Raw genomic sequence first — 72089 nt, forward strand, 5'->3', positions numbered from 1 at the left:
TATTCAGACTTCAAATATTTAAGGTAATAATTTCATCCATCTAAGATGGTCTGAATAGGTCTTTTATTGTCATCTGAAGTTATTCAGACCTAAACTTATTTTCTCACTTCAGCCTATTAAACATTACAGGTTTTTGCAAAATCATACCAATGCTCTGACATTTACCTCAGAGTACTATTTTAATGAGGCAAATTCTCTTTCGGTAGGTTGAACATGCACAGAATAATGCCACCAAAATGGTGCTACTACAAAATGACTCAACCTCAAGAATATAGGACCCAGGAACTTATGGACATATCTCAGCTTAAAAAGAAGTTAAACTTTCAAATGTGACAAGTTTTTTTCTCTGAAAAACACTTTATGAATGGGAACCCAAAAACTCCAATCTTACATCAGTTCTCAGTGCAGAGCATCTTGATCATGATTCTCTTCAATCCCACAATGCAGATGTGTACATCCAAGCACTGAAATGAATATTTAAGTATATATTATGTATCTCCTGATTTGTCAGAGTTCTCATTACCCACAATGTTACCTTTCAAATCTATCCAGGGTTATTTGAACAGTGGCTTCAAGGTAGTGATTAGGTAGAACATCAAGCAACAGCTGATAAACTATTCAGAAAAATTTTACCACAGCTGCGAGTTTAATGCTTCTTTTCTTGCTTTCTGTTGCTATTTTCAGACATTCCTCATTAACAATACACACTGTCACATTCATCATTTTCAACCTTCCTTTTTCTGCTATTTCCATTATATTACACTAGACTTGTCTAAAAAATGGTATTGTCTATCCTTTTATTAGAAGAAAAAAAGTCAGTATGGATTTCTTGAGTGGGGCAAAATAATGTGCTGTCTCACTTAAGATCTATGAAGCCTCTACGTTGCATTTTTTTCCAATGGGTCTTTAAAGACCATTAACACTTTAGATGCTTGCTTATCCTACATGTCTCCCATTACTTCCTCTCTCTTCCCCACATCTCTTTCTGCGTAAATAGTTCTGCCAGAGGTTTATATCAGAAACAAAACAGGACAAGTGGACAACTACAATTAATGTGCCATACTAAAAAGGTGGAAAATCTTGAGCAGGTTAGAAAACTAGATAACAATCAGAGACAGAACATCACGCAAACAGATTGTGATAGAGAATTTGACTGAAATGGTAGTATAAGCATTAAAAATAGGGCTGATTTTGTTTGCTTTGTAGATTAGCAACTTGGAAGAGACAATGTTCAGTGCATTGGTGGAGTTTACCACACAAAAAAATGGTTCCAGTCAGCACAGAGATGGAAGAGAGCGGAGAGAGTTCAGAATGACTCAGAAAAGCAGCAGCTTGGGCTGATAAGGGGTTTCACTGAGACTAATGTAAAGCAATGAGATTATTGACAGATAATTTGGAAAATAAATGTACACTGAGACCTGTATTGTGGGTGGGTGAGACAGCTGAATAAAACCTGAGAAGTCCAGTACAGTGATTTAGTTTTTAGTAGTAGAAGGTATAATTTGAAAAGTTGGATAGGAGTACTGACTGTAATTTGAAGGGACCTGTGTTAGACAAGTCTTGAGGTCAGCTTCACAATTTGTATGGGATGGCACTGTGATAATGTTCACTTAAAATTTGCTCTTCTTCTGCTGGAGGACATCCCATTTTTTCATACTTCTCCTTCAGCTACACAATGCCACACAGGAAAATAATTCATCACTCACACCTCAATCACTAAGTTGAATACTTTGTATTCTTGTAGATTAGACATGAAGAGATTACAAAGGGAGATATCAAGAAGTAGAAAACTTGGAAGAAAGCAAAAAAGCCAAATTTGTCTGTGATAAATTTATTAAAAAGTTGCAAATGGACACTGCTGTCCTCATATATTATTGATCTTAAATACAGCTTCGATTCCCTCTGCCAAAATAACAAGATATATGCAAACACTTCTGTGAGCAATGGCAGACTAACTAATAGTTTGAAAATTTGATTGTAACATCCAGAAGAAAGCGTCACAAATTTGGTGAATGCTGCGAATCGGTTTTCTTACCTTGAAGAGAAATGTTGCCCATTTTCCATGTTTCCCTGTGAAGAACTACCAAGACAAGTGTACCATCAAGAAACAAGTTATAGCTTTCTAAGCCTCTGCTTGGCTATCCACCAGGAAACTTTTCACACAGCTTAATGTAGCCTGAATATAGAATCATAGAACCATTTAGGTTGGAAAAGACTTTCAACGTCATTGAGTCCAACCATCAACCATGCCCACTAAACCATGTCCTGAAGTGCCTTGTCTATTCGCTTTTGAATACCTCCAGGGATGGTGACTCCACCACTTGCCTGGGTAGCCTGTTCCAATACCTGGCAACCCTTTCAGGAAAGAAATTTTTTCTAATATCCAACCTAAACTTCCCCTGCCACAGCTTGAGGCCATTTCCTCTCATCCTATCTCCAGCCACCTGACAGAAGAGACCAGTACTCACCTCACTACAACCTCCTTTCAGGTAGTTGCAGAGAGCGATAAGGTCTCCCCTCAGCCTCCTTTTCTCCAGGCTTAAAAACACCCATTCCCTCAGCCGTTCCTCATAAGACTTGTGCTCCAGGCCCCTCACCAACTTGGTTGCCCTTCTCTGGACATGCTCCAACACCTCAATGTGTTTCCTGTAGTGAGGGCCCCAAAACTGAACACAGTTGTAAGAGACTGAATTGTTATCTTGAACCATTTGCCTCAAAGATTGTTAGGTGTGAGGGACTGGGCTGTCATCAAGGAACTGTGAACTGCTTATCTTGAGCCCTTTGTCTCTAAGATGGCCTGTTTAAGCAGGACACTCCTCTGTCCATAAGGACGATTACCAGGCCATTGAGGCATCCAGGGGAGGAAACTGGGCTGGAGCTGATAAGATACTGGTTTCTGGTGTCGATCACACGAAGGTCGTGTGATAAATGAAACCTGCAGCGCATGACATCATCGAAATATGCCCTATAAAAACCCACAGAGACAAGCTGTGGGAGGGCTTTTCTTCCTCACCAAAGAATTGAAGATTGAGGACCGACGGGACGCCGCTGGATCTGTGCTGGTGACCATCCTTGCAACTCACACCACCGACTGCTTGCCTGAGGACCAACGGGATGCCTCTGGATCCGTGGTGGTGACTATCCTTGCAACTCTATCCCGACTGCTTGCTTAATTTCTACCTTTTCTTCCATTCTATCCTATCGCCACCATTTTCCACTTTTGATACTTTTGAGAATAAAAACTCTTTTGACTATACGGCATTTGACCTCGTTTGTGTCTTAATCTTGCTCTTGGGATCATATCGAAACCTTCCCCGACATTGGATAGGGACAACAATACTCAAGGTGCAGCCTCACCAGTGCCGAGTACAGGGGAACAATCACCTCCCTGCTCCTGCTGGCCACACTATTTCTGATACAGGCCAGGATGCCATTGGCCTTCTTGGCCACCTGGGCACACTGCTGGCTCATATTCAGCCGGCTGTCAACCAGCACACCCAGGTCCCTCTCTGCCAGGCAGCTTTCCAGCCACTCTTCCCCAAGCCAGTAACGCTGCATGGGGTTGGTGTGACTGAAGTGCAGGACCCAGCACTTGGCCTTGTTGAACCTCATGCAATTGGCCTCAGCCCATCGATCCAGCCTGTCCAAATCCCTCTGTAGAGCCTTCTGACCCTCAAGCAGATCAACCCTCCCTCCCAACTTGGTGTCGTCCGCAAACTTGCTGAGGGTGCACTCGATCCCCTCATCCAGATCACTGATAAAGATATTAAAGAGAACTGACCCCAATACTGAGCCCAGGGGACCACCACTTGTGACCTGCCACCAACTGGATTTAACTCCATTCACCACAACCCTTTGGGCTCGGCCATCCAGCCAGTTTTTCACCCAACAAAGAGTACACTTGTTTAAACCATGAAACGCCAGCTTCTCAAGGAGTATGCCATGAGAGACAGTGTTAAAAGCCTTACTGAAGTCCAGGTAGACTGCATTCACAGCCTTTCCCTTGTCCACTAGGCGGGTCACCTGGCCATAGAAGGAGATCAGGTTGGTCAAGCAGGACCTGCCTTTCAGGAAGCCATGCTGACTGGGCCCAATCCCCTGTTTGTCCTGCACATACCATGTGAGCTCACTCAAGACAAACTGTTCCATAATCTTCCCCGGTACCAAGGTCAAGCTGCCAGGCCTGTAGTTCCCCGGATCCTCCCTCCAACCTTTCTTGTAAATGAGCGTCACATTGGCAAGCCTCCAGTCGTCTGGGACCTCCCCTGTTGACCAGGATTGCTGATAAATGATGGAGAGTGGCTTGGCAAGCTCCTCCGCCAGCTCCCTCAGTACTCTTGGATGGATCCCATCTGGCCCCATAGATTTGTGTGTGTCCAGATGGCGTAGTAGGTCACTAATTATTTCCTCCTGGATTAAGTGGAGTACATTCTGCTCTTCGTCCTTGCCTTCCAGCTCAGGAGGCAGAGTACCCTGAGGATAACTGGTCTCACTATTAAGGACTGAGGTAAAGAAAGCATTAAGTGCCTCAGCCTTTACCTCATCTCTGGTGGCAATGTTCCCTTCTGTATCCATTAAAAGATAGATATTCTCCTTGGCTCTCTTTTTATTGTTAACATATTTGTAAAAGCATTTTTCTTTGTGTCTTACAATAGTGGCCAGATTGAGTTCTAGCTGAGCGTTTGCCTTCCTAACTTCTTCTCTGCATGACCTAACAAGATCCATGTCCTCCAGAGTTGCCTGCCCTTTCTTCCAGAGATGATAAACTCTCCTTTTTTTCTTGAGTCCTAGCAAAAGATCTCTGTACAGCCAGACTGTTTGTCTTCCTCAGTGGTTCATCTTGTGGTGCATGGGAATAGCCTGGTCCTGAGCCATTAAGATTTCCTTCTTAAAGAATGTCCATCCCTCCTGTACCCCTTTGCGCTTCAGGACTGTCTCCCAAGGGACTCTCTCAACCAGTGTCCTGAAAAGGCCAAAGTTTGCCCTCTGGAAGTCCATAGTGGTGATTTTGCTGACCACCTTCCTTGCATCACCAAAAATTGAGAATTCTGTCATTTCATGGTCGCTAAGCCTGAGACTGCCTCTGACCATCACACCTCCCACCAGTCCTTTCTTGTTTGTAAACAGTAGATCTAGCAAGGCTCCTCCCCTGGTTGGCTCACCTACCAGCTGCATCAGGAATTTATCTTCCACACACTCCAGGAACCTCCTAGACTGCTTACTCTCTGCCATGTTGTATTTCCAGCAGACATCTGGAAAGTTGAAATCCCTGTTACAGAGGCATATACAATCAAATCCAACAAGTGTTAAAAGTCAGATTTATTCTTCAGTAAAAAGTCAGTTAGAAGTCCAGTAACATTTTATAAACCACAGGCTCAATGATGTTAAGGGAATTAATACTACACAGCTGACCCAAGAATCCACAAGATTTAAATTGATGGCTACAAAACGCGCATATCACTCACCTAAAAGATAAGGGCTCTCTCCCTCGAGGAGTTACCTCGGGTAGTGCCCCGACCCAAGGGGGAGTCCCTGACTGCAGACCCACTGCTCCAAGGAGGACTGATTGCCACATGTCCTCCAGTGGGACCCCATTAATACCCTTGTCGAATCTGATCTGTGGTCATTTAATCCCTATTGGCCAAGAAGGTCACCTTAGTGTACCTGGCATGTCTCGATTTGTCTGTTCAACTTTCAGCCTGCGGCCTCTAGGGTTTTGGTTTTTTTTTCTCTTCTCCCTGTCTGGAGAAGTTTTTTTTCCTGCTGGGGGGACTGTACTGCCACAGTCCCCTACGAGAACAAGGGCACATGATTCTGAGACTACTGCCAGCTGCTCGTAGAATTATTCATCCATCTCTTCAACCTGGTTTGGTGATCTATAACAGACTCCCAGCACAGTATCTTCCTTGTTGACCTTCCCTCTCATCCTTACCCATAAGCACTCCACCTTGTCATCACAATCGTGGAGCTCTGTACAATCAAAACACTCCCTAATATAGAGAGCCACCCCACCACCTCTTCTACCTTGCCTATCCCTTCTGAAGAGCTTATAGCTGTCCGTTGCAGCACTCCAGTCATGGGAGTCATCCCACCATGTTTCTGCGATGATGACTAAGTCATAGCTATCCTGCTGCACAATGGCTTCCAGCTGCTCCTGTTTATTGCCCATGCTGTGTGCATTGGCATAGATGCACTTGAGCTGGGCTATCGAATCCACCCCCAACATTGGTATGCTGCACCCAGGCTCATCTCTGGTGCACCTAGGTTTATCCCTTACCCCTTTGAACCTAGTTTAAAGCCATCTCTATGAGCCCTGTCATCTCATGAGCGAGGATCCTTTTACCCTTTAGAGATAGTTGGACTACATCTGTCGCCAGCAAGCCCAGGGCCGTGTAAACCTCCCCATGATCACAAAACCCAAAATTCCACCAATGGCACCAGCCTCTGAGCCATGTGTTAATCAGGTGTGTTCTCCTGTTCCTTTCAGTGTATTTCCCTGCCACTGAAGGGATTAAGGAAAACACTACCTGCGCTCCTGATCCTTCCACTAATCGCCCCAGTGCCCTGAAGTCCCTTTTGATTGCCTTTGGATTTCTCCCTGCAATCTCATCACTGCCAACCTGCACAACCAACAGCGGGTAATAATCAGAGGTCCGAACCAGACCAGGGAGTTTCCTGGTAATGTCTTTTACCCGGGCCCCAGGGAGGCAGCAGACTTCCCTGTGGGATGGGTCAGGACTGCTTTTTGGGCCCTCTGTCCTGCATATTGGGCCCTCTGTCCCCTTCAGAAGGGAATTGCCTATGACAATTACCATCCTTTTTCTTTTTTCAGAGGCTGTGACAATGCATGGGGCTGCCTGAGGCTAGGCAGCCCCCTGGATAGGCCTGCATCTACACCCTGATCTTCATTGGCCTGGTCCTCAAGTTCCAGAGCCCCATACCTGTTGCGTAGGGGCAACTGGGAAGGTGAGGGAGACCGGGAGTGGATTCGCCTGCCTCCCCGAGCAGGGGCCTGTATCCATTCCCCTCCATCTCTTAAGTCCCCTTCTGCCTGGTGGCAAGAGGGCAGGGGGTCCTCCACTTCTTGTGGCACCTCTGTCTGCTGCCTCTGCCTCAGGGGTGGTACATGTGGGTCCACCAATCTATCTCCCTCTCACAGTCCCCGATACTCCTCAACCTTTCCACTTCCTCCTTCAGCTCTGCCACCAGGCTGAGCAGATCATCCACCTGGTCACACAGCACACAGGAGATGTCCCTGCTGTCCCCCAGCACCAGTGATAGACTCAGGCACTCCCTGCAGCTAGAGGCCTGGACAACTGCATGTTTGCTTGGGAGCTCTGTCTGCGTCACCACATTTTTCCTAGCAATGGCTTTCACCTGAGTGGCAACCATACTTGGGTCTCCTTCTGAGAGGACGATGCCCACAGCTTGAGTAGTCTTCTCGAGCTGGGAAGAGGCGGGGGCTGCGCCCTACCTGTGTGAACTGCCGTGTGAACTGCCATGCCATGCCCTTTCTGATATGCCACACCCCGTTTGCCCGCCCTGGTCGCCACACTCCTGGTCACTGGTACTCCTCAGGGCCGTTTAAATCTCCCGCAGTTGCCCCGGCAACGCCCACGCTTCAGAGGACTTGGGCACTCTAACAAGCTACTATGATAAGTACAGTCTGACGGTGCCTATTCCCTTCCTTCAACATTGCAGGTCTCTCTGACTTTGGAAAACCACTCCACATGTACATGTGAACTTTACAGGCAATAAGTATCATTTATTATACAAACAAGAATTTGGCTTTTTGAGCTATATAACAAACATGACACATGGTGACAAAAACCCTATAAGCTTAATTTGTGTTGGGCTAGGTATAGTTATTTTTCTTTTAAAAAGTGTGCTGTAAATGAAGTAGTTGATTATGTTTTAACCACTGCGGAAGGGAATTAAGAGCATAACATAAAAAAAAAAAAAAAAAAAAAGAAGAGCAACAGCCTCATTAAAAACAATTTTGCACAGGCAATATGCAAGAAAATAGTACAAAGCAGTGCTCAAACAACTAGTACTGTAAAATAGCAATGAGTCTTGGTGCTGCTAATCCACATGCCAGTAGATAGTTTGTGAGGTACACAGTTACCTGCTCTTAAAGTGACTTAAGAATGCTGTCTACAGAGAGGAATGCATGGGAGCAATGCAATGAGTTTTCTTAGATTTTACGGTTACAGAGATTCTCTAAGAAAGCAAAAAGCCCGCTTAATCTTTTTGCCTTTTCTTGTTGTTACTATTCATTTTATTGTTTATAATATTAAAATATAAGTAGGTCAAACCAAATACTGGTTAGCTAAATAAAGATATGTTAACAGATTATTGCCGGATGACTCAAAACCAGCTAAAATATTGCCATTGAAAAATGCTGCATTATTTAAAGAAATAGACACATTAAAATTGGATCATGGGTAGTAAAAGTATTTTGTAACTCATTATAACAGCATTAATCTGTGTTCATCATTCTAAAGAACAGTTCAGCTTTTTCAGTATTGTACCATTATAAAGGGTAATGAAGTTACTTACGATATGTTATCATGTGTCTTGGGAGTATTTTCACATTTTTCTTTGGATAAATCTAGTTTTAATATTATTTAAAGCTATGAAGAGCTTTCCCCTAGTCCAAACCCAGACAGTGAACAACTGATCAATGTATGTATTGTAACCTCTGTGTTACTTAAATGAAGATTTATGATAATGAGAGAGAAAGCCTAAGTAGATGAACTTTAAACTCTTTTAAAGTATTGCTGCTTCAATTCAATATGCATTTTTATTTCTTCTGCCTCTTATTTTAGCTGGGTATTCAGCAGAAACTATTTCAGCATAACCATTTCTAAGTATAAAAACCTTTAGGAATTCTTTCTGGAGAATCAAAACATGCTGGAAAGATTAACCTTACTTAATCAAAAAACCAATTTCATTTTATGTATCATATTATTATTCTTTTCTCCCCAGGAAGTATGTATGTGTATGCAAATTTGTAAATTTTTGTGGATTCATAGGTGAAGGCACGCAACATTAAATGTAAGATTTGCAGGAATGGATGAAAATCCAGCTCTGAAAAGGGTGAGAAATATCTCATCTCATACATTGATGAGGCACAGATTAATTTCCTAAAGCTTAAGTGGGTGAGCAGAACCCTAAAAGTCTTCTTTAGAAGAGCCTTTTCAAATCTTTTCAGGAAACATTTCAGATTCCTGCATTTTGTTAATTTGTTTTTCTCTTTGAAAACAATGAGAGAGGAAAAAAGGAATGTTCATGTAAGCAAGGGAAAAATGCAATTGCTTACAGCTATTGTTCAATCTTGTTTCACACAGCCCTATTAATACATTGCAGTTCTGATCTGTTGAATTTCTACCACTGCTGTGAAATCATTATTTAAATATGTACGAAAGCATACCATCTTTAGGGTAATTTTGCTAGGTAGATGGATTTTCATCAGGTTTTTAAAGCAAGGCGATAACATAATTTTTCTCTTTCAACCAAAGAGAGCATCTGAATCTAGTTCACTGAAGGTAAAAGCCATTAGGAACAATAAATCGTCAGAGATATTAATCTTACTAGCTCCTAGATTTTAAGATGTTTTGCTATAACAGTAGGCTACCTTTCCCTATGAAAAACTATGATTGCTTATATAACACATGCACAAATTAATCATTAGAATGTCATCAGTAATGGGTTCATTGGGTGAGAGCAGAAACCCTGCACTCATTCCTATTGATGCGTGTGATTGCATTTCATCTCACAATTTCAGAGATATTTAGTTTATGTTTCTATATTATTTATTGTCTGAATATGTTGAGGTTTTTGCAAACATAAGTTTTGGTGTTTAGCAAACACAAATACTTCAAAAGTTTTTTAAGTTTAGAATTCTTAGAGAAAATAAATCAGGCAAGAAAATGTTATAATGAGGGTTGGACTGACAGAGATTGGTTCTTCCTTAAAATCTTCTAAAGAATTTCCATCTATTAAGTCATAGACTACAAATTAGCTTTATTTATTCTAACCATTGCCACATGCCCAACCATCAAATCTTCAAATTATATGACAAAGATAAAATTTGTTATTTTTCTGTCAAAGCTGTTTCTGCTATTCCTTTGTGGCCTGAAAATTCTAAGGATGCTGAGAAAGTAAAATTCTTCTCTTGCCATATCATACATGAACTCTCAGAGGTTCTTCATACTGAACATATGCCTGCCACCAAGTTGTGTCTTTCCACTCAACATTTTTTTTAAATGCAATAATAGAAAGAGTTGTAGAATCCATGTAGAAAATAATATTTCAATACTTACTGTTCTAACTGAAGCATTATTTCAATTAGAAATAGATTCAATTCAAACTGAAATTAAATTAAAATTATTTCAATTATTTCAATCTAAGTATTGATTTCAGTAGATCAGTAAGTATTTATTAAAGGTCACACTGTTTTCACGTTTAACTATTTTGGGATTAATTCAGATCTTTCTCTCATTTATTTTAGGAAATCTGTTCCTCCTTTTTGTCTTACAACCATTTCAATGCGTTTAGATCCTCCCCGCGATAACTTATGGAATCAGTTTCAAATTTCTATGTAATATATAGCATTAAGTTAAAGAATTTTGATGAAGGCCAATTAAAAGAAAAATTATGAAAATAAGTGTTTTGGATTTGTGTGGTGCAGTTTTGGTAGTGGGGGAGGGGCTTCAGGGGTGGCTATGAGAAGCTATTAGAAGCTTCCTTGGCTCCAAGTTGGACCCACCTCTGGCCAAGGCCGAGCTCATCAGCGACGGTGGTAGTGCCTCTGGGAGAACATATTAAAGAAGGGGAACTTGCAGCAGGGGAGGAAATTGGAATGTGAAAGAAACCCCTGTGCAGGCAGCAAGGTCAGTGAAGAAGGAGGGGAGGAGGTACGCCAGAGGAGGGGATGACCCTGCAGCCCGTGGTGACACGGCAGGCTGTCCCCCCCCAGCCCATGGAGGTGAACAGGGAAGCAGATGCCCACCTGCAGCCTGTGGAGCATCCCATGCCAGAGCAAGGGGATGCCCCCAAAGATGGCCATGAAATTTTCTGTGGGAAAGCCCGTGCTGGAGCAGTCTGTGACTGAAGGACTGCAGCCCGTGGAAAGGACCCATGCTGGAGCGGCTTATGAAGAACTGCAGCCCATGGGAAGGGCTCACGTTGGAGAAGTTCATGTAGAACTGTCTCCCATGGGAGGGACCCCACACTGGAGCAGGGGACGAGTGAGGAGTCCTCCCCTGAGGAGGAAGAGCAGCAGAGACAATGTGTGATGAACTGACCACAACCCCCATTCCCCGTCCCCCTGCACCACTGGAGGGGAAGAGGTAGAGAAAATTGTGAGTAGAGTTGAGCCCAAGAAGGAGGGAGAGGTGGGGGGAAGGTTTTTTTAAGATTTGGTTTTACTTCTCATTATCCTTGTTTTGATTTGATTGGTAGTAAATTAAATTGATTTTGTTTTTTGCCCAAGTTGAGTCTGGTTTTTGCCTGTGACCATAATCAGTAATTGATGCCTCCCTGTTCTTGTCTCAACCCATGAGCTTTTTGTTATATTTTGACCTCCTCATCCCACTGAGGGGTGGAGGAGTGAGCGAGAAGCTTTGTGGTGCTTTTTTTCTGGCTAGGCTTAAACCATGACATCATGTACTTTCTTTTACAGGTCATGTTATCTAGTGATCAAGATGATCCTAACGTTATTTTGAGTCTCGGCATTATTTTGCATCTAGAATGAATCTCAGGTCAGAAATAAAATAAAGCCCCAAACCTATCACTGCTCATGTTAGTATTTGGATGTGAAGGCACTTTACAGTAGACAGTGATCATCTATTTTTTATCTCATCCTTATTTGTTTAATTGAAAGAAAATTAAAATTGTCTGGAGCTTACCAAATGCCTTTTCCTGCATTCAATGCATGAGGCATGCTGACTTCTTAATGCCAAGTTGGAAAAAATATGTATTCTGTAACTTGATGAAGAAACCAAAGGTAAGTCCTTTCTCAGCTCCAGATTTTTTAATCATCTTTCTTTTAGAGCAAATGAGCAAGGCTGTTCTATGAATAATTAAGTCTTATTTATACCCTAAGGCTGCTAACATTCCTCCTGCATTTTTTTGGTAATTAAAGCCACTCTCTCCTTGTGTATACTTTGAAATCATGATATTCCCTATTGCTTCATGATAAGCTCAAGCAATGATTCCAACCTAAGCTTTAACTTCTCCTCTCTTGAAAATAGCATTCCTGAAAAAATACCCTATTAAGCCTCTGAAGACTAACTTACATCACTTCTCCATTTCTACCCAGCATCTGTGTGATGGGTTGACCCTGGCTGGTCGCCAGGTGCCCACCAAAGCCGTTCTATCACTCCCCCTCCTCAGCTGGACAGGGGAGAGAAAATATAACAAAGAGCTTGTGGGTCGAGATAAGGACAGGAGAGATCACTCACCACTTACCGTCACGGGCAAAACAGACTCAACTTGGGGAAAATTAACTCACTTTATTACAAATCAACCAGAGGTGGGTAATGAGAAATAAAACCAAATCTCAGAACACCTTCCCTCCACCCCTCCCTTCTTCCCGGGCACAACTTCACTCCCGGATTCTCTACCAACCCCCCCAGTGGCACAGGGGGACGGGGAATGGGGTTTACGGTCAGTTCATCACACGTTATTTTCTGCCACTTCATCCTCCTCAGGGGGAGGACTCATCACACTCTTCCCCTGCTCCAACGTGGGGTCCCACCCACGGGAGACAGTCCTCCACGAATTTCTCCAACGTGGGTCCTTCCCACGGGCCGCAGTTCTTCATGAACTGCTCCAGTATGGGTCCTTTTCCACTGTGTGCAGTCCTTCAGGAGCACACTGCTCCAGCGTGGGTCCCCCACGGGGTCACAAGTCCTGCCAGAAAACCTGCTCCGTGGGCTCCTCTCTCCACAGATCCGCAGGTCCTGCCAGGAGCCTGCTCCAGCAAGGGCTTCCCAGAGGGTCACAGCCTCCTTCGGGAACCCACCTGCTCCTGCGTGGGGTCCTCCACGGGCTACAGGTGGATATCTGCTCCACCGTGGACCTCCATGGACTGCAGGGAGACAACATGCCTCACCACGGTCTTCACCACAGGCTGCAGGGGAATCTCTGCTCCGGCGCCTGGAGCATCTCCTCCCCCTCCTTCTTCACTGACCTTGGTGTCCGCAGGGTTGCTTCTCTTACATGTTCTCACTCCTCTCTCCGGCTGCCAAATTCTGCCTATCCCAACTTTTTTCTTCTTAAAAATGTTATCACAGAGGCGTTACCACTATCGCTGATTGGCTCGGCCTTGGCCGGCGGCGGGTCCGCCTTAGAGCCGGCTGGTATTGGCTCTGTCTCGAACACAGGGGAAGCTTCCAGCAACTTCTTACAGAAGCCACCCCTGTAACCCCCCCCTCCACCAAAACCTTGCCACACAAAACCAATACAATCTGGTTGGCCAATGATTCTGTTTCATTGCTACAGCTCTTTTATCTGAAGAAAATATACAATTACTTAATTGCTTGCCTTCTACAGCTCAGAGCCCCGCAGAACTTCCACATACCTTGACAGTACAGAACAGTGTTGGGTTGCTTTTTTTTTTTTTTTAATAGTAAGGAAATTATGTTATGTTTTATATTGAAATAAAATACCTTTATTATAAAAGCTGGGTTCTCCTGAATCCTACAGTCTCTAAATTTCTGAAAACTGCAGTCAGAGGTAATTTCTGCCACGTAGCATGATCAGCCATGGTTAATAGTCTCCATGCAATGGATGAAGAGAACAAAGGCTTAAGATAGCCTGACTTTAGGATCCTATAACTTAAGGTTGTGTCTCCCTTTCAAGAATTGTGTTTTGCATTCAAGAATTAATTCTTGAATTATTTACTGTGTCTTATTTAAGAACATTGGCATTAAAAAGTATTATTAGGAATATCTGAATTTTTTCTAGGGCAAAGTAATCAATAATTTTCTTCTTAAAAAATGAGAAACATTTTGAAAAATTACATGTGTCTTTGTATATGCAAGTTTTGGAGAAATTCCTTACAGCATCTGCAGTGACTTACTAGCACGTCTGAATAAAGATTACAGCACTCTGTACACACACATGCAAACATAATAGCATTGCTTATGTTTGGTAGTGTTTCTATATGTAGGCTATCAAACAATACAAGAACATCTCATTTAAGCTCAACATTATTTTCATTCACATGCTTACTAACATTACTAACACTTTGCCTCCATCCTAGTGATCTTTATATTTTAGTATTTTAATAGAAAATTCATTTGCTAGGATTCTATAGTGGTCTATGTTCTCACAGTCTAAATTAGCAGGCTGTGAGTTTAAGGCAGTATTTACTGAGACTGAGACATTCCCTTCTATTAAATTCTGTTCTATTCTGACACTTGTGCTAGTCCATTCAATGATTGATCATGTTTACATTATGATCATTATTCAGCCTATAAAGCTATAAATACGAAGTGGCCCAGTGGCCCAAGACACCGTTTCTACCAGGCTAAAAAAAACATTACTAGTATCTGGCCCAGCTGCAAAATAGCAAAATTCATTTGCTTAAGCAACATCACCAGAAAACACATCCAAAAAATTAGCTTAACATAGTCACTTTCACAGCATGCTCAAGGACTTGGCAGCATCTTCCTCATGGCTCTTTGTAGCACCATCAAAAAAGTTACCAACCAATGGCATGGAGATAAATGCAGCAGCAGCAGTTACAAAGGTTTCAACATGTGTGCTCTGGCTTTTTGCAGTCACAGTAAATACCTGTCTTTAGTAAGGTTCAAATGTTGATAATTTTGGAATTATAAAAATAAATTGAAACAGATAGGGGGCTTTAAGCTTGCTGTATGAAATCATCTGTAGTATCTACTGGCTCCTATTAAATAAAAATGAGATATGAGTAAAAGGTTAAAAAGCTACGAAGTTTAGGCTGCTCATATTGTATAAAGAGCCTACAGGATTGGTTATTTTTATCATTTTTTAGTTTACAGCCCACCATAGTGCACCCATCATAGTGCTTTACTGTAGTTGAATGAGCCATACTACTGTAAGAACAGTAAGAAACCTCATGCACTCCACACTCAGATAATAGCTAATGCATGATTTATTTGATGTGAAGTAAAGTTCTGACAAGATGAAAATCTTAATGTTTACTCTTTATGCATCCTAGACGTCTAATATTTCTCAGACGAACATAATGTACAGGTACAAACCCCAGAGTTTTAAACAAGAGAAGTTTTTTCCCAGAATTGTTTGAAGAAGAGTTTGTTTAGTTTTCTTCCATTTTGATGTATCAAATGAACCTGTTCAGAAATGAAACAGCAATGTAAAATTTCAAGCAAAGTTTATCTTGAGTCAAACAGAAAAAAAGTGAAACTTTAAGCTGTTTTAAAACCTTGTAAGAGTTGTCCTTCAATTTAACAGGGCCAAAAATTCATCTTCAGGATTAAAAGAGTTAAAAGAACTGACCAGTATCTAGTACCAAAAGGAATCCAGAATATAAAATCATGTTTTTTTGAAAGATACATGAGCAAGGTCTTCCTTTAAAAGTTAGGATAGTTAATTCTCCTTAATATTGTCTTATACTACAAGTGTTTCCATAGTTTCTACTTGACTGTGGTCTAGGTACTGCTCTACCATAGCAATTCTGTCTCAATTTATCATTAATGTAAGATAAATATTTTTGCAAAAGAAAAATATATTGTCAAAATGTACTGGGTTAGAATGAAGAACTGAGAAATAACTTTATGTTTGTCGACATAATTATAATTTTATATACCCAGCTGCTATCTCAGAACTTTTGTCCTTTGTGTGACATTTTATTAATGTAAAAACTTCCTGAATGGCTATTTGTATTGTCATAGTGTTATCTCTGTTATCACACCCTCCAAGAATTTAATGAACTGGCCAAAAATACAAATAAAGCAGCTGAAAGCAGGGGAAATCATCCTCATAGTACACACACGAGGGTATAAAGTTCATGAAACAAAGTGTGATGCTATGATGGCAGCTGAGAAGGATTCTGGGAGCAGGGTAAAAAGCAGAGAGATTGTAGTTAATTGTATACTAATTGTAATCAAAATCTGAAATAACACTGGCTGAATATGCCCTGGCATGGTACTATTAATTGCTTGCCTATATATTTTTGCTTTATTTTACTGAACTAAAAGTTGTGATGGATTATAAACTCCCCTTTAAAAAAAGTGAGTTGAGCTTTGAAAAACAAATAAGACGTAACTAGAAAATAGTTTTGAATTTTTCTAAGAGGGGTAACTTAAACCTTACTGTCTTGTTATAGAGATTTTTGCATGGATGACACTCATGATTTTGTCAAAAGGAATAAAATTTCCTCATTTGGGCCAAAATGCCAAACAGGCTGCATAAACATGTTCCTGATTATATGAATATAGCAATTGCGCATTGCTTCTTGTGCATCAGCCATTTACATGGCTATGTAACAGTTTGATGATTTTAGACACCTCTGTGGATTTTTTATCAATGTCTCTGATTGTGCTAGTTTCAGCTGGGATAGAGTTAACTGTCTTCCTAGTAGCTGGTACGGTGCTATGTTTTGAGTTCAGTATGTGAAGAATGTTGATAACACTGTTTTCAGTTGTTGCTAGTAGTGTTTAGACTAATGTCAAGGATTTTTCAGCTTCTCATGCCCAGCCAGCGAGAAAGCTGAAGGGGCACAAGAAGTTGGCACAGGACACAGCCAGGACAGCTGACCCAAACTGGCCAACAGGGTATTCCATACCATGTGACGTCCCATCCAGTATAGGAACTGGGGAGTGGGGGCGGGGAATCGCCACTCGGGGACTAGCTGGGTGCCGGTCGGCGGGTGGTGAGCAATTGCACTGCGCATCATTTGTACATTCCAATCCTTTCATTATTGCTGTTGTCATTTTATTAGTGTTATCATTATCATTATTCGTTTCTTCTTTTCTGTTCTATTAAACTGTTCTTATCTCAACCTGTGGTTTTTGCTTCTTTTTCCCGATTTTCTCCCCCATCCCACTGGGTGGGGGGGAGTGAGTGAGCGGCTGCGTGGTGCTTAGTTGCTGGCTGGGGTTAAACCACGACACTGATGCACAGTTTAAGCTGGAAAATGACTACACACAATTTCTAAGTTTTTGGAATGTGGGAAGACGGAGCGTTTGTGATCATAGGATCATGGAATGATAGAATAATTTAGGTTGGAAGGGACCTTAAAAGATCACCTAGTCCACACCCCCCCGACATGGGCAGAGACATCTTTTACTAGATCAAGTTGCTCAAAGACCTGTCCAACCTGACTTTGAACACTTCCAGGGATGGGCCATCCACAACTTCTCTAGGCAACCTGTTCTAGTGTCTCACTCATCATAAAACCTACCATAATTCAGTTTAAAATCATTGCCTGTCTGTGTCACTACAGGCTTTGGTAAAAAGTCTCTCTCCATCTTTCTTGCGAGACCCCTTCATATCTTGAAAGACCACAGAACAGTTCTGCCTGGAGCCTTCTCTTTTCCAGGCTGAACAACCCCGACTCTCTCAGCCTGTCTCCAAAGGAGAGAAGTATTCTAGCCCTCTGATCATTTTCATGGCCCTCCTCTGGTCTCGCTCTAACTTGTGGTTTTTTTGTACTAGAGACCACAGAATGGGATGCAGTACTCCAGGTTGAGTCTCACAAGAGTGGATTAGAAGGGGAGAATCACATCCCTTGCCCTGCTGGCTATGCTTCTTTTTTTGCAGCCCAGGATACAATTGGCTTTCTGGGCTGCAAGCACACATTGCTGGCTCATGTCCAATTTTTCATCCACCAGTATTGCCAAGTCCTTCTGTGCAGGGCTGCTTTCAATCCATTAATCCCCAGTCTGTATTGATACTGGGGATTGTCCCGACCCAGATGCAGGACCTTGCACTTGGCCTTGCTGAACTTCATGAGGTTCGTATGAGTCCATTCCTCAAGCCTGTCAAGGTCCCACTGGATGGCAACCCTTCCAACAAGTGTGTCAGCTTCACCACTCAGCTTGGTGTCATCTGTAAACTTGCTGAGGGCATATTCAATCTCACTATCTATGTCATTAGTGAAGACGTTAAATACTATTGGTCCCAGTATGAACCCTAGAGAGACACTGCTCGTTACTGGTTTCTATTTGGACAATGATCCAATGACTGTAACTCTTTGGATGTGGCCATCCAGCCAATTTCTTATGCATCTAACAGTCCATCTATCAAAGCCATGTCTCTCCAGTTTAGCAACAAGGATGTTGTGTGGAACTGAGTCAAAGACCTTACAGAAATGTCTTCCCTTGTCCACTGATGCAGTCACTCCATTGTAGAAGGCCACTAGATTAGTCAGGCATGATTTGCCCTTGGTGAAGCCATGTTGGCTGTCTCTAATCACCTCCCTGCCTTCCATATGTTTCAACTTAACTTCCAGGAGGATGTCTTCCTTATCTTACTAGGCACTGAGGAGAGGCTGACTGGTTGCTAGTTCCCACGGTCCTCCTTTCCACCATTTCAAAAAATGGATATTACATTCCTTTTTATCCAGTCACTGGGGACTTCACCTGACTGCCATGACTTTTCAAATACGATGGAGAGTGGCTTGGCAACCACACTGGTTACTTCTCTCAGGACCCTGGGATGTGTCTTGTGGGGTCCCATGGACTTCTGTATGTTCAGGTGACTCAGGTGGTCTCAAAGCTGACCTTGTTTTACCATGGGAGGGACTTTGTTCCCCCAGTCCCTGTTTTGAGGTTCAGGAACTTGAGAGATGTGGGAAGATTGATTGCTAGTGAAAACTGAGGCAAAAAATATTGTTGAGTACCTCAGCCTTTTCCATGCTGGTTTTCACTAGTTCTCCTTGCTTATTTATCAGGGGGCGCATTTTCTTTAATCTTTATTTTCTGACCAGCGTACGTGTAGAAGCTATTATTCTTCACATTCCTTGCCAAATTCAGCTCCAGCTGTCCTCTAGCTTTCCTGATCCCATCCCTACACATTTGGGTAGTGTCCCTGTATTCTTCCCAGGATACACATCCCTGGTTCCACTGCCTGTGCATTTCCTTCTTACACTTTAAGAGGTGTTCATTCAGCCATACTGGTCTCCTGCCTTCTTTGCCAGATTTCTTACATGTGGGAATCAAGAGCTCTTGTGCACTTGTACTCTAAGCAAAATGTTCTTGAAGAGCTGCCAGCTCTGTTTAGCTCCTTTATCCCTGAGGGCATTTTCCGAGGGTGTCTCATCCACTAATTCCTTACTAAAAGTTCACTCTCCTAAAATTCAGGGTCTTGACTTTACTCTTCATCTGGCCCATGTCCACCTACATACTGCAGGTATGAAGGGACCCTTTACACATAGCACAGAATATGTTTAGTGTAAATGATAATGTGTCAAGTCTACCTCAAGAATTATATAGCAGTTAGAATGATCTATGTAAGGAAGTATACTTAAGGGTGTACTTTCATGCTGAGAATAGCACTGTCTTGAGACAAAACAGACATAAAACCAAAAATATAATGGAAGTTCATCAATGTAAATCAAAAGGATAAAACTATCAAATATGTAGGAGTTTTACAAGGTTAATCTGATAAGAGAGAAACTGAAGATGCCCTTTTTCTCCATGCCAAATTGTGACTCAAAAGTGATCCAGACTGGTAATGAACTATTCTTATTTGCAAAATGGTAGCACAAAGACGGCATTTGCTAAATCAGATATTGTCTGAAAAAGAGGAAAAAACAGAAGGTGGGAGTTTAATCAGAAGATCATTAGGGAAAAACATGTATGAAAGCTGTCAGGTCATCTATCAGTCTTAATCCTATGCTAGGCACAGAGTAGGTGGAAAAAGTGTAGAAAGCTTTCTGCAGAAAAAAATTCTACTCCTTCTCTGTTAAGACAGAGAATTAGAGAACTTGCAAAATCTACTAACAAATTCCTATATGAACTTTTCGAAGTTGTTGCTGCAGGCATACAAGATTGGTAGGTTCAAAAGTGGCAGTTTCTGATTCAGAAATAAGACAAATTCATGGACAGCAGGTCCATAAAAGGTCTAGGCAAGGATATCTCTACTCCTTACAGAATCAGAGGATATCCCTCTAATATTCCTAATCTGGTGTTTGTGAATGCTGGTGGAAGATCTCAGATAGTAGTCAGCCTCTAAAATTCTCACTAACTTACCTTACTTCCACAGTTATGCATCTTACTACCACATTCACTGGTTTGACCCACATGTCTAAACATGACAGGAAGCATTTGATTTCTGATGCATGTTAGCTTCAGACAATACTGAGTTGTGTTGCTTGGCCAGCTGAAGGTATATACCAAAATTTCCCATTATTTGGATGCACAAATAAAATCCCTCAAAGGCTGTAGCCAGTTGTTTCAGCTCACATTACCAGAGAACACAGGGCAATCTTGTCTCACCCAATGACACAGTAAACACCAATGCAGACTCACATGCAATCGGCTGCAAGTTTTTACAATGCTATGTAATCCTTTGCTATGCATGTGACTCATAATTAATGTTGTTCTTTACACATGGTTATCAATTTATGTAACTGAGCCCCCATAATACTTACTTTAGCCCCTACAGCTAGTAAAAAAAGGTTAAGATAATCACATATGTAATAATTCAGAAACTGGTAATCTGTAAATAATACATGCTTGCAAAGTTAGCTCCAATTTGGTGAGAAGAAAGCATTACAGATGAGTGCAGTTTCACCTGATGCAATTTAACCCTTCCAAAACAACACTTGGCATCACTCTCAGGCAGACAGCTTCACCTCAGGAAATTGGAATTTTCCAGCTAAGTTCTTTAAAGCCAGCATAGTCTGGGACTTCACAGTGTGATCAATCACCTTCACCCTGAAGACATTTTGTTAACAAAAGTGTCACAGGTTGCTACTGTGGGAAATCTGTTTTGCAGTGGAAAAGAAGAAGATACACAAGTAATTTCAGAAAACACCATCCTGATGTGACTGCTGCCCAGAAATTATCCTTGTTTGTAATTAATTAATAAATAAGATACAGGAGAACCATGAGCTATTAATATACTTGTAAGTATGTAACTATTAATAAATCCTAAAATGTATAGGAAGAAGGTAGGAACAATACTGTCTATTGTGTGAAAAATGGGAGGACAGTTCTGCACAGGGAGAGCATGGATAAATCTGATTGTATAGTCTGCTAAATGTGATGCTCAGACAGTTTTTAAGTAGTAATACAGCACCCTCTTAAAATGCAGAGCTTCTCTGCAGTTTCTTCTTCTTCTAAAAGATGTAGACATGGTATTGAAAAGACATAATAGGGCAGGTGACGTGCTGACCAAGATTATGCATTTTTGTCTGGGATTAATTCAAGTTAAGGTTTATTGTTATTGTGTTAGTTTTAGATTCCCAGCACAGGATTGGCTGGGTACATTTATGATATCTCACTGTCTCTGGAGAGAAATCATAAACTGGGTCAACCTGACTCTATAAAATGATTAACAAGGAGTTAATAATTTTCTTATTCACTGTTCCTCATTATCACATTGTGTTCCACAACAGATTGTAACATACCGAAGTGATAACACTGCTTTCCTATACCAACAGTGTGAAGTATGAAAACATACAGAATATCTGTGCCTTGGGAATGTGAGTGTGAGGAACAGAATGATGGCTGGGGTCCAGTTTGAGTGTTGAAGTGTTATGACAAATAGGTTAACAAATCTGAACTAATGAGGTAAGCCTGTCTCCCAGCCAGCATTAATGAAAGGGTTGTTTTACAGTCTAGTTAGTAACTGCAAAGTGAACAACACTGAGAAACCATATATACCTTGGCAACAACTGTATTATTTCATGGGTACAGTGTTGAGACATTACTTACTTTAGATCTCCAATTTTATTTATTATTCTGTGTAAGGTGTATTCGACAGCCTGGAGTGTTTAATGGAACATAAACAAAAACCAGTTGTGAATTATAAGGCTCTGCACACAAAGTGCATTTCTGTAACTTCTGATAGAGTCATGATCAGCCACAGAGTGCAGTTTGAGTGTTTCATGATGGTAGCAGAATCTCAAGTTAAATGCAAATTTTTGTTCACCCATTTTCTGATACTTGTTGTATTATAGAAAATTAGTACACTAATTTTTAATTTGCATACTTAAGGACATCATACAGCCCAATTAAGGCAATATCTGTGCTAAAAGCACTTTCCTTATACACCTACATTGGTATGTATTAGACGGTGCTCCTCTTATGAATACATCTTAAATTATCAAAACTTTAACCATACTTTGACACAACACTCTTTTGTAATGAAAAGACACAACAATGATCAAATAAAGTTTTAGTGGTTTACTAAGCCTATATTCTGGGCTTCTGACCATATGGATCAGGAATCAGCCTCTAATTAAAACAATGCATCAGGACATCTCTGCCAGGCAGTCATTCTTCATTCATCAGGTTGGAGATTTTTTAATTCTACCTCAATACCTTGTTTTTGATACACATTATAAAAAAAAAAAAAAAAAAGGCTCTACATTAGCAGATTTTTTTCGTGTTGATTTTTGAATCATCTTCTGTCCACTGTGATTCAATCAAACTCTTCAAGCAATTGTCTACTTTTTGTAACTCTGTTTACTTTTGTCATTTGTGTGCTAGATTCTAAGCTAGAACACACTGGCCTACTGGCAGTACTAAATCTTCCTAAAGTGAAGACAAGGCTTCTTAAAAATTCCATTAAAAAGAAAAGTCCACCTTAAAAGATCAAGCCCGCTGAATTCAGCCCGTCATCTGACTCCAATCTAATCTTTAGATTTTAATCCTTATTGTGCAATTTTCTTAGAACTTTTTCTCTCATGCCAGTGTTTACTTCAGCTGGAAGTAGTATCTCTGTAGTAGTACTTTTTGCTTTAGCCAAAACCTTAATTTTAAAGCAAGTTCTTATTGCCACATTGTATGTTTTAAAAAGATGTTTTCCTTTACACTGGGCCAAACTTTTTGTTTCATTTCAGATATTCACTGACTTCTACTCCAGTCTGAATCCTAAATAGGATGAATTGTGAGCTACTACTGCACCCTTTCTGAAATGCAATAGTAACTGACAAACTGGCCTTATTATCACAACTATAAGGATGATAAGTTTATGAAATTTATGAAATCATATAAATGTCTGTAAACTACTCAGGCTAGCTATTCATGTAGACTATAGATCAATGCTGACTATAACCAAGGACACTCAGAAAATTATTTTACTTCAAATGTATCTTTTCAATTTATAAGGTAAGGTGTGTACAAGATCCTTTCCATAAAATTCAAAAGTTCTTTGGAACCTGACCTTAAATCTGCCAAAGTCAAAATTACTACACTGGTATCATGGATTGTTTTCCATAGGTAGCACTATAGTGCCAAAGAAAGTGTGATGCAGCATATATTAATGAATTTTTAGCGTAACCAACTGGAGGTCTAATAGAAGTATACTTATAGCAGCATGATTTAAACTACTAGATGTTTATCTACACTCACTGCAGCTTTCCTGCTGTTGGATTCAAAGTAAGTATATAAGAGAGAGCCCAGGTTACGCAGCTGCTGCAGTACTGTAGATGTCTTTGGAAATCTTTCCTTCAGCCATTCCTCCAACAAGGTGTTTAGGATGAACAGAACCAGACACAATGCAGAACACTTTTATTTTCATTGTAGTTCTAACAGAAAATTACTGTAGACACACCACAGACTGAAAGATCTTTCCTAATTAATAATAATTATAATATTAAAAGTAATAACTTAAAAACCATGTTGCCTTTCCCCACTGTCTTTCATGCTACAAGGGATGAAACTTTTGACTTTATAATTTGCTAGCCTTTACTGCCTCTTTGGCTCAAACTGAAACAAATAAACCGTTATTTCTAAGGAGTGCACAGATTCTTTGTTAGAAAGCTCTTTTCCTTCCTTAATGGGCTTACAGTCTTTCCAATTTATATTTCTGATGAGCCTGTAAAATCCTTCATTACATCCCTCTTGTCTTGCACAACCTTCCTTTCAGTTTCAATATCCTTAAGAATTTTTCAGTCATTTGAAACTTGAGGTTCAGCTAACTGGCTTTAGTAGCAGCAATCTTGATTTATATTCCTCACATGCCCTCTCCTTTTCCTTGATTTCTCTTTCTGCTTTTAAATATGATGAATTCTAGGATTCAGATTTATTAAGTACCCAGTAATTTACCTTTGTCTACTATTCATTTCATTTTGCCATTTATGTGATACTTCTGTGAGTTTCAGTCTGGATCTCCTTGACCCAATCTATTAACAGGAGTGGCCACCAAAATCCAGTCCAGGACAATTTTCCTGTGGGGGAAGGTGTCAGAGCTATCTATCTGGGCACCCTGATCAAAATACATCATGACTAAATACAGCTGTGAGCTCAACTTTCTCAGCAGAGGCAGCCGAGAGAGCCTTTAGCAGTGATTCACATGATCTGAGTAAGGCCCTGGGCAGCTGATCGCCCACAGCCAGGTATGTGGAAAAGTTGAAATGTGAACAGCATTGGTGCCTCCCTGACTGTCAAATCTGGAAGCAGACCCAGGCTTGTAAGAGGTCAGCTCTCCCTCACAACTTGACTCATGGTCTCTTCAGACTCCAATGCAACACTCCAGAAGTATATTCTGCAGAAGGTCTCTGCACCAGTGTGGGATATCAGCGCCTGGCGGACCATGGTGCTGTGCCTACTGCAACATGAAGTTATTAAACCTGACATCAGAAAAGATGGGCGTCAATGGGAAGTTACACTTGGTAAGGAAGCACTAGAGCAGTTTAAGTTTTCACAAGAAAAAATAGGCAGAATAAAACAAACTACAGCACTGAAAGAGTATCTTTTTTCTTCAGAGATCTCACCAGCACAAGAAACAATGATAAAAAACTGCTCTTGGCTCATGAAGAAAGTGTTTCCCTCATTTTGATTCACTGAAATGTGTCTGGTGCTCTCTATTCTGTGTTCATTTAGAAGAAAGGTTTCTGTCAGGGTTGGTAATACTTTCCTGTGAATAATTTATATTTATGGTATCTTGGTTTTAGGATTACGCAGTTTCAGATAAGAGCTTTAAAACTTTGAAGTGCCTCAGTTTCCAGAAAAGTCTATAACAACTTCCAGCATTAAAAGCAATGTGTTTTTTAAACTTGTTGAAATCATTAAGACTCTCTTAGATATCTTTTAATGTAAGTAATTCAATTCAGTTTAAAGAAGCTTTGAAGTACTTACTTGACAAAATGTGTACTTTAAGTATAAAAAATTCATCCCCCACTAAAATGTGTAACCCATCTTCAAATGAAAAGAAAATTGGTTTCAGTTTTCCAGAGGAAGGTGTTTAAGCTAGAAGACCCAGACTCTGGCTATTATGTAGTTACTGAGAGCTCTCTAAGAAAATCAATTGACTCCAATCCCAATAAAGGAAAGCTGTTCTTTCCCTCCTTCCCTCCTTCCCTCCTTTCCTCCTTTTCATAGATATTTCAAGTTACTAACTCAAAACCTTAAAAACAACTATAACTGTCAGATCAATTATTTCATCTCTGAGAACACAGACACATGAGAAGACAATAGAATTTCCCAGCTGTGAACAAACAACTTTGTGATAAATATGGTTCAAAAGGAGGTTTCCTTAGTCTGTCAATTATCTTTAAATAAAGTTTCATTTATTGGACATTTTATTTCAGTTTATTTTAGAAACTGTAATAAAGTGAGTATTACATCACTTTGTGTTTCAAACAAATTCTAGTGGTTGATTTTTACTTCGAAACTTATGGGGCATTTCATGACCATTTAGCCTATTACTTTTTCTGTCGTCCTACAATTTGTCTGAAGATCCATACATGAAACATATTTGTGAGTGTTTCTGGCCTAAGATATGTGAGGGTCTCTGGCACAGATCATAGCTAGATCAAAGATGCCGTGTCCAGCTCTTGTGTACATTTCATTCTGTATTCCTAAACATAGAACTGCCAAGAAGCCCCCTGGGAAGGGAGAAAGAGGTAAGTCAACGGGGAAGCACAACTGAATTACTTGTCCCCTAAATGCTCTACCTTCTATAAAAAGGGACAAAGAGAGACTTTTTTTTCCTTTTTTCTTCAGTGAACACTGTATACAGGTGGTTCTAAATAGGTAATAAAGTGCTGGTTTGGAGATAATCTAAAATGATATAATTGATAAGCTCCATGAAAGAGGTTAAATTTAAGTGGAAGGGACTTACAAGGTCAAGGATGAATATTTTTTAAAAGGAAAAGAATAAAATATCCTTTATTGTGAGAAGAAACAAAAGGGTAAGGAGTAAAGGAGAAGAATGAAGGACAGAATGAGTACCTGAAGATCAATAGGTGAGAGGCGCCACCACTGTGCGAGATCAGATAGCAAACTTCTGTACCTGTAAGAATAGTATAGTCATACCTATCTTGTCTCATTTTATGGTATTGCAAACATAATTTCTCTATTCTTACCTTGATATCTTTTCTCCACTGCCTTCTTACCACCATGAATCTTTGTCTAGTTTTTCACAATTGCTGTATGATCTCTCCCAATGAGTCATGAGAAATAACTCCTAAAAGAATTATATAAAATCACAACTATTGTGAAGAAAGTGACTTATAAATTATTATCCACTTGGTTTCATTGTACAAGAACAAGCAGTCATCACACAAAATTATCAGTTTCAAAATTAGCAAGAAGAAATACTTTTTCATGTGGGGAGAGGAACTGGTGGAGCTTGTCACCATGGGTTGAAAGCTGTAGATGTCAAAAGCTTACATTGCTTCAGAAACTAGTTAGACAAATCAATGAAAGAAAATCCTTCATGGCAATTAAACACAAAGATGCAATAAGAATTAGCATATTTGCAGGATCTGACTTTTTCAAAATTTAAAAAAAATCCACTTTGAAATGCTGTGTTTCATATAACATGCATTGTGTAAGAAGAGGTTTCTCTGCTCTTAAGAAAGAGCATGGAATCTGCAAGTAACTAATACTTTTTACATGTTCATATAATATTAAATATTTATATGATCTTCTCAATTAAGAATAGGATAATCTGACTCAAAACCAACTGAAGTGTCTCATGTAACACTTTCTGGATATCTACGATTTTTTTTTTTTTTTTAGAATGATATTTGATCCAAATTTAAGAAAGCTTTTCACTTAAGTATAATTTACAGATTATATCCTCAAATAGCATTACTATCTTCTTTAATTTATCTCTTACTGTGAAATATTGTTTCAAATATGAGAAGGGTGAATGAAGAAGTTGTGCATTCCATTTCAAAAGCAGTTACAGCTGAATAGAACTGCCTTACAAAAATAAGTATGGTCCTTCTCTGTCTCCATATTAAATAATATAATTTTCCACTGTATTTACTGGGTCATGTTTGTATGTTTTAGCTGGAGTCAATAGCTTGTAGACATACAGCTTCTACACATCTTTTCAAGCTGAAAAGATAGGCAAGAATCCTAGTTCAGAAAGAGGGGACGATGCTTTACTCTGCTTAGAACTTATAGGTAGAGGAATAGAAGGAGTTCTGGACTTGAGAAGGAATTAAATAGGTACACGCTAGTCAAAAGAGACCAAGAAAAAAAACCCAAACAAACAACAAACGTTGCTTTAAAGGGCCTGGAAAAGTTTGAGACTACTTTTTCTCCTGTTGTTATAGGTGTAGATGCAATTCTGTAATTGCAGTTGTAGCCATAGTTTTGAGGAAAATTGGAGTAACATATACTTAAAAAAAAAAAAAAAGGTGTAATGAATAATGATTAATAATAATTTGGAAAATACACAAACAGTAGGCCATCACTGGAAATCATTTATCAAAAAGTGTCTCCTATATACACAAGTAACATTCCAAGAACAAGAAAATGTAAGTTCCACCATAAAATTTGGTGTTAGAATGTTCTTCAGAAGTCTGCAAGTTACATACAAATCTTGTTCTAAATCTCATCCTAAATAATGATGTATGCACAGGTTGCTTGAAAATGCAATGGTTATGATAATGCCACCATTTGCACAACAGTGGTATATCAAGAACATCTTCCATTTTATTAGAATCCTATATCGGACAAGGAACATCATACAGCTTGATAGCAAAATAATTCCTTTTTCTGAAACACCTATAAGTATGCTTGCTGAATATTGAATTCTGGAACTAAAGGTTCCACTATGGTTAAGTTAATTCTAATGGCAAATAATATTTTTTTGATAGATACAACAATGTTGTAATGTATCATACACAAAAGCTAAACATGAATAGTCACAACATATCCTTAAGCACTGAAGTCCATATTGCCACTAATATTGTTTAACATACTCAAAATCTTTCAAGCATAGGTTTGAACAATATAGTTTAATCTTTTTATTTCAGAATTTTGAGTACTTATTTCTCACAAACTGTTCTTCAAAATACAAAGAATCAGCTTGGAATGCATTGATTATTTCCTCTTTTTTAACTGGGAAGGATGATCTGTGTGTGCTGCAGATCCCTTGGAAAATACGGAGCTTGTGGCAGTCAGCTATTTTTTTAAGTATTTTAGACTTAGGTCCAGAATATTTTAACAAAGCGTTAACCATCATACATTTAGCTCTACATGTGGCAATATTAATCCATATAAAATATGTACATTTTGATTTAGAAATTCCTATTGATATGGGTAGGTACCTATGTTCACATATATATACAGAAAATCCCTAAGCAGAAAACTGTTTAAAAATAATACTGTAATGGTTTGTGGAAGTGATAGATTTCACAATTGATTGATTGTATTTGCAATAAAAGTAAGTATACTCAGGTTGTGAGCACATTGGAGAATTGCCTGTTGAATAAATTCCTTTTAGAAAGAGATCAACCACTTTATAACTTTTGATTGTGTGCTTAATTAATTAAGTAATTAAAGGCAATAGTGACTTTCACAATCATACACCTTTAAAATCGCAGTTATCCTTTCGGACTAAGCCCATTCTCCATCACTCTTAAGATCTTTTCCATTTCTCTGATGCTCAAACCTCATTTCCTCTGGGGGGTTGGTGGCTCAGTGCAGCAATTTTCACTTACACTTTATCAAATATCCCCAACAGTCAAACGCTAGTTTTCTCATGAGCTTGAAGGAGGTGTGTTTGCTAGAGTTTGATTATCCATCAAATGTTTCCCCAAAGCTGTAGGAATAACCTACATTTTACAACTCATTCCTGAGAAAAATTGCTGCCCAATGAAATCTGGAAAAGAGATTTAACATTTCTTGAGAGACGTGCTTCTGTCAGGTTTACTTTCTTTACTTTACTTCCTTGTTATTTTGAGAACAGAAATATTTTGAGTTTCACAAGAAGAAATACAAACATTTTCATGTTTAGAAACTTTTGCATTATGTACAGTCTTTTATGTTTGTTCAGTCTGAAGGCAAAATGAAAAATGGGCCATAGAGACAAAGATGTGGCATCACTTTTACATGTGGATAACCATTATCTTGTATAATGTAGTACAGACTGAGACTATTTACATTTTAGCTGCATCTATTTCATAATTTTTAGCAAAAAACCTCTCAGCTTTTATAGTGTATAACAATTCCAGGAGGCTTCAAGGAGAGTCTTGAATACAACTGTGTATCATATACAGTCATGTCTTTCCATATTTGTGTTTGGAATTTCACTTGCTTTGTCTTTTAAGATACAATATGAGGAGACATGTAAGGAAGGCTCTGTCCTACACAGTCATTTGGTCCAAGAACTGAAGACTACTGACTGCATATGGCAAATCTCTGTGGAGAATAACACTGGGAGTGCATCGAGCATTATCTGCTTTTTCAGCAGAAGCTATGGAGAAGATATAGTCTGGTTATTCTACAGCTGAAATAGCCTGTTATGGCCCCTGTACAGAGGTTGTGGCACCCTTTCAAAACTGGAAAGCTCAAAGGTTGTTTAAATTATATCTGGTCCTTAGACATTAGGAATATTACAGTTTTCTAGGTGCACACTCTAGTTTGTTGAAGGGCAAGTTCTTTCCTATTGATTCATCTCCTAAAAATCTCATAAAAAGGTTAACTTGTCGGTCTTTTTCAGGGAACTTCTGCACTGTTCTGTATGTGGCATGTTGTCTCAGGCCTATCTGAAAGCTGAGGCTAAACAAAAATGTAACAGCCAACCTGCTAAGTGCAATTTCTCGCCATGAGTACATAATGCTAATTCTTTATGATCTTCATTGCTGTCTGTTGGCTTCTAGCTAGAACATAAGGTGTTGTTCAGAAGAAAGAAAAACTAAATAGCCTGAGATGCCTATTTAAATAAGTACTATTCTTTCCTACAAAGATATTAGTCACTTCATATTTAAAGGATTGGAGAGAATTTGCTGACTCTGTTCACCAGGAAGCAGGACTCAATAATCTTTTCATGGTAGCAAAACGTGAATTTGTTTACTTTTGGTACAGAGATGGGTGGGGGGGGTGAAGCTGAGACGGGGGAAGGGAATTTAATTGTTCATAGAATTTTGCCAAAGGTCTAAGTTTTGTCAGGTTTGCTTAAAATTTATCATTTTCCTTAGTGTAACATATACCACATTCAAAAATTACCTGAGACAATTTACAATCTGGGACCAGAGTTTTTCCTTCCCCCCACCCTCTTTTTTAGTATGTGAAATAAAAATAAATAAATAAAATTAATCTCTTTGTGGTTACATGTGGTTCCATTCTTGTCTCTATGGGTTTTTGATATATACCTTCAAGGCACAGAACATGTAAGTCTGAGGGAGAGGAGGATAATTTAATTTAATTTTATTTTGTTCCGTGGCTTTTATCTTTCTGTGTATACAGGCGAAACTTCCTTTGCCCCAGTCACACTTTTGTTTTCCTCTGGTGTTTGATTTTGCTGTATCTGCATTTATTTGATAACCTGTGGCTTAAACGTATTTTCCTATCTGGCAGAGGTTTTGCTGATTTCTGCCATATGTTGGCTTGTATCAGATTATTTCTTTTTTGCCAACACATTGGTTTTAGCCCTTCAGTTTCTGTACTGGAGTTGTTAGTTTTCTTTTTTTTTTTTTTCCTTCCTACCTTTCAGCAATGATTTTTTTTTTCTCCTGTTTTTAACACTTGCTTTTCTGTAGTGCCAACTGTGAATGCAACTTAGCACATGTGATATTTCATTGCAGGCAATATGCTTGACTTAAAAGTAATATGATCAAATTAACAGTCCACATCATTTGAAATGAGAGTGAAAACATGTGCATGGTCTGACATGAATGACTTGATGAATCTATGATTAGTCTTTGTTAATACAGAGACTAACTTTTCCTGTTTTTTATGAGTTATCTCAACTCATTCAATCATTTTTTGCTTAAATTTCTGTGTAATTAATTTATTAAAATCAATGTAATGTTAAAAATGGCATATTAAAATAGCAATATCTAATTCACAGATTTCATCAGGAAAAGATGGCATTTTATATATGTGTCTAGGTATATATGATATTCTATTTCATTTCTTTTTTATTAACTTTCAGAAAAAAAAAAATTTGTTGAATTTCTTTTCTGCAAAGGGTGGCTATTGTAATATTATCATCATCTTAATTACAACCAACTTTCAAACTGTTTTAGTAAGGCTGCCACTGTTCTACAACACCTATACTACAGCTGTGGAACACTGTTTGCTTAAATTGCCTGTGCTGGGTTTAGTTTACTGACTGTCAATAATATTAAAAGTGAAGCAGCTTGGTCTTGAGCAAGGCTGCTTGACAGGCTGGTCAGTGCTAGAATGACTAATTCTAAGAGAAAATCTGTGTTACTAGAGGTATGCTGCTCTATATAGTCTATACTTGAGTTGACAGGTTGTACATTCATTGTTTCACATTCTTTTTGTGATGGTATGTTTAGCTCTTCCTCTCCCTTTCCTTGTTGCTGCTGTCAATATTTTAAAGGCAGGCTAGGTTTTTGCTCCATAAACAATGTCCATTGCCCCTAACCTCAAAAAACTCAAACCAACCATTTGTCTTTTAAAATATATACTGATTCTGCATTTCATGACTAATCTTTTCAGACATCTGTGACAATTTGTAGTAGACAAACAGCCATTGTTAGTTTAGAACCCATTTTTCTTATTGTAATCCTTACAAGAAAATTCAGTTGGAATGCAGTTAAAACAGCTTAAATAAACTCCGCTACAAAGATACATTAAATATAAACAGTAATAAAAATAAATTATATAGTATAGTTTGGAAAACTTTAATTCTCACAATATTACTTTAAGATCATGTCCATAATGATTCTTACTAGTATCTGTTGCATTTGCAGAGCTAATTGCTTTGTTTGCTGTAACTACAAGATTTGCATAATTTCCTCAGCCTGCTGAAATATCAATAGTACTGTTAAACCCCATGACTAAGATTTGTTTTTGACCTAAATCAATACAGCAATAGAGATCTCTACAAAAAGGAATGACTTCTGACATAAATTGCTTCAACTGCAGGCTTGTTTAGAAAACTTCATTTTTTATGGAATTGCTCTCTCAGATGATAACGTCAGTGGCTTTTTCCTCTTTTGTGTGTGTTTGTGTGTGTGTATGTGCGCCTGGTTTAATGGATTTCACTCTAATGTCCTTACATTTTCCTCAGAATTGTGCTATGAAGTACCATGGATTTGCATTACTTAACCTCAGTTTTTGGGACATGATTTTTGTTGTTGTTGAACAGGGGACTACAAATACTTGTCCCTAAATTTAAAAAGAACCTAAACTAAAATGCTATAATTCTTCTCATTTTCCATATTTTTATTCATGTCTTTTCTGTACATTTTTCTGACATATCTGAGAAATGGACAAGGTATCAGAAGAAAAGTTGTTTTGCATTTTTTTCAGAATGGAATCTACAATGTAGGGAAAAGGAAAACCTGAGGCCACAAAATCTTGGTTCCAGGGATAAGCGCACAAGATCATCTGAAAAAAAGTCCTAATTTTGTGATATTGCTTCACAGAAACTGCATTAGACTTTGATAAGTATCTCTTACTGCAGCTTTAGGACTTCTTATGGCATTAATTTCTGGTGAAGAGGATTGTGGCTTACTGGTGGTGTATGAACCAGTGTAGATTGCCTGAGTGAAAATAAGACTGTATTACTCTAGTTAGTCCTTCTTTCTAATGCAGAGTATGTTGACCAGCACACTACATCTGACACAGCTCTCTCTCGTCAAGAAAAGAAATGTGAAAATGATTTTTAATTACCTATGGTAATCAAATAATAGAATAACTTGAGGTTGAGTTTCTTGGTTTGGATAACAGTATTTGCGAATGTTTATATGCACAAGTTTAAAAATCAATTTACACCTTTTCTTTCTTGTATGGTACATTTCAGGCCTTCAGTAGAAAGTTGTTCCGGTCCATTCCTCATTCGCAATTCAGTGCCTTACCTGTGTAAAAAATGCGAAAACTTGGTGTCAGCAGACCTAGGTACATACTCTGATAGGCTCATTGCAGTTCTACTGTAAAAGACTCAACAGCAGCTTGTGCAGATTTTCTTCTCTCTTTTTGGTTGTCTTGTAGTCTTGATGACTCAAGAACTCTGTAACTTCCTTAGGTGCTGGGTACATTTCAATGCGCTGAACCTCTGCCCTTGGCAAGTGCGAGATGAGAGCATATTACCTCTGTGACACCCTCAGATAATGAGTATGGAGAACTGGAAGATGGATGGTGTTGGCAATCCTTGCTACGGTATGATCAGAAGAGCTTGATAAGCACAGAGTTGATAGAATATGAATTTACTGTTGGTTTGAATGTGTGTCTGTTTCAAATAGTCTCATTTCCAGTACTAGCAACAACCTACTATTCCTCAGACCTTCTGGGGAACAGATATGTGCAATTACAATTTTCAGAAGATTCTGGGAAAGTGAAGAAACATATCATCCATACAAGGAACGCTTGTTTGTAATGTGGCCTTTAGAAATACTCTATCACTTCAATACTGTATCACTCTATCACTTCAATACTTTTTAATTTAGAAGTATTTTACTGACTGGAAGATATTCTGTGTGTTAATTTCAGTTGTTAACTTTAAAGTGAAGTCCATATAAGGTACATATATATAGAAGGCACCTGCAGATATTTTTTGATACTAAAAAAATTTATGAGCTATCTGGGGTTAATTTTCTGATATTGTTCTTAATTTCTGAATTTTTCACGTATACACCTTCTTCACGTATACACATATACACTTTCCTGAAAATAAATTCTATGTCAGCCTACATAATAGAATGCTATGTCTTTTTAAAAAATAGCTTTTCTGTTAATAAAAAATTAGATTTGTATTTATTTTTTATTATTTATTTTTGGAAAATAGACTGCCATACTTTTTATTTTCACAACTTTGAGAAAAGGATCATAAAAGTGATCCAACATCTGGTAGTTTTGACATTAAAATAACTGAGCCACCTATGGAAGATAACTAGTTTTGTTTCTTACTTGGAATATTGTATTGTTAAGTTAACCTGTCCAAAATACACTACCCCTGTTTTGTAAAGTGAGAGATATTATCTATTTTAACATTTAAAATATAAGTGAAAAATGACGATGGATGTTCTGTTATCAACCTATTATTTTCCTCATTTTTTTTTAATTTAAGAACCAGGTCAATCACTAACCTGCATGCAAAATTATATGAACATGAAGCCTTTATGTGGAGCAAGAATGGAATTTAAAAATCATTTTCTTCTGTATTACACAGTTAATTCCACAAACATGCGGTGACTTCTACCAGTTTGTGCACCCCTCAAGAAATGGAAATTGTACATTGCAGGGATTGACGCTCTGTACTTGAATACTGATAAATAAGGTGAGTCACTCTTCTGGTTGTTGAAATAGAAGCATATGAAAATTGATACTTTCATGTGAAGCTTTTATACAAAACAAGTCATGGTGACTAACCAGTGCAGATCTATTGTGAAAGGAATAACTAATACTGTCTTAGGCCACTTATTGTGCATAATTGTATTTGCTAGTACAGTGCAGTAACTGGAGAAACAGTGTGTCATATTACTGAGTCTTTTAAAAAAACTAATCTTTGGCTCTAAGTGCCGTTTTAGTTACAACTTGGGAGTGGAAGGAGACATCAGAAAATTGATATCCATTATTCTTCATCATAGTGTAGACTGGGTCACATTTGCCAGCCTATCTTGAATAGCTTTATGTTTCAATAACTTTTTTAAGATGACAGTAGTTTGAATGGCTTGCAAAAGGGTGCCCTAAGCATTTCCTGTGAATGTGCTTGCATTTTAAAAATTCAGGGTGTACAATACTAAGGAAGCAGACATTGGATGAGAAAGGAGCAAGTCTGAAGGAGCATTGTTGCTTTCTGCTACTGTCTATTCTCAGAGTATGTTGTATGAAGGTAACTCATACTTGCTTGAATAGTTCTTACATGGATAGTCAAACATTAAGGAGGTCTCCGGGAAGCGAAGGCAAGGGTAGGACAGAATAAAAAACTATGGAGGCTCAAACCAAATGGAAATTGTTCTGTTAACTTTTAACTGACCTGATTTTTCTAGAGTTTCATGTGTTAACAACTCCTTTGCAAGTTGTCTTGTGTGTGTGTATATATATATATATATACACACACATACACATGTGATGCTTTTTATTCATTAATGTATCTTCATAACAGTAAAAATCTGCCACATGCTTACAGCATGTAAGAATACTCTAATTAGCTTTTGTAAGTTACATATACATTAATTCTAGTTCTATGTCTACTTTTATACCATAATCTACTGAACTCCCATGCTGTTTAAAGGCAGTCCCTATATATGAATGGAATTCCTGATCTAATAAGTTAATTATTTTTGCTAGTGTCATGGATGTGAACATAATTCTGTACCAGCTCTTGTCCACATGTACTGGCATCATATATGACCAATACGCCATTTTGCGCATGAAATTTCACAATTGTCTTTTTTTTTTTTTGGTGGAACAAGGAATAACAGCCTATGTCAACCACATCTGCTATGTGATGTAATATCCTTTTGGCATGTTTCCTTTTGGCAAACCATGATATTGATCAATTTTTAAATTTTGTTTTGCTGGTAAATGAAAAAAAAGTCAAAGTAATATGCACAGTATTTGAATATTGAATTTAACTTATTTCAGAGAAAAGTATTTTCTTCTTATGTAGGGTGATCCAGCAGCTGACTGCCACCAAAGGCAACAGTCCTATTTTTCTTTCCTCCTTTTTCTTAGCTGGTGCTGAGACTTGTTTGGCCCTATAGCAAGCTGAGCACTAAAGGAGGCTGGGGGCAGTTTGGAGATTTTTTTGGCTCAGGGACTTGAATCAGATCACTACTAGGCAATGGGCACCAACACTTTTAATGATTTAGGATTTCATAAGGCAGAGTTACATATACAAAAGCACATCACAAGAAGATAGGGAAGATCCATTCTTCTTTTCCTTTGCTTTTCTCCCCTGTTGCAAAGAATCATATCATGGGGCTGCCTTTCCCTGACAGCAGTCCAGTCTTTTTTCCGATAATGAAATGACCAGCTGGCTCACACTGTCTTGTGGAATTGTCACCTGACATTTAGGAGAAAGGCAGACCAATGCATATTTTTTACAGGAAGTCTTGCTTTCTGGGGACCCAAACTGGTGTCAGTTTTATTCTGGGAATAAGTGACCACAATTATCTTCTTTGCCTTCATGGAAGATTTTTAAAGAATAAGCCATTGAAGTACTCAGATGCAGTCTTCCTTTTCTTTCAGATTATTACTTCTTTCATTTTACTTACTGTGCGTTTGTTTTGTTTGTTTTTCCAGTTGAGTATTCAAATCTTCTAAGATAATGTTTCCATTTCAGTTGCATCATTTAGAACTATTCGGCCATAATGGTTTGCAGTTATAATTCAAGTGTCAGTGACAGAACAAAACTTGGATTGCAACTTGATCCTCCACACTCAGAACAGCTACGATGGTGGTACATTCTGTAATGGTGCAAGGACAGAGGCAACTCTTAAAATCCTATCCTGAAACACTTCTACAGGATTCACAAATCGAAATGGTTGGATTGCAAAAAGGTCATTACAGAAGACAGAACAATGTTCATGGCGAGCAAGAGTCATCAGGGGATTTTTAAAGTAGTTTATTAAGCTGGTCTGAGCTGAGAATAATTTAAATAGCTGAGGATTTCCACCTCATCTTCAGGCACTGGAAGAAGGGTTGATCATTTTTTCCAGAATCAAACAGGAAAAGGTTTTTGTCTTAGTCCTTGCTTAATCCTACCTAATTACAATTGAGTGTCATACCATAGATCTCTCAGATGTGGCTAGTTTCTAACCGTTACTTAAAACAGAAATACAACAAATTATAAGAACATAATTGTATTGGTTTTGTGTGGCAAGGTTTTGGTAGCGGGGGGGGTTACAGGGGTGGCTTCTGTAAGAAGTTGCTGGAAGCTTCCCCTGTGTTCGAGAGAGAGCCAATACCAGCCGGCTCTAAGGCGGACCCGCCACCAGCCAAGGCCAAGCCAATCAGCAATAGTGGTAACACCTCTGTGATAACATTTTTAAGAAGGAAAAAAAGTTGGGACAGACGGAAAACAGCAGCCAGAGAGAGGAGTGAGAACATGTAAGAGAAACAACCCTGCGGACACCAAGGTCAGTGAAGAAGGAGGGGGAGGAGATGCTCCAGGCGCCGGAGCAGAGATTCCCCTGCAGCCCATGGTGAAGACCATGGTGAGGCAGGCTGTCCCCCTGCAGTCCATGGAGGTCCACGGTGGAGCAGATATCCACCTGTAGCCCGTGGAGGACCCCACGCCGGAGAAGGTGGGTTCCTGAAGGAGGCTGTGACCCCGTGGGAAGCCCGCGCTGGAGCAGGCTCCTGGCAGGACCTGCGGATCTGTGGAGAGAGGAGCCCACGGAGCAGGTTTTCTGGCAGGACTTGTGACCCCGTGGGGGACCCACGCTGGAGCAGTGTGCTCCTGAAGGACTGCACACCGTGGAAAAAGACCCATGCTGGAGCAGTTCGTGAAGAACTGCGGCCCGTGGGAAGGGCTCACGTTGGAGAAGTTCGTGGAGGACTGTCTCCCGTGGGTGGGACCCCACGTTGGAGCAGGGGAAGAGTGTGATGAGTCCTCCCCCTGAGGAGGATGAAGAGGCAGAAAACAACGTGTGATGAACTGACCGTAAACCCCATTCCCCGTCCCCCTGTGCTGCTGGGGGGGGTTGGTAGAGAATCCGGGAGTGAAGTTGTGCCCGGGAAGAAGGGAGGGGTGGAGGGAAGGTGTTCTGAGATTTGGTTTTATTTCTCATTACCCACCTCTGGTTGATTTGTAATAAAGTGAGTTAATTTTCCCCAAGTTGAGTCTGTTTTGCCCGTGACGGTAAGTGGTGAGTGATCTCTCCTGTCCTTATCTCGACCCACAAGCTCTTTGTTATATTTTCTCTCCCCTGTCCAGCTGAGGAGGGGGAGTGATAGAACGGCTTTGGTGGGCACCTGGCAACCAGCCAGGGTCAACCCATCACAATAATTTATAATGTTGGACACTGTAGTACTAAACACATTTGTTACAGTCAACCAAAATTAAGATTTTAAGAGCTTTCATGTGTAAAATGAAATAAATTAGAGGGAAAATTAGGTTTCTTTTAACAAGTTCAACACCTTCAATGTTTTCTTCTGTGCTTTCAGAAACAAATAAAATTCAAATGAGGTAAAAATATTTAAAGTAAAATTCAAATGGTAAATAGATTTGAAAAAAGGAATTTTAAATCTATGAATCTACTTTCAGGTTAATCTCAGAATCTATAAAATAAGTTATAGTGACTTATTTTAATTAAAGTAACTCTAATATTAATTGAAAAATTAGTCCCTTGATTATAAACTGTTTAGAACTTTATCACATTAAATCTTCTCTTCAAACAAAGGATCTCATTCCCCACCACAGAATAACTATATGGTAGTTAGGGAGAATAGATCCTCTGTGTCACAAAGAATCTTTTTTTTTCCATGTCAACAATGCCTTAAAATATTTTTAATTCAACCTTAATGAGCAGTACGGTCTTTAGTTCTTTTGAAAATCAGGCAGTTTAATTTTATGTTCTTGGAATAGACTCAGTATTGAATCTTGCCTGCTAGTACTAGGGATGAACTTGGTTTTCACAACATCCTTTTTTTTTTTTCCAGAACATTTTCCAACCACTTTATATGAGGATAAGGTAGATCTCTAGATAATAATTTTGGGTCTTAAACTAGGCTTCCAAAGAACTGTTGTACATGTGTTTCATTTACACAGTTGCTATTAATATGCATTTGGTGTTCTTATAGGCTTAAATTCTTCACCTTCATTACAAAGAGGCATGGTGATCTTGACATTTTTCACATGTCCTCTAGTAATGGGTCCCTTTTGGTTGGAGATCAGTGCAACCTGAAGTGTGACTCTCAGCAGGAGTGTTAAGGAACAGAAAATGGATATTGCAGCATCCAAAGTTGATTTTCTGTTGCATAGCTAGGTAAGAGAAGAAGGATCTTCGTGGTCAAAATTAAAAAAAAAAAAAAAAAAGAAAAATGGGAGTTGTTTCATTGATTGCAGAATGATCTGACTGAGACTTAAACTGCATAATGGAGAATAAAACTTCCTCCCAACCCATACCCAGCATGATTGGTTGCTTTGATAGTATTTGAGAAACATTTCTTATGGACTTCACAGATGAAAAGGAAAAAAAAGGAAAGTTGTAGATATTTGAAATTTTACCATAATTTTGTTCCCTTTTACTGAAACAGGCAAAAAGTCCCAGATTACTTTAGGTCCACATTCTCTTATGATACAAGCATATGCTTATTAGAGCACATAGATGTACCCCTGAAAGAGTTTTAGGTCCTCTGTGTCTCTCTCTTCGTATTGTTTTTGCCCTATACACAATTATAGAGTAAAGGTTCTTCCTTGTATTCTGTTCTTCAGCTTGATTTTGTTGAATTTGAAAGTACTGCAGATGCAAAAAGACAAATCTACTTGGTTTTAGTCCATAGAATCATAATATATTTTTAATTATTTGCATACTATGGCATAACCTAAATTAGTCATTCCAGTTGTTAACAGTTTGACTTTCGCATTAGAAAAGCTGTTACAGTGAAGAAAGAGGTAAGAAAAATAACTACTGAGTTATGCCATGAAATTTAGTAGAAAGCAGAGACTTATTAACTAGAAGTCTTTGAAACAAAATCTTGAGCAATTAATGTTTGATACATTATTCTCCAGGCTGCACTACTAAACTAAATTAATTCACCTCAGAATGCTGATATAGGGTATTCCATTAGTGAAAATATTTTAAGTAATAATATGCCTCTTTCCTTTAAGTCCAGATAACGTTTATTCAGTTTTAATAATAGATTTTCTGCAGTCTTGCAGTGAAAGGTAGCCAGTTGTTGGTATGAGGTTTATTTATAACCTTAACCCTATAAAGTTTCCACATCTTTCATAATTTTCAACTTTGACTTTATGACAAATAGTTTGGTTTACAAAAAAATAGCATCTTGGTTTATTTAAGCACTAGCACAGCTAATAAAATAGAAGTATACAAGTGTCTCCATTTAATAGTGTAACACTATACATTGTCTTCATTTGGGTTTCAGATTGTGAGCACTTGCACACGTGCTCAACTTCACCCTTTTGAGCACTTGGGTTGAACTCTAACACTTGGTATGAAGGGAAAGAACAGATCTTATCTGGTACAGAGTAGCTTGGATCTAAATAAGTAGGAGTTCTTGTGTCGTATTAAAGTTATATAACCATTCCTGCAGTTCAAAATTTAGAGAAAATCCTATTAGCTCTATCACTGAAAATAAAATTCTAAAGATTCAGTAGTAAACACTTATATGCAATTGATTTCTGTGGTAGATATGGTAGTATATGTTTATACCATACGCTAAGAGGCTTTAAGACAATTTGCTATGTGACAGCTTTGTAGTGTCTATGTTATTTTCTGCCTTTACTATCAATTTTGGATGGACTTGATTTAGTTTAGTTCTGGTCTGCCTAACCTCCTGAGTTGGAAGTTCAATTTTATATCAGAAGACCCTTGTAGTCACTCAGCCATGATATAACAGTCTTCCTAAGAAGCACAGCAATGCTAAAATAAAATCCCTGTGATGGTCAAGACGTGTGTCCAGAGGGTAAAAATACTATTTATCCAGTTTGCTGATAAAGTCAAGCAATAAGGTTGAGATAATCATCTGCTTCTATATATTTTTAATGGAAGAATATGTTTCACAGGGTAGACATCTACCATCTAAATGTTTTATCAAACTAAGCATGTTATTCGTACAGCATCACCTGCACAATCCTTTATGACTGTACTACCATCTGCAGTACTAGTTAAATGATATCAGCACCCTGCAGTACTTTGTCTTATTGTACTGTTTTCTGTTTTCGACTTTTAAATTGTGTGGAAAGAAAGTCTGAAAATTATTTCATTATTTGTGCTTATCTTAATGAACTCAATAAGAAGTCTTTAAAAAGGGGAAAAGGTGGGTTTAAGCAAATACAAACCAAATAGTGTATTAGTACATGGGAAGAAAGTAAGATCGATGATCTGACAAAACAGTAATTAAGAAAAAAAAGAACATTGCTACGATTAACTTGTATAATACAGTTGCGTATAATTCAAAGGCAAAATTAATTTATTGCTTCTTGCTTGAGAACAAACCAGCAGCTTTCTATTGATTGGTCTGTTTTGTCAGTACATATAAGACATATTTAAGCCCTCCAACCAGTAATAATGATATTGAAATGGTGCTATTTGACCTCTCCACCTTGAAATTAAATTTCAAGAACCCCACAGAGATAGCAGAAAATCGACTGTCCAATAAAACAATTTCACAGTTGTTTTTGTAGGTTTGTGTCAGTTTGCAAAATATTGAATCTGAATTGCTTTCTTAATTAAAGAAAATAAAATAAAAAACTTGGCATAGTTTTGTTCTGAGCAGTTGCCAACCTGTTAAGCTCAACATATGCTGAAAATTTGATTTAAAAGTGATTTATTGGAAAATTTACCAATCATGGCGGACAATATTTTGCTTAAGTTTATTTTCTTAAATGTCAGGAGTTTTAATGATTAAATATTATTATGTACCCAAATGCCAAGAACATGTATGTATTCAAGCTCTACAAACTCCTTAATAATTATATTATATAGGGCTGTCAGTTCATAAAATTTGTTCCAAATATTTCTGTCCATTTTGTGCAAATATCTTAGTAACTTACGTTGGAAATGTTAACTAGAAAAATCACTTAACCTTTTTTTATTGTTGTTGTTTTAAATCTAGGAAGGAGAAGATAATCTTCTTTATCTGTACCTGAAGAAAATACACGCTCAAATAGGAAGTGTTAATATTTTGGTTATTTAGAGGATATATCTGTTCAAGAAGAAAAAAACAGTAAAACAAAACCACTACTGAAAATGAAACCAAAGGCAGTAAAAATAGGCAAGGGTTAGACAAGAACTCACATTATCTGTCCACTGCTAAAAAAGATAGCTAGAAGACAGGAAGACAAAAATTTTTACCTTACTGGCAATTACTTTCAGAGGCAAGGCACTAATCCTGGGCCAGTGATTAGGGATTGTGTTTCCACCTCTCTAATTAAAGACATACAGATAAAAAAATCTATAAGCTGATATTCTCCCTTACTGTTTTATAACCAATTAATAAATTTAACAAAAAGTGAGTTTTCTTCCCTTCCCTCAGCATCTGAATCTGTAGTTGTAGACTACTTATGAGTAAACAGTTTTCTTTCTTTCATACCATAACTTTGAGATTTGTCTTTGCTCAAGTTTCAGTATATGTATATACCATGTACTCCCTACTGTATCTTGGGTCAAGTGCGAGTGATCACACTGCCACACAATGCTCAGGATACACAGAATGGTTTAGTAAGCTATGTAGGTGAATACTTGGAACTCAGACTAATGTTTCTCCAACAATGCACAGAAGCAAGGCCCAGGCTTTCCTAAGCAAACTTATTTCATCTTAAAGTACCACTTCCCTGAAAGCATTCAACCTCAGTATGTACAGGAAGCAATCTGATGCAAGAATGAAATTTTAATTTGAGCAATCAAGATCATGAAGACTGACAGACATCCATTAATTAAAGACTTCCTCTTTTTCAGCTTTTGCATTGTATATCTTCTATGTCTTCCATTTATTTCAAGCCTATGTATAGACCCTGAGCAGACTCCAGTTTCTCAGGTCAGTTTTTCAGCAAGCCTAAAACCACTGGGATGGTAGTATAATTTCGTTAAACTTAGTAGTAACAAAATTTAAATGAAAAAATATAGCTGTTTCACTCCTACTAAATAAGAGGAGGGTTGCCATATTTCCTTTCTTTAATATGAAAAGCACAAACTGATGAATATATAGTGAATATATCAAATATAAGGACTATCTAACAGTCTGCATCAGTATAGGAAGAAATAGCAAGAATAGCAGTATCTTCTGTTTCTCAGTATATACATAGCAGGTATAGAGGATATATATGAAACTTCAACATACATTGGATATTTAGCTGCAGGTATGAGTACTCCAGTTCTGCTCTTTGTCTTGTTAATGTTTTCAATCACTGTTCTCTGTTTTTTCCTTTTTTTTTTATTTTTTAAAAATTCAGTCTGAGGTTGTTAATGCTCTCCATTGAGGCTCACTAGGAAAAACCAACAAAACAACCAACAAAACAAAAAATCTGCTCCACCCAAACAACCAGAAAGCATCAGTAGGTGAAGAATAACAGAATGGTTAAGGAATGTTGCACATGACCAAGGAATGCATTCATTTCAAAGACCTAACATTTCTGAAACACTGTTCTGGCTTCTGCTTGTATCAGAACTCCCCTGATTTCTGAAAGATCCTAAGATTAAGCATTAATATAAAATTAAAATCAGGAGCTATAGTTACACTAATTCTTCTAACATGACTTTTTAATTTAGACATAAATTCATGAAATTGAAAGTCAATGTAATGTTCGGAAGTCAACATTAATGCATTTCTGAGATTTGTAAGATAAGATGGAGATGTAGCAAATTTGCAAAAAGGAAAGCTTCACAGTGAAGTTAAAAACACACTAATTTAATATTTCCTCAAGCCTGAAACTTCCATGGAGACTGCCTTCATTAAAGGGATTGGATATTTCAAGAGAGTTGGAAAGGAAAGGTGTATATACTACTGAGTGAGTCTTCCTTGGATCCACTGAGTCTAAAATACAATCTCTCATCAACTTTGACCCATACTGGTCATATCTTTCACAGATTTCATGTCAAAATGCTACAACACCAAATGGCCAAGAATTTGTTAGAGGAAAATGCAGAAATGGTTTATAATCTGCAAAAATCTTTCTGTGTCAAACTTAGGGCTATTGGTAGAACAGATGCTGCAATTCTATGTTATTACTGACTGTGCTCTCTGGGTAGATAAATAAAAGACTATAGCATTGTTAAGCAAAGCCAGGTACATTTCATTGAAGGTAAGTTCCTAGATAATTACACAGGGTAGTCACTACCATGAAAAAACCCTCAGTCATTTGGCAAGAATTACTACAAAGACCAAGAACTTAGTTTCCCTTCTATTTAATTTCGTATTTCAAAATCACTGTGTGACAAAATTTAGCAAACAATAAACATCTCAGTAACAACTCTAGCATGACGGTGCATGCAGTTCAGGTAATAATGTATGCAAATTGCTAGGTAGGTATATACATAGTCTAATGCACGTGCAAGAAACTGATTTATGGGCACAGCAGGATCCTACCTTTTGAAAATGTGTGTTTAATTTCAATACAGTAAAATATCATTAAAAAAGAAGATGGTTGGTTTTAGCTCTTTGGTGCCACACTGTATAAAACAGGAGATGCAAGCAGTAACGCAAGCTAACAAGTCACCTTTGAGTGTCTGATTCTTTAAATAGTGCAAGAAAGAAAATATTAGAAAGTGGAGATCATTACGAATGAAAGCATAATTTTAAATTTTTTATAGACTCAGAGACCACAAATTAAGCTCCAACAGAGGCTAGCGACTTTAAAGGAAATTTATCTTAATTGTTATTTCTCTCATTTCCTTAATTAATTTTACGTAACATTTTGAACAGAAAAGCTTATAAAGCCTATAAAAAGCAAATGCTTTCTGGTTAACAAATCAGCCCCCAAACCTTGTTTCTCTATCGGTTAGAGGCAAAGAGAACATCCATTGACATTACTGAGAAGAAACATGCTGATCTGTCCCATTCGGTATTGCTGTTGCTCAGAACTGGAAAAAGGTCCACACTGCTGATGAAACAATGTCTACTAAATGAAGCAACAGTTTTCCTCAAATGCAGCCCTATCAACTTAAGAAAATAGTCCTTCCTTTGATGATAAATTGAATATTTTTGATAATACTCTTTAAACCCCACAGGCATCAAAAGGGCATAACAAGTAAGGGAATGTCTCTGTATTTAAACTGCAGGGTGCCCAAATAGATAAAATGAACTGAATTGTTAGAAATCATCTTTCTAGACACTGTCAGAATTACGTGCTTTCATAGCTGTGGTCATGTTTATGAAACAAAACATGTAAAGAAAGACATGCTACAGGCTTACACTATTTTAATGACTAGAAAACCACAGCAAAGTAATACAGGAATACTGTGCTGCAAATCATCTGAAATCTCTCAGAAACAATGGTAACTTGCATATTTTAGTCAGTTTATGTTGCTCCAAGAGAAAGGTGAGGTACCTCATACATGTGAATATGTCCATGCTGTACTGTGGACTAGTTCAGCAGTTACATCTTTCTTGTATTAAACAAAATGAAAATAGTAATAAAAGACTAGGTGGGTATCTCCGTACTACCTGTGAGATTTCTCACATGAGCAATATAACCACTGGGCATTAGTTCTTAATGACTTTCTCTTCTATTATAGCATTTTTCATTAGTTTTGAAATGAATCCTATCAACTTAATATTACATTCAGTGACATTCAGTCCTTGGCTTTGAAGGTGGATCTGTGATGATTATTTCCTAAACGTGATGCCCTTCCTCAGCCTTTACTGGAGAACCTACTGTATATTTGTATTTGCTCTGTTTTACGATGTACTATGATATACAGTGTTACTCCTCACACACAGCCAGGAACTAGGTCTGGTTAATTAAAGGTTTTATTGCACAGTAGAAGACTCCATGAAGAGTAAACAATAGCCCACAGAGAATAAACACATATGGATTTTCTACTGCCACTTGTTTATAACTGCTGAAAAATATACTTAATAATTACACTATTCTGCTCTAACAGTGACAGCAAAATGACCTTCGTCAGCACTAATAGGATGAATTTTATGAATTATCTTTGTTGCTTAGAACATCTATACAAACAACTTTTTGTTCATCTCTGTTACAATATCCAGTCTTTGAAAAGCATTATGCACGGTAATGAGTCATATCCTGAGGGTGAAAACAGATATATTAAATTTACTATTTTTTATTAGCTCTTTCTAGTAACATATCTCAATAATCTTTGTTACTTATCGTTTCCACTGCAAACTATTTGGATAAAACACATTTATTGCTTATAAAGTATTTTCTGATAAAGCAAAATTAAAAGAATCTGTCATTAATGAATATTTATTTTCACAGTGCCATTAACAAGGTCAACAGAAAGGACTTCAGTTCAAAGGTATTGAATAACTGCATTTCCATTGGACTTCTTCTGGATCTGCCAATTATAACCATTTTTGAAAATAAGGATGACAGAGATGAAATATAGACATTAAAATAAACATTACTTCTCCTGAAGTGTCCTTTTACTGCAAGTTATATTTACTTTCAGAGGTTTCTCCACCATGTTAGCCCTAGGTCCTTTTTTAGTGGCATGAAAAAATCTGTTTCTACAGGCCATAAGTTTATTTACTATATAGGTCAATGTATAATTTTGTTTTTTCTAAGGAAGGTTAGGGCACAAATAGCCAGATCGTCTACTGTAACTTAAGAACTGTCAGTTGTATCAGCTGAATGAAACTAGTGCCTTCCACCTGGAATTTTGACCTAGTATCTGTTTTGCACCAGGAGGTTCTGATGCATCATGATCCCAGTAAGAAAGGTACTTAGACTCTGTAAGGTATAATTTAAAATACTGTTTATTAGCGCTAACATTATAAGAACAGAATAGCATAGATAAGCTTATGTACCTTTGGGTGCTGGAAGCCCTGGGTGGTGTAGCACTGAACAGGACTCCACCTCATGCATGGCATGCCATGCAGTCCCCATCCATAGTAGGGTTTTGTCCCGTTTCAGTCAGTTGAGCTATTACTGCATTTTCTTATGAGGAAACAACTCTATCATTTCTACAGTCAAAACAAAAAGGCTGTTCATATCAGAACTTCTTGGAGCACTCATAGACAAAGGCAATGCCCTCCCCGGTACCCCGTGGGAGCTGCCTGCGGGCTCTGTTGCCATGTGCTGGCTGAGTTCATCCTGTGGCCAAGGGATTTGTGCCACGCAATGCAGGCCTGAAGGCCACCACAGACACGCAACTTGGTGCAGCACAAGCATGAGCTTACCCAGGCAGGGTAGCTGCTATGTGGATCACTAAGTAACTCCTTAATAGTCAGTGGTCTTCCTGTCAGGATCACTACAGTATCCCAGGATGACTGTGACCACGTTCTGAATCAGTATTTGATGCAGAACACCAATAATGATTAATATTTTTATATTTAAAGCATGAAAGTTGTAACACAAATTTTCTGCTAGGAGATTAGTAGAGCACATGCTTAACAGCAATTGAAAGTGTGGAAAGCTACATGGAAGGACAGAAAAACATTAAAAATCAAATTAAGTATTTCTGTATTGTTTTTCCAAAGATATTGTTGATGGTTAATCTAACTCCGTGTGATATGCAAAAACTTTTTGGTTCATATTGGTGGAAATCGATGAAAATACACTGACTTTCAGAAGTAGAAGCTATGGACGTTGGCTGAAGGAGTTAATATATGGGACTGCTTTCAGATGGTATGATGTGACCATGGTATTTTTATTTTCTAAAAAGAAAAATTACTGAGACAAAAGGCAGAAATGTTACGTTTCTCCAAAGAAAGTGGAAAGGCAGAAAAGCTTAAGGTGAGTTGAAGAAAAAGGTGGAAAAAATGTATATAGAAATTAATTTTCTCTTTAGCATTTGTTTTCAGTGTTTGGGATTTTTTGTTTTGTTTTGTTTTGTTTTGTTTTTAATCCAAATTAAATTATTTGCAGCTGCCCTGTCTAATAGAAGAATTAACAATACACTTACAGTCCTGAGCACACCTTTCTTAATGGTCTCTGTTGAAGTGATTTCCAGATATTTTTTTTTTTTTAACAGAAGAGCTGGTAATAAAACATACACGATATGCATGTTTGTGACGTATATGTGTCTTCTTTTCCAGTCTCAAGTAATTACACTTGAAACCTGACTGTTTTAAAAGAATATGAGCTTCCACACTGTCAATGACAGAAGCATATTAAATGGGACAACTTCTAAAAGATTACTGGACAATATCTGGTGTCTGGAGTTTGTTTCTACACCTTAAAAAAAGCTGTTTCATAAACAAAGTCTTAAGAATGAAACCTTGAAAGTGCTGTTATGAGTTTATTCTGCATCTCTTATTTTAACTGGTTGAGAGAACTGGGCAAACTGAGCTTATTTTTTGCATTTTTTTAATCACAAGAACAGTTGTTAAGGAAGATCCAGATAAATTGAAAACTTCTTGCTGTTCCTGATGGGTAAAGAATATAGTTTTAGAGTGTAATCTTCTCTTTGATAAGTAAGTTATCACTTAAGCAAGAGTGTGGTCACAAATGGTAAATCTGCATTGCTTTCCTGAGATCACCATTGCTATTTTGATTTCCAATAGTATAGTATTGATCACACTGATCTAGTATTTGGGAAATACTGGCTTTTGTGAAGCTCATTCCATCACACTTGCCATATGATTGTTTAATGGTTAGGGAAGAGTGTTCAGGTAACATAGTTCCTTGAATGATTATGCAGGTGTCACCTTGCTAAGAAAATGAAACTTGTAATAGAAGATGGCTGGTTTTGAAGTTTTGTTGCTGTCTTAATTTTTTTTTTTTTCTTTTTCTGTCTTAGCCAGGATAATGCTAATCAGCTGAAGTTATTAATGAAGTTACCTGAAGGAAATAGACACTGCTTTTAATGAATATGTACACACATGCCAAATATTCATTGTTTCAGCCAGCACTAACATTTTCTATTATTGTTAATGATTTACTATAAAATATATCAGAGGCTTTCTGGATGTCTGCAGATCCTTAGAACTTCAAGAAAAGGCCAAGAGGAATTTACATAAGCCACAGTTTTCTTTTAAATACTATATATATATTGTGGGTGGTGGTGGTGTTTGGTTATGTTCATGTGAGCTAGGGCACTCAGGACCACAACCACCTCCATATAGCATTTCTTAAGAAGTTTTTACTACCAGTTTTCTGGAAGAAGACAGCTTCACCTAACTCAGCAACAAACTTTTCTTACCCACTTCAAAGCAGACAGCATTCTCCTCCTGCTTCTTTGAGGACAGCAACTTTATATACTGCCAGATATTTTCTGCATCTCTCCCTCTTAAAGACTTTACATCTGAAAGAAAACAATTTAAACCCATCCCTCACTTTCTTCTGGCCTAGGAGACTTTCTGAATCTGCCAAGTAGGAGTCTGGCCTCTGGCTTGATTCCTAACACCTATGCCTGACTACCTTCCAGAGCAAGGGCCCTCCATTCCCCTGGGCTTTAAGGGACCTGTTATAAGCCCTGATATACGAACATTATTGATGCTCAGTTCTTCCTCAGTTTGTCTCCACAAGCTCTGAGTAGTAAAAAAGTCTATGGCATGCTGTTGAGTTATATGAATCCATTTAGTAGTATGCAGTGCAATAGTAGTGTGCAATTTCCTAGACTTATGTGAACATCTAAACAGCACAATGTGTATGTTCTGTGAGCTCACCATGACTGTCTGCTGTAGTATCCAATACGGATTGTCTGTCTGAATTCTTATATTGCTACAAACAAATCTGATCTCAGTATTGTGGAGCACTTGCCAGGCCAGTGTTCTGCTATCCTTCAGTTCACTTTTCACCACCTTTCCAGGTTTGATCAATTGATCTCATTCTTTATTATCACAATATATGTTTGGGACAGGTCTTCAGAATTGCAGGGAGGATCTCCTTCAGAATATATCTCAAAAAAAGAAAAATTAATACTAAGAGAGCTTGTATGTGAATAAAAATACTTTTCTTCTCATCGCATTTGTACTGTTCTGTTAGGACATTTCTAATTAAATGCCCTCAGTGATCAGCTAACCTCTTAGGAATGGTTAGATACTTATTTAGCAAAAAACTGAGATTCCCCTGTGTGTTTAACTCTGTGTCGGTTTTGTCAGAGACATATTTTCTTGTAATGCCTTTGGACAAAGATTTTCAGCCTACTAATGTCTCAACACGGTGTGACAGGAAAAAAGCGTGGGAAACAGTTTCCACATGCCTTGCGTTTTGTATTTAAGTATTTATTAATGCATCCCTTTGGCCTTCATGTGTACTGTGTAACAAATGAATAATAATAAAAGTGTTTGTTTAACCTCACAATCTACTTAATTACTATAAACAAAGTCAACTGTGGAGAAAAAATAATTAATATTACAGAAAAAAATAAGTTCTAGCACAACTGCAAATATGTGTAATTTGTGGCAGGTTCAGCCAATATTTCTGACTAATTACAAAGATAATCAGGATTCTAGAAATGTCACAGTTTTTCTTGAAATATTTAGATTGAAAAATTTTCTCTAGAAATGTCAATTTCCATTTTTATGTAACTCCATGGAAGAAGGTGGATGGAAGAAATAATTTTCTCTTGACCCATATTGGAAACAGGGTGTTGTGGTTTAAGCCTAGCTGGTAACAAAGCACCATGAAGCTGCCTCCTCATTCCTCCTGACCCCGGTAGGATAAGGAGGAGAAAATAGAAACAAAAGCTGGTGGGACAACACAAGGACAGAGAGGGATCACTTACCAGTTATGGTCACGGACAAAAAACAGACTCAACTTGGGCAAAAAAAAAAAATCAATTTAATTTACTACCAATCAAATCAAAACAAGGATAGTGAGAAGTAAAACCAAATCTTAAAAAACCTTCCCTCCACCTCTCCCTCCTTCCTGGGCTCAACTACACTCACAATTTTCTATACCTCCTCCCCTCCAGTGGTGAAGGGGGACGGGGAATGGGGGTTGCAGTCAGTTCATCACACACTGTCTCTGCTTGTCCTTCCTCCTCAGGGGGAGGACTCCTCACTCGTCCCCTGCTCCAGTGTGGGGTCTCTCCCACGGGAGACAGTCCTCCACAGACTTCTCCAACATGGGTCCTTCCCATGGGCTGCAGTTCTTCATGAGCTGCTCCAGCACGGGTCTGTGATGGGTTGACCCTGGCTGGTTGCCAGGTGCCCACCAAAGCCGTTCTATCACTCCCCCTCCTCAGCTGGACAGGGGAGAGAAAATATAACAAAGAGCTTGTGGGTCGAGATAAGGACAGGAGAGATCACTCACCACTTACTGTCACGGGCAAAACAGACTCAACTTGGGGAAAATTAACTTGCTTTATTACAAATCAACCAGAGGTGGGTAATGAGAAAAAAAACGAATCTCAGAACACCTTCCCTCCACCCCTCCCTTCTTCCCGGGCTCAACTTCACTCCCGGCTTCTCTACCAACCCCCCCCAGCGGCACAGGGGGACGGGGAATGGGGTTTACGGTCAGTTCATCACACATTATTTTCTGCCGCTTCATCCTCCTCAGGGGGAGGACTCATCACACTCTTCCCCTGCTCCAACGTGGGGTCCCACCCACGGGAGACAGTCCTCCACGAACTTCTCCAACGTGGGCCCTTCCCACGGGCTGCAGTTCTTCACGAACTGCTCCAGCATGGGTCCTTTCCATGGTGTGCAGTCCTTCAGGAGCACACTGCTCCAGCGTGGGTCCCCCACGGGGTCACAAGTCCTGCCAGAAAACCTGCTCCGTGGGCTCCTCTCTCCACAGATCCGCAGGTCCTGCCAGGAGCCTGCTCCAGCGCGGGCTTCCCACGGGGTCACAGCCTCCTTCAGGAACCCACCTTCTCCGGCGTGGGGTCCTCCACGGGCTACAGGTGGATATCTGCTCCACCGTGGACCTCCATGGACTGCAGGGGGACAGCCTGCCTCACCATGGTCTTCACCATGGGCCGCAGGGGAATCTCTGCTCCGGCGCCTGGAGCATCTCCTCCCCCTCCTTCTTCACTGACCTTGGTGTCCGCAGAGTTGTTTCTCTTACATGTTCTCACTCCTCTCTCCGGCTGCCGAATCTGCCTGTCCCAACTTTTTTTTCTTCTTAAAAATGTTATCACAGAGGCGTTACCACTATCGCTGATTGGCTCGGCCTTGGCCGGCGGCGGGTTCGTCTTAGAGCCGGCTGGTATTGGCTCTCTCTCTCGAACACAGGGGAAGCTTCCAGCAACTTCTTACAGAAGCCACCCCTGTAACCCCCGCCGCTACCAAAACCTTGCCAACAAAACCAATACAGGTCCTTTCCACGGGCTGCAGTCCTTCAGTCACAGACTGCTCCAGCACAGGCTTTCCCATGGAGTCATGGCCATCTTTGGGGGCATCCCCTTGCTCTGGCATGGGATGCTCCACAGGCTGCAGGCAGGCATCTGCTCCCCCATTCACCTCCATGGGTTGGGAGGGGACAACCTACTGTCTCACCATGGGCTGCAGGGGCATCCGCTCCTCTGGTGCACCTCCTCCCCCTCCTTCTTCACTGACCTTGCTGTCTGAAGAGGGGTTTCTCTCACATCCCACTCCCCTTCCCTGCTGCAGGTTCGCCTTCTCCCAGAGGCTCTACCACCGTTGCTGATGGGCTTGGCCTTGGCCAGAGGTGGGTCCAACATGGAGCCGGGGGAGCTTCTAGCAGTTTCTCACAGAAGCCACCCCTGTAGACCCTCCCCTGCTACCAATACCCCACCACACAAACCCAAAACACAGGGGTTTCATTTTTCTGGAATTTTCCTTCTCCTTCACACTGTTTCAGAGATTAATTCTCATTTTGGTTTGTTCAGTTTCCATCACGAGATTGGAGAAACCATTAATTGCTCAGCTTTAGAAACATGACCTACTCTTGGATTAATGGTATGGGTGTGAGCTTAGTAGATATTAAAGTTAGAGCTATTCATTATTGGAGGAGATCCTTGTAGAGAATTTATCTGTCTTTATGAGGTGGGAAACACAGATTCATCATGGACTTCTTTTAGTGGGAGTCCTGCCATCTGGTACAGGCATTGATCACTTCTGTCTGCCTTTGAGGCTGCCCAAGAAAGATTTCCTTGCTTGGGAAGCTCAGTAGCACTTACTATGTAGCTTTTTTTTTTTTTTTTTTTTTTAATATTAGCAGCAGTTTTACTTCAGCAAAACAAATTAGGTTATCTCAAGATTTGTAATATAGTCAGTATTTCTTAACATTTTTTATGGGAAATTGGTAACAAACAAAGGAAGACTAGTTGGTTATCTAAAGAAAGAGAATGATCAAAATTTAAAGCTTACTACCATACAATGTAGCAAACTTATCCTGCAATAAACCATTTATCAGTACCATCCAAGTGGACCTAGTCATATAGGTCTGGGAATAGAAACTACAATTGTTTCACAGCTGCAGGATGGGGCCTCAAAGTATAGGTAATGCGTGCACACACCCGCTCATCCCTTATTATTCCACAGATTTTAAGAATCTGTCAAAATAATCTCTCCTCCCATCACAACAGCTAAATTACTTTTCATAAGCTTTTAAAAATTAAAAAAAAAAAATTAAGATTAACGCAGGCTGTACTTTAGTATTTGTAACTTTATTTGATTAATTTCCCTCCAAGAATGAATATTACAGAATATTAAAAAAAATATTTTACACTAAATGAAATGCCAGAAACAATATATTATATTTCGTAAGCTGTACCCCCTAAAATCATAATTCTGATTTATTACTATGATCTACTATTTAAAGCATAAATGAGAGCTATTAAACTCTCATTCCATAAGGGATTTTTTTATTATTAACAGATGCATTCTGACTGGAGAGTCTCACTTTATCATGAAACATGAATCTGACTTCATCATGCCTTTATTAATTATGTATCTATTGGGATTCAAAGGTCGGTCTGCTGTAGGCTGAGACCTTTTTGACTCATGTTGTCATCAACTCCATACTTGGTTCTGGTCACTTTGTCTTGAATGACCCACCCATTATTATTAGCCTTTTTCCTGTGTAAATAGAGACCAAACTGCTTCCTTGACTGTACATGATCTCTTTATCCTCCTATCTCTTTTGCTTCAATAAAAAATACATTTTTCAAAAATGGGAGGACACTCTTTTTTCCCGCCTCATTTTTCAACAGCAGAATCATGACATTTCAATTTTTTAAGCAAACAAAAAGTCCTATTTTTCATACTGACAGCAAAGAGCAGTGATGTATGAACCTGCAAGTCATATAATGACTTTTCTATGATAATGCTTGAAGGAGTCTCCATATATTTTTAAAGCAAGTAAAAATAATTTGTTTTGGCAATGCATTGAACCCCTTGTTTTTCAAGCTGTAATATGTTAGGTTTCAATTTCTATGGTGTGGATCCATCCTTACATATTAGAATTGTTTTGTAAAATCAGTAAGAAGTTTCACAATAGGTGAAGTAGTTTTAAAATATTAATAGTACTATCCTCTTTAGTTTGGGTAATGATTTGCATTCTAAGGTATGTCTTTTTGCTGTAACTTGTGTTTGATGCTGTAACTTTACAGTGCTGATGATTTTGTTTATCAAGCCTAAATTGTGAGTCATGTTATTAAGAAACAGTCTCATAGTTTGGTGACAAACTTTATGGCACCTACTGTTGAAAAAATAATGGTATCTACCTCGAAATTCAAGTCTAAATGATTCAACCATGTTACGGATGCACACATAACCAAATCCAACAGGTGTTAAAACTCAGATTTATTCGGGCGGGGGGGGGGGGGGGGGGGGAGTTTACTGCCACAAACCATAAAAGGAATTTGAAGGACTAGATAATGTTCCTCTTATTTAAAAGTTTATTAAGTTGTTTAACAACCTCATTCTCTTTATCTCTCTTAGTGCTTTTCACAAGGGAAAGAATAAGTAAAAATTAAACACTGATGAAATTTTAAAATTAAGCTGAGAAGTGCTGGCAGAAAATACTTCTGGTAAATGAATGTTCAGCTGGTCTACCTGTACCAGTGTTGCCCTCTCCACTGTTTTCACAGATCAGTATGAGTCAGGACGGAGGCCCCACCTTCAGTTCCATCCACAGTGGCATGACTTGAAGTTTGACTGTTTTGTCAGATTTGCTCCTGGACCTGAAGATCAGAGTCTTTCAACTCTTACCTTTTAAGAGAAAGAGTGAGCACCTCAGTCACTGTAATTTCTGCTGACTCAGGTGGTCTCCTGGGAGGCAAAGCAACCCATTAAGCAGGTCCCTTCTTAACAGAGGGTGCTAGCTGATGGGCAGGGAAGTTCAAGATGACTGACCAGCTATTCATTTCTGCATCCCATATGAGCACATATATGGCCTTATGTGATACAAAACCAAGCTTAAAAAAAAATCAGTTCCATAATCCTGGAGATGATTCTGAGACAAGTATCTTGCAGTCAATTCTCTCCGTAGTCATAACTAAGACTTACTATTAAGGGCAAATTAAGAGGCAGAGATTTAATAAAGTTTAAATTTCCTTCAATACATTAGTGTTTTCTGAAAATAAAAATGAATGCCTCAGTTGGACTGGACATCAACTTTGACCAAAGATCTGAGGGCTGGAACTGCATGGAAGTGGACTGAAACCAAACATAACATTCACTCTATGCATAGCCAACTAGCAAAAAATATGTTAAGGATTAAAATAAATTCTGATTAAAAACTCTCTTATGGGAGTAGTTATTAGTTGTTAAAATCACTTAGAATATGGGAACAAGAAAGCCATTTAGGCTCCTACTCAAGTTTTAGCTATGTCTCTGGAACCCTGATTCTTGCCTGCTTTTACTCATGGAGTACTTTGTATGCTTACTTGATAGCAGAGCTGTAGAGGGATTTGATGCCACCAAATGTTGTGCCTTGGCTTTGAGGGAGGCAGTCAATATTAGAGATTTAAGAAGGAATGATATAGATTACTTAGAATTTAGCACTAGTCAGGAAGACAGGGAAGAGAGAGACAGAATGAATAATACCCTGACTCTCAAAATGTCCAAACAAACAGAAAAATAGTTCAGGAATGATTGCTGTGAATTATAGCACATGGAGAAGCTAAGATCTCAAGCAGATGGTCCTACACATTTCTATGTCAATGCAGCTGTCATCAGATGTTCTTTCTTTATGAAAAGTGTGTCACCTGAGAAAGAAAATTTCATGTCATGGCAATTTCGAGGTTGCCTAGGTAGGGAAGGATTGCACTTGTCTGAATTAATACAAGGGAGTGGTACATCGGACTATGTACCCTGCAGGTTGTGGTAATCAGCAGTCGTACCCTGAGAGCAGTCAAAAGCCAAGAGCCCTCAGTTGTTCGCATGTGCAAAAACTCTTCACACTTACTTTGTTTTTCATAAATGTGTGGCCAGTAACTATGATTATTTTAATAACTGTGCAGATAACTGAGGCAGGTGACACTTAAAGGAAGCAGTGTGAGTACAAGGATATCTAAAATACCATGTCCCAGTAAGGCAGTCAGAAAACTCTCATCTGAGATGGTGATTATAGAGTTGCAGGAAAAAAATTGTGCATTTTTAAGGAGATTATTTCAGTACACAGTAGCACCTATTTCATTCTGGACATAAATTGTCTAAATGACTAGTAACTTCTCTATTCTTTCACAACCAAAATATCTGAATTATTAGGGACATGTGGTTTCTGTGATGAGCTTTGGTAACCAAGTCTTTAACTAAAAAAGGGAAGGGAAGCCAGGAAGGGAATGGGTAACTCTGTAATAACCTGCATGGAGAGGCAGGAGCTGCAGGCCAGCTGTTTACTGGCTTCCACATATGGTTAGTTTATGTGCCACATACATCATTTCCGTATAACACAGAGCTGAATGTTAATTCAGAGAAAGCCATCCCCTAAAAGTCTTGACAGCTGGGTTGGGGTTTCTTATATACAGTTCACAATGGACACTGTTGCCTCTCCTGTGTACCTGGAGGGTCTAGGCAGTGTAGTAGAGACTAGGTGGTTTGTGTTCCTCTTGTTTCAGATGACCTGTGCTGCAAGGACTATTGGAAATACTTACCAGATAACCTGTTGTAATCGTTTTGGCCTAAGTAAACCAAATTTATGCAACCCTGTGCTTCTTTTTTATACTCAGGATATACACACACAAACAAAAACGCATGCAAATGTCATAAATTCACAGAAAGGAAGTGTGCATCGTATACTTGAAACAGTGCAATAAATGCTTTAAGTGGATTGACAAGGATTAATAGAAAAACCTATGAATAGCAATTGTGCTTTTTAAAATTAGAGTCTTATACCTAAGTAGAGATATTAACAAAAGAATTTTCTGCATTTGTATCCTTTTTCTTTATAAGGATAAGGACCTTTATAAGGTCCTTTGCTTTTCCAGCTACCAAAACCCAGCATATTTTTCCTTGAGTTAGGAATGTAAAAGCTTTTTAAAGAGGAAAAAAAAAAACCACACACACACACACAAAAAAAAAAAAACAAACCCAAACCAAACCCCTCAGCATCGCATCCATTAGGTGCATAACTACAAACAGGTTTTATTTAAAAAAACAAAAAAACTCTACATATCCTCCTCTTTCTCTGTTGTTGTTATGTGAACAGTTTTCTTTATTCCTTCCATTCTCTCCAAGATGGAGCAATGAACAAAAAAAAAAACAAATTAATGCAAAAACCCTAAAACTTTTTAGATAGATGGTGTGATCCTGTCCTATGCTGTAAAATATATATTTATACTGCACTGCTAAGGTAACATGAGACACTGAAAGTCACAAATGATAGATTAAAAAGCTCAAAGAACTCTCTTTCTGGTGGGTGAAACCGAGGAAAATAATTGAAAAATAATTAAAAGAAAGTATTTACTATGTGCAAGGCATATCTATTGATATTATCAGTATCTATTACAAGACACCAGCAAAATTATATAAATATGGGGTCCTGACTAGCATAGCATAGCATAGCATAACATAGCATAGAATAGAATAGAATAGAATAGAAAAGAAACAGTCAATATATGGCTTTTTAACATATAAAATTATTATAATGATTATTTGTCTTTATGGTGTATCTTTTATTGTACCACATTTCAAGTAGGGATGCCTTTATGTAACACCTGTCACAAGATACTAAGGGAAACACAAAGAAGTCAAGACCATTATCTATATTGTGTCATCAAACCTTTATGACTAATCCACCTAACAACAAAATGTATTAGCTTGGACTTCAGTTCTGACATCATCCAGAATAATGCCTTTTAATACACTTAGCAGCATTAAACAATATGGAGTGCTTTGGATGGAAATGAGAATCTTTTCTTCCTAAGTATCAACTTCAGTGTGTCCTTTTGAAGCACAGGGAACTGACAACTTACACCTTCCTCGCACACTCCTTTACCCTTACATTTCTTTGTTTATTTTTTTATGAGGAGAAGGTTGTTTTCCATAACTAAGCTGGCCTTGAAGTGACCCTTGGGTTACAGTTTGTTGGTAAGTCCTTGTGCTCAGATTCTGTGGGCAACTTCAAACACAAACAAAAACAGAGGGTTTACCTCAGGGAATCTGCCATTCTTTTTTCTTTTTTTTTTTTTTTTTTTCCTTCCTCTTAATAGGCTGAAGAGCTGAAGTCATCATTCATTAGGTCTGGGGAAAGGCAAGGAAAAAGAAAAAGTTTCTCTAAACTGGCCTTAATGCACTCTATCTAGTTAGAGACACTTTAAATGGGTGACAGTCCTTAGTCCACAAGGGAAGCAAATAACCATCCATCAAATGCAAAGTCAGCTTACATTCCTAACTGTTACCAGGAGAACCTACTACCACTACTTACAGCTTTCCCTCTTTCTGTCAATGAACGTGTCACTTGGGAAAGAAAGCAACTCAAATACTCTCAATTCTGATGTTAATGGAGGATGCTGGTTACCAGAGATTGCACTCCAGAAAGACAAGGAAAGGGATGAGATCAGAGCACGCTGTTATATGAGACCATCTGACCATGTATTAAAAAACACCAATAATCTAGGTGGGAGATAAATTATGATTACAGCAAAGAAGAATCAGCGTAAATTTTTAGGCTGTTGTCTCCCTTAGGTTACAGTGAATTTCTGATCAAGGTTTTCTGATACAGGCTATATAAAAGATGGTAAAAAATGATGTTACATGTGAAAGAAAGGCAGGAAGGGAAGGAGAAAAATATATTGCTGTGCTGAAACCCTATTAGACAATCAGATGGTGACATCCTGCATTTATAATACCACTTTTTATGAGTAGAATTTACACATGGCTGGACAAAGTCTGGTTTCAGTGTAGCCTCAGGCCAGAGGAACATCAAACATGATGCACTTCAGCAGGGACAACATCTTATCCCTCTGCAAATTAGTTCATGAATGGAATGTCAGGGAATTTTGTTTGTTCTGTTCTTGCTTGAGTTGCCAGCAAATGAATCCAGATAAAAACAGCCAGGGAGGAATGTTCAACTCTTTAAAAATATTTTTTAGATGTTTATTATAATTCATTGTAGTAAGTGCAGAAAGAAGGATTTTAATTTCAAAATGCAGTTGCATTTTGAAACTAAAAATTTAGTTTGGTTAAATGGTTGATTTGAGACCAGCTGTTTGATAGTGGTGCAATACACGCTGACTATCTCCATCAAAAATGTTGTGATCAGATGGTCAAGGATGATATCATAAAATCTAAGATAAAAACAGGCAAAAACAAAGGACTGTAGAAGTTCACACATAAGAGTCTGCCTACTGACACATGGTAAATTTACATGTGTAGTGAGAATGGGATTTACATCTGTAAATTCTCCACATTGTACAGTGTTATTTAAAAAAGATATAAATCAAACAATCCTTAATTTTCTTTTGGAATACTGTAAAACCTCTCAAATGTGAAGAACAGTTAAAAATCAAAAATCCTCTTTATTGTGAAATATATACATGGGAGAATTTTAGAAAAATAATTTGGAAAAAAAAAAGAGCCTATCCAAACATATTGCCTGATACTCTTGATTTGTTTCCATTTCAGCTAAAAGTGGCCTGAATTACTTTGGTTATTAACCACATTGTGCAATGAACATAATGTTAAAAGAGCCTAGCTGTCTCTTTACAATATCTTTCACTCTAATCTCTCTGAAACAATACATAAATGAGAATCCAGGGATGAGCTAGTCAAAATAGTACTTGGATTCAAGAAGAGACACCTTTTTTTTTTTTTCAATAGAAGAATATTGTGTCAGTATTCCTCCAAAATTTTAAATTAGTGTCAGCTAATGCAAGATACAATGAAATAAAACCTAAAGTAGTGAAACATCATTTAGGATCTTACACCTATACTCATTAACTATGATATCAGGAAGTCACTGTGCTATCAGCAGTTTGTGACCTTCAGTGTTTTTATACAGATATTCCTGAATTCATGCCAAAGAACCAGGCTCTCGTGCTAGCCTTGCAAACATAGTACTGTCTCCAGGTCCATTAGCCCTGCTTTGGGGACACAAGTAAGTATTTCTGCAATGTGTTCATGATATTACCAGAAATTTCTCTTGAACGTTAACTTTAGGTGAATAATAGAATTCTGTTTCAATACTTAAACCTGAGTTAGGTTGAGCTGAAATAGGGTTTTCTTTTTTTTTTCTTTCATAATTTCCCCTGCCAATCCCCTCTCCCAAATGCTGCTTACCTGAAAATTTTAGCTCGATTAGTAAGTTTTTGTACTACTTTAATTACTAAACAGTATTTTGACCAGTATTTAAATGAAAAAAATACCAACCAACCAAACCAAACCACCATCTTGAAATATAGAAAGAATTTTTTTTCTTTTAGAAATTGTCAAAATAAAAGATTAGGTGCTTCTAAGTTGCTCAAAACCCCATCCAACCCGACTTTGAATATTTCAAATGATGAAGCATCTACAACTTCTCTGGGCAACGTGTTCCAGTGTCGCACCACTCACATCATTAAAAAATTCTTCCTTATGTTCAGTCTAAATCTACCCTAATTCAGTTTAAAACTGTTGCCCCTTGTCTTGTCACTACAGGCCTTGGTAAAAAGTCTCTTTCCACCTTTCTTATAAGCCCCCTTACAATGTTCAGCTTATGTATATATTCATAAATATGTGTATGTATATAAACTGAACATAATATTTTATATTAATGTACTTAATCTTCATGATCTTTAAAATGTTTCACTTCTTTCCAGTGCTTGTTCTGGTTTTCCATTGAAAGTATTTGACCAAGTTCCTAAATTCCTGAACCTTCCAACTGCCTTTTTTTTTTTTCCTCATATTTACTATTTTCTGGAACTGTTTTGCTTACTTCCACAGTGATGATGTTTATTTTTCATGTGAGGAACTGCTTGTGTCTGTTCTTTTTGTTTTCTTCAAACTCTTTTCAGTCTCAGAGAAATGTTTTCCTAAGACTTCTTTAATCACACTAGGTGAAGAAGGCTTCAGTTCTCTCTTCCTTTTACTACCTGAAAGTTCATTCACTGCTTAGTTCAAACCTCAGCCTAGATGAAGTTTCAGGGGGAATAGGAGACCTCAGATAAGGTCCCATATAAGGCAATATGACCATTTCAAAAAGCAGGATGCTTTTCTATCTTCATGGCATTCTAAGAATGTTCTTTTTCAGCTGGGTTGTCAATGTCTCAACCGACACCAGCTCTAGGATATGCCACCAAATTTTTTTTTGATCGATTGCGATAGTGTATTTGGCAACCAGGTCTGAAGATTCATCTTTTAAGTTCTAGTCTAAAAAAAGGTTTCAACTTTCTCTTGTTTGCTGTAAAGTTTGATAACATGATACATGTATGCAGAGATCTTAGCAATTAAAATCCTAGTGTCACAGTCTTCTCTTTGATAGCATTCTTTCCTACAAATTCATATAATGATTTTCCTGTTACCCAAGAGTTATACTTTATGAGTTCAGAAAGAGTAGCAGTATTTCAGGCTGAAATTCATTGTTACCCAAGGCTGTATATCACATTCTCTGCCATTAAACCTTTATATTAAACCAAAAGGGAATATATAGTAACAAGAATTATGGGCATTTTAGAAAGTCATTATTTTTTCCTTTCACACTTAAAAGTATTCACAGAAAAGAAGCCATTGGAAGCTGTTCTTGGGAAATGTACATTTTTTCCACCATCAGAGGAAGAAGGTATAGAAAGGCTGGTATCTGCTTGCTAAGTACATTTGTTGTGACAACATTCTGACATTTATGGCTAAGACCAGCACAAATATTCATCATAACATTGGCAAAGTAAGTTCATCTCTAAAAAAAATATAATATTTTGAAGACAGTTTCTAGCATAGGGTAAACTTGGCCTAATTCCACTGTAGTGAGATTGTATTTACCAGAAAAAGGCAATTAAAAAGACAAAAAAATGTGACCAAATAAAATACACAGAACCACAAAGGAACAATAAAATAAATAATGTAAAATGCCAGAAGAGAAAAACAAGAAAAATAGGTCTGTACCCCTCAACTTAGTTGACCTTTCTGAAATGATAAAGCATAAAACTCTTTAATGCATAAAAAGATATCAAGGCGTTTTTCAAAAAAGTCACTGTGAACACATTTTAAGTTTAAGTGGAAGAGGGCAATGACCGGCAAGATTGCAGCAAGAAATGTGTTTTATTTATTTAATTGTGCAACTTTAGCATGGGGTCTAGGAGCCCCTGAAATCCCAAAGCCATTTTGATAACAAATTGGAAAGGCTAATTGGTGAATTACTGTATAAAAAATGCATTAAAACCACAAAACCAGAACTATGTGTATTTTCAAAACATGAGCACAGTAATACAAAGAGCACAGATTCTAGAATAACTCTGCAATTCAATATTGCTCCACTCATTCTGTCACACTAGGACAATTATTTTTATCTATATGTTAAATTAGTTTTTCATCAATAAAATAGCCACCTGAAACATATATTTGGGGTTAAATTGAAGACTGACAGGTGATGCTGTGTTGTTAGATATGTCGTCCACACAGGATGAAAAACAGTACCAGCTGATTTAAACAGCAAAATAAACTCTTGAGGTACTGAATCACTGCAGGTTCAAAGCTTAAAAGTGATGTTACGTGTGAGTGACATCCCAGCTGAGATTGGGAGTTTCACCTGTTCATTGAAGTCAGGATTAGACTCACACAAACTGGTCCCAGCTACTCTGACACAGAAATCTGTCTGCAATCACATGGGAGCATACTTTCTCAGAAGACCCTCTAGTTGCACCAAGGTTGAAAATGTTCTGTAAAGTGTTTTCTCTGTGATCCTAATTTGCCTGGTTTAATTTTTTTTTTTTTTTATGAACTTCAAACTCAGATCAGCTTTTCTGGAAGGTTCTTTCTGATTTGGGAATTTGTCAAAGTCAGCAGAGCCTAACTTCCAGTGAACATAGGTCCACTTATGATTTTGCATCCAAACACTGGATTATTTATAGCTCCATTGGGTGTAGGTGCTAAGGTGCTGGCAGCAGTGGGGGAGCCAGGGGCTGCCCTATGGTGGACACAGCCAGTTCCAGCCAACTCCAGTGAACCCACCACAGGACACAGATGAGCCCATCAGTCAAGATGGTGGTGCCCCTGTAAAAGTGGAATTGAAAGAGGGAAAAATGGTGCACAGGCAGTAGGAGTAAGGAAAAAAATGTAGGAAACAACCCTCTGAGCACCAAGGTGAGAAGCAAAGGAGGGCAGGAGGTGTTCCAGGCACAAAAGCACAGATTTCCCTGAAGCCCATGGGTGAGATGTTGGTGGAGGAGCTATTTGTCCACTGCCCACAGAGACAACCACTGTGGAGCAGCTATCACATGGCAGCCCATGTGGGACTCCATGCCAGAGCAGGTGGATATTCCTTGAAGGAACTGTAGCCCATGGAGAGCCCATGCTGGAGCAGGTTTATCCTGAAGGACTGCAGTCCATGGGAAGGACCCACGGTGGAACAAGTGAAGAGTGTGAGGAGGAAGAAGCAGCAGAGAGGAGCTGTTATGGGGAATACTCTATCCCCCTGCACTGCTTTTGTGGGGGGCAGGAGGTAGAGGAGTTGAGAATGAAGGAGTGAAGTTGAGCCTGGGAAGAAGTGGGGTATGATGGGGAGAAGGTGGGTTAGTTTTTCCTTTGTTTCTCATGATCCTACTCTATTGTAATTGGCAATAAGTTATTGAATTTTCCCCAAATTAAGCTTGTTTTGGCCGTCACAGTAATTGGTGAGTGATGTCCCTGTCCTTATTTCAGCCCAAGACCTTTTCCATCTTATTTTCTCCCCCCTGTCCTGTTGAGGAGGGGGAGTGAGATACAACCATTTAAACTGAATCTAAACTTTGGAAGAAACTCATGTCGGTATTTATTTTACCTGACCTAGACTGCCATTGAAGAACAACAGAGATCTTTTTACTTGCTGTTTAGATGAAGAGTCAGCTCAAAAAAAGGAACTGATTTTTTTGCCTCCATACTGTGGAAGGGAAAAAAAGGTCCAAAGGTGATGTTTATTGCCGTTATATATCTGTCAGACTTCTCCCGGAACGCTATTCAAAACATAGGCACATATTGCAGTTCACTTGTTTATTTTTGTCTGCAAATTTAGCCCTGCTGCATGGAGCGAAATGTCTTACTCCACACCAACACATTATTAAGTCTAATTTTCTTCTTCATTTATCCTTTTCCTTCTTGTATATTAATGGAAAATCAGTTTAAACACCAAAAATAACTTTGAGGGTATGCTGTTTTGACAGCACTCAGACGATCTCCAAGTGTGAGGGGGAAAAAATGCTGGAATTGAGAGTCTTGAACATGAACTCCAAACCCTTCCTGAGGAAAAGATCAACTCTAGTCTCTGGATAGAGTAACAACATTGAGTGCTTTTGGCAGTTCCTACCTATGATCCCTACTCTCCTGTCAGGGACTGGACACCCTTCCCTGACTAGTGTGGCTGAATCTAGTAAGTAATTTTAGATTGAATTAGTTTCTGTGACAGACAAAACAGACTTTACAGTAGGCAAATTGAATTTCTCTGGTTCAGTGACCTCTCTGGCACCGTTCCTCTCAAGATTTTCACATTATTGAGGGCTGGTAGGTTTCCTTGTAAATAGCCACAGGCAGCACACACTGCAATACAACTGATTTGCTGTCTGTTGTCATTGAAAAAAAATACAAAATTCTGTCTACATCTACCAAGTCAGTTACACATGTATGTATACACACCCACGCACACACAAGGAAAACAAAGTTGCAAACATCTGCATAAAATATTATTTTTGTTCTACTAAGACTATATTTTATCTAGCCTCAAAATTCACATAATGGCCTTCTTGGAGAGACTTAGCATCAGTATCTAGTATTACAAAATGCAATGTGTTTTTAATGGAGTGAAAAGGCAGGAATGTTTACTTATCTTAAACACAATTATGAATGGGGAACTGGCACTGTGTGCCTTGATTCAATTAGGTTAGAGGCTAGTGCCAGCCATATCATGGAAGGAAACACAAGAACCTCCATATTTAAGTTACCACTAACGTGTAATGTTGCATCACTGGTATCACAGATTTTCCTTACAGCTGGCACTGCACATAGCCTCCAAATATTTTCTTTATTTTATTAGACTAATATAACATATATATACTATAAAACTAGCATCTGTAGCATATATAAAATACATTTATTTAGGCAGTGCTTATAGAATTATTAGCACATACAAGAAATAAATTCACACTTTTCAAGTCTCTCGATTTACACTGCAGATTTTCCCAATCGCTGTTTTTTTGTCTAAAGTCCATTTTTATTATTCCCTAAGACAAGGGAAATATTGTAACATTCCTGTCATTTTCATGGATAGTTTTTACTCCCTTAAGTGGGAGTTTTTTTCATGGATAGTTTTTACTTTCTTTTTGCTGTGGATCTTAATGAATCATCACCACAGGATACAGAGATGCAGAACATGCAAATGAATAAGCATTTTTATTATTATAAATAGTCAAAAAACAGTATCATTTCAGAGTGAGGCTGACACAGAATACCTTCACTGAACTTCTAAGCTGGTCCCAAATCACCATCAGCAATATGGATGTCTGATGAAGAAATACTCCACTGTAGTTTTGAAAGACATTCAAAGGACAGGGTAGAGCTCCAACACAAAATGGGGAAAACACAAGTCTAACAGAAAGATGCATTTTTGTTGCTTCTCGTACTAATCCATTATTTAGAGCTCCCCTGCTTCAAGTCATCATTGCAGCAGCAATACCTCTTGGATGAGGTAGTGCACATAGAGTCCTCTGGAGAGCTAGTTATTATGGGGGCCAGAAAAAGCTATTTTTTCATTATTGTCTGGGGTTAAGAGGCTGGTTTATGAGGTGGTGAAATAACCAGGAAAATCTTAAATAATTTAAAAAGAAAATGCAACAAATTTTTCTGGAAGCAAAGAAAGCACAAGAATTTTATCCTGGCAAACATTTCAGCTCCCTTCTTTCAGAAATCAACAGTTATGTGAGTCACCTGGAACATAAAAACATACACAGACACACACACATTTTAAAAGTCTTTTAATTATAGAAAAAAAGATCAAGATTTTATTTCAGAAAAAGATTAATTTGAGAACTCCAATTTAAGCAAAGAGAAGTTTTAATATCCTATTTCAGTTGTTTTTCATAAAAAATTATGTTAGGTTATTATGGTTAAACATGAAAAAGTTGCAACTGAAATTTTTCATTGACTCAAACCTATTTTTTGCATATTATTACTTAAAAAAAGTTGCCACAATTTTTTCTTTGTCAAAGACTTTTGTCTTTATTTTGTCTTTGTCCTTTTCTTTATCAGGCATAGGGGGAACCTCTAAACAGTCTTTGAAACTGTGTTTTTCTTTCCTGTTGTGCTCTAACATGCCCCATCAGTGCCTGGAAGAGTGAAAATGAATCTTCAACAAAGACATCCTTATGAGAATCTGTAGCAAGGAGAATTCATATTTACAGAATCTGTAATTCTGTATATATGAAGGCTGTTAGATAAACTATACAAATTACGTAGATTATATAGAAAACATATTAAATAAGTAGACTTTGGTCCATTTTAATTAACAATCTCATCACCAAAGTTGTCATTGCACAGCTTAGGTAATGACTTAAGTCACTTTCTTATATTTTTTATTCAGTTTTATCACCTACATATTTATACAAACAAATCCTAAGCACTTGTGAACATGTATTGTTTCCTTTGAATTATTTGTTGTAGTGTTGATAATATGTGTTTAGGCATGAAGACCCCATTATCTACTTTTGGCTTCCCATGGTATGACTTTCCTACTACCACTTCATCCAAAGACGAATTTGAAGTGATTTAATTTTTTTTTATTTCTATAAGACAAACAGAAATTAAATGGGAATTTCAACTCTTTATGTTCTACTGTTTGGGTAATCAATACTTTGTGGAGCAATATTTTAAAATAGTTTTCATGCCTTTATTTCTCCTTTTGCAATATAGAAATGAACAGCAAAAGGTTCCTAAAAAGTTTTTCAGAGCTGTTGCCTTTTTAAATAACATCTATTTTTAGGAATTGTTATTTCTGTGTTACAAGACATGCACGGTGTATTTAGACACCAAGGTGATGGTCACCTTTTTTAATGTTATTTAAAAAAAAAAAATGAATTAAAGTGAAAAAGGTAGGTAGAATAGCAACAAATTAATAAATCAGTTTTTTTAAAATTTAGCTTAAGACAAATACAGCACCCATTTCTCTGAAGTTGTTACTGGTGACTGGGTGCAGTATTTTTTCATGGTAAATCTTAGTGAGCTAAGTCCCACTGAAAGGGGATCTGTTGTTTGAACAAGTTCTCAGTTTGAATGTAAATATTACATTTTTTAGCTCTTCCAGATCACAAGGCCAGTGAGTCTATGGATTTACACACCTCAGAAAACACTGTGTAAGGAGCATTCAAAGCCTGATAGTTTAAATTTCTGTCTTACCTGGGCAGCCTCACAACCTATACAATTATTTATTTACTTGTTGCGGTTTCAGAACTCTGGGTAAGAGCATTCAAGTTTCTTGTTTGCTCATTTGTCTCCTCCTTTTCTTCAACCTTTCTTTCTCTTCTGGAATTTTTTTTTTCACTGCACAGTACCCTATCACAAAATAGTCTTCAGCTGATTGTCTCTTCACTGAGTAATCTCTCTAGTTGGTGGTCTCTCTTTTGCCTTCCAGTCTATTGAACACGCCATCCACACCTATGTTCCAGGACTCTTCTTCCCTGCTTCCATCCCTCTTACCACAATTTTGTTCCAAACTCTTCACTTCCCCTGGCCATATGTGTAATTTCTTGGCCTCAACTGACCTTTACATCATCAAATGTCTCATCTTTTGACAATGCAGTTTCCCACTCATTATAACACTTTTTCCTTCACCATTCTAAATGTTTGCTACAAGTTGTTTCTGTCATGATTACCACCTTTAGAAGTGCAAAAGAAATGTTCTGGATTGCCTGAGAGGCAGTTTCTTCTATCACAGAAGCAGCCCATCAGTGGCCACATGATCACTTGACCAAAATGAAATAAAGGTTGCAATTGTTCCTTAAGCTTTATGATTCTATATCTTGCTAGACTATGCAATTCAGCAGTATAAGTGGAAGAATTATGTAAGAGGCAATGTTTTTATGCTTGTAAAATCAATAAACACCTAATTAAAAAAAAGAAGGAAATAGAGCTGTTGACTTTCATGGTGTTTCTGAACCAGCTATGCATAACCTGGCAGAATAGATAATTGAGAGATTGTTTAAGTAATTATTCATAGTGTAGTGTGCTTATTTAAACTGAAAGTCTGAACTTTTTTTAAGATCATCCAATGATAATGTTAACTTACACAATTTTTGGTCTGACTGAGCACCTTGTTGAGAAAATACATCCTGATTTTTTTCAGGAATGAAGTGTAACAAACATAGTTCTAGGGTTCTCATGAACATTTCATTTGTATAGCTTTAGCACAAGCATAAATTAATAGTGTCGTGATTTAACCCCAGCCAGCAACTAAGCACCGCGTAGCCGCTCAGCCACTTCCCCCCCACCCAGTGGGATGAGGGAGAAAATCAGGAAAAGAAGTAAAACTCGTGGGTTGAGATGAGAACAGTTTAACAGAACAGAAAAGAAGAAACTAATAATGATAATGATAACACTAATAAAATGACAACAGTAATACTAAAAGGATTGGAATATACAAATGCTGCACAGTACAATTGCTCACCACCCACCGATCGATGCCCAGTTAATCCCCGAGCAGCAATCCCCCACCCCCACTCCCCCCAGTTTATATACTGGGCTTGACATCACATGGTATGGAATACCCCATTGGCCAGTTTGGGTAAGCTGCCTTGGCTGTGTCCCCTCACAGCTTCTTGTGCCCCTCCAGCCTTCTTGCTGGCTGGGCATCAGAAGCTGAAAAATCCTTGACTTTAGACTAAACATTACTTAGCAACAACTGAAAACATCAGTGTGCTATCAACACTCTTCTCATACCTAGCTCAAAAACACAGCACTATACCAGCTACTAGGAAGACAATTAACTCTATCCCAGCTGAAACCAGGACAAATAGTAATAACAAGCAACTGCAATGATATGTGGGAAATTAATGTCAGGGTGTGCAGTATTCTTTTGGCTGGGTGAATATATAGAAAGTATTAGGATATGAACTAGTCCTTGTTTAGAAATGAATTTACAGCATAGCTTTTTTTTCATTCTGTTTTAATGGGTATTATTTTTTAGACTGCATTATCCTAATGCCACACATGCTGAGGGATAGATAGGCATATTGATGGAATCCCTGGAGCATTATGAGTTCTTCTGTTGTGATAATGTTACCATTAGTTTTGATTGCATTTGCTGAGGGTGGAATTCTAGTAACAGGTTGCTTTGGGCATTTTTGTTTGTTGATTTACATTTTCCTCCTTATTTTTGTCCTAGTGTCATTCCCTCTTTTTTCTTAAAAACAGATTTCTGTTGTGTTACATAGTATCTATTTTACTTGCCATTGTAATAATCACTTTTAAGTTTTCTCCATGCCAGTTTAACATTCTGCTACTGATGAACATTTTTATCACATTTACTGGAGCTCATGTCATACATATAAGAATACTTCCTTTATTTGTCTCTTGAATTTTCTTTTTCCCTTGTTAGCGGTTTTGCTATCTCAGTTTCAATGTTCTGGCTGGTTGCAATTACAAGTTTTCCCAGCTGGGAGCTTGTTTCATTTTTCTTGGTCTCTGTGACATGCTGATCTATTTGGAAACGGAGTTCAAATTGTTTTGTCTCTGTATTTTGCATCTTCTTTCCACACAGTATTAATGATGACTTTGTGGATATTTTTCTGTTCAGAGTTTTTTAAAAAAACAGTAGTTAAAAAAACCTGGTGGTACTCTGTGACCTCTTACATCACAGAAAAGAGACTTCCAAATGGGGTTTGGAAAGAAATGTCAATGCCTATAATTTGCAGAAGGCCTGAAAACTAGAAAAAGCTACTCTAACTGTCATTGCATGGTAGAAAAAAAAGCTACTTCCAGTGTTGATGATAAATAGATATCTGAAGAATCATAAGTCTCTGTTTAGTTTTTGACTTTTGCCTGAGTCATACCTTTTAATGGCATTATAATGAAAAACTTCTTGTGGGGGTGTGAGCTTCTTATGGTATAATCTTGAGTATATACCAACTACTTTGACCAAGTCTGGTAAGCATTGCATTTGGTGGGCCTTACTCAATTAAGGGCTGTGTGATCAGCTTTCTGAACTGCTGTTCTTCAGTATGAGCATGATCTGTTCTATGAAGAGACATATAGATCTTACTAGCACAACAGAAAGAGGCCTATGAAAGAAAGTGCAGGGGTTTATTTTTTCAAGGAATACAAATTGGCACTCTTTAAAGGTGCTATCTGTGGCTCATGATTTCAAGTCTTCAATCTAAATGTGAACTGTCCTATTTAATTATGGTTGATTAAATAACATCCTTCCTATTACTTTTGCTGATTGGTTGGATGAAGTGACTTGTGTAGATGGATATGATATGAACACTTGTGGGTAACTTATTTAAGATTCCATTCCCATACATGTTTGAAACTCTGGTCTTGCAAGGCCTGTTCTGAAAAACAGTGGGAATTTTTCCAATAACTTCACTGAATTTGGAGAAGGTACATAAGTCAATTGTAGTAAATATATTTATTAATAAAAATTTATAATGAAAATGTTCATAGAAAGCAGGACAGAAAGAAGTACAAATGTACATAATGTTAGCTAATTAAAAGTATGAACTATATGGTGATTGATTTATTTACCCAGCTCTTGTCCATGTTCAAGAGTTCTGCTAGATAGTGGAATTTCAATCAATACTGTTAAATATAGGCTTTACTAGTCTGCATGAAACTTCAACAGAACCCAATATAGCTTTAAAATAACAAGAATAGTACTGGAGATGCTTATAAGTTTCCAAATATTTCTGATATTCTTTTTCTTTCCATCCATTCTTCTTGCTGTTGATTTTCGGAAGTTGTACAATACACCCTTTCAATACTATTGTTGCCCTCCTTTTTAAGAATTACAAACATATAGTGTATGTGTGCCAAACACATAGTTATAAGCCAGTTGTGTCTAAATTAAATTTCAGATGTTCATTAGCACTGAAAGGATGACTCTGCCAATTAAAAAAATAAAAAAAAAAAAGAAATGAATGTATTATAGTTATTTTCATATTACTATAACAGTAATATTTCAGGGTGTTGATCAGCATAAATACAGGACATGAAACTTGAACTTTTATTCAGCTTTCTTGGAATCCCATTGGAGTAATCTTT

General features: G+C 38.1%; 1 long non-coding RNA gene across 1 annotated transcript; it reads left to right on the forward strand.

Moving 5' to 3' along the window:
• Window positions 1-11740: 11740 nt before the first annotated feature.
• On the forward strand, window positions 11741-36716 carry LOC115336796. The gene is made up of 3 exons (XR_003921915.1): window positions 11741-12010; window positions 34732-34839; window positions 36614-36716. It is a non-coding gene; the product is annotated as an uncharacterized LOC115336796 (long non-coding RNA).
• The last annotated feature ends 35373 nt before the right edge of the window (window positions 36717-72089 follow it).

Source organism: Aquila chrysaetos, chromosome Z (assembly GCF_900496995.4).
Source record: "Aquila chrysaetos chrysaetos chromosome Z, bAquChr1.4, whole genome shotgun sequence".
Lineage (NCBI taxonomy): Eukaryota > Metazoa > Chordata > Aves > Accipitriformes > Accipitridae > Aquila > Aquila chrysaetos.